The sequence below is a fragment of the Tinamus guttatus genome, unplaced genomic scaffold (assembly GCF_059628265.1).
Source record: "Tinamus guttatus ecotype Peru unplaced genomic scaffold, ASM5962826v1 Tinamus_guttatus_pri_ptg000035l, whole genome shotgun sequence".
In the NCBI taxonomy this organism is placed as follows: Eukaryota; Metazoa; Chordata; class Aves; order Tinamiformes; family Tinamidae; genus Tinamus; species Tinamus guttatus.
The window spans coordinates 5,489,927-5,562,015 of NW_028288569.1; positions in this window are offsets into that span (position 1 = coordinate 5,489,927).

Consider the following 72,089-nt stretch of genomic DNA (forward strand, 5'->3'; position numbering starts at 1 on the left):
ATATAAAGAGGAAACCAAAGGGTGCTATCCTCCAGCTTCCAAAATGTCTTATCATAGTCTGGCTCTCTGATATGCACTAACAGGACAGCACAGCCAGCAGATCTACGAGAATAGAGGAGTTATGACTGCACACAACAACCTTTAGACACCAGAGCCTCCACTTTCTTGTCTCTGTGTTACAGGTGCTTCCTAGACATGAACAGGTCAGGGAGGTGTATGTGCAAGTGCACAGCCACACACAAAGGCACAGAGCACACGGTGCTAACACAGGGCAACACGGACAGGAGAGGACGAAGGGAAATGCACGAGGCTCCCGCTAGGGCCAGGGCCACTCAGCCCTTTGCAGGAGGCCATGAGCAGTTTCCACGACCCATCGGGCCGACGACAAAACACGCGCGACAGCCCAGGCGCAGCAGCAGTAGCAGCCGGGCCCTCTCATGGGGCCGCCCCGCTCTGCCAAGGCCTCGCGGCGCCCGCGGCGACCAGGCCCACGAGGGCAGCTGCGGCCTTCACCCCGTGCTCTGCGAGCCCGTCCGTTATCCTGCTGTTGGCAAACGGGCTGTTAAACGACCAGGCCGTAGGCTGGGGGGATGAGACGCAGTGAGAAAGCGCGTGTATGTGCTCGCACACCAAGCGCGAGGGACACCCACGGCAAGGTCGTGCTAACAGCTTGTCACGCGGAGACGTCAAATCACTGCCGAGGCAACGCAGAGACCCGCAGAGCTTGGGCTGAGACGACAGGGAAGCAGAAAAAGTCCCTTTCACTTCACGCCATGCTGTGGTTATGTGCACACCAGGCACAAAAACCTCAAGCAAAACAATTAGCTCTGAAGGAAAAAATGCCCCCACTTGTGCCCACTTTGCTTTGTATTTGCAATGTACAGGTGGCAAAGCAGGCTTTTCAGAGAGAAAAGGCTGACGTGCTTTGGAAAGCTCTTCCTTTAAACTGGAATTCTCAGTGCACCTCTTAAATGCAGCTGTTCTTTATCCCCTTCCCTCTCACGTGCAAAATAGCCCTACACTTTCAGCCTAAGAACTTACCAGGACATTAGGGAACAGAGCAGCAAAAATAAAATAAATACAGGTACCTAATCCCTACTTCACATTTAAAAGCTGCACAGGCTTTGTGTATATAGTTGGATGTTGACTGATAAGATTGCACTGTCAGACACAGATTTAACGACCCAAAGGTGAGCAGCAGAGCTCTGTGCGTATGCAAGCATCCTGCGCTGAGGATACAGGGCTCCCATCACAGCTTGTGCCCATCATGGCTTGTTACTGCAAACACAGAATTGGGCGTACGTGGCACCTATCGGCACGCAGAGCCAGGGCAGGTGCGGAAGCAGGTCAGGTAGCAACATGCTTGTGAAAGGGAGAAGCACAGGGCAGACACACTACGTTGCTTTGCTTGGAGCCCGCTCAGCTTTAGAATTGATCTTGAGCTGATTGCACCCAGCTGTCTCCGTAACATTTCCACAACACCCTCTCCAATGCTCCTCGGCACACACAGGCCTGCTTTCCACATGTGCAGTCCCATCTCTGCACCACTACCCTGCTCTGGGCTGGAGCTGCCTCCGTGCATTTGCGCCTGTAAACCATTCCGGAGGGGTATGCACTCAATAGTGAGACGCTGTAGCTGGTTTACATGAACCTCTCTTGATCCAGAAACAGGAATATCAAAGGTTTCATAATTCAGGACATCCTCATTCCCCATTGCCTTACGATGATGACTAAGCAACAGACATACATATGCCAGTAATCCATGCGTATCCACGCTAACAGCAGAATGGGAGATGCACATGTTGTTGCCAGAAGAACTGTATTAATTTACTCCACCTAAGGATCAGTACGCAAGGGAACACGCTACAGCAGGGTCAATGCGAGTGATTCCTGTCACAACCGTGTTTTCCCAACTGAGCCAGCAGCACAACTTCTGACCTGGCAAAGCCAGTAAGCAGCTGAGCCACTTACAGCCCCTTGTTTACAAGAGTTTTACTCTGTGAGGCATAGAGGAAGGGAGCCCAACATACATCACACTTAGCTCTACAGCTGCTAATTGTCTTGCACGACTCTCTATTTATATAAATAATTTACTTGGTGCCTCCTGCAAAGACGACACCTGAGCCCTACATAAACTGCTAATGAAGCGCTGTCTTTAATGATCCATGTCCAGGGCACAGGCACCATCTTTCCTTTCCCACCCCCTCCATCTCCCCAGAAGTCCCTGGCCCATCTGCGCGGAAGGACGGATGAGACCATTGACAGTTAATAACAATAGCCAGGCCTATGATGGAGCGACTTACGAATCCAAACATGGCTCCTGCGGGATGCGACAGGATTCCTCAGGGAGAGCGCTCTGCAGATGAGGTCTCGCCACGGAGACCTGCTTTCCCTGGCCCAACAGACAGCCTGTCTCTGCTAACGGCAGCCGCACCGCGTGGCAAAACGGTCGTCCAGCCACCCTATGCGCTCCTGTCTGCGTTTGAAATGTAAAATGATCGCATTTGTGAATGGAACTATCACTCAGATTGTTTCAGCAGACAACAAATCTATTCCAATTTATAAACCACTTGGGATCTTTCCGTGGTGCTTCAGTGCTTAGCCAAGAAAACAACCTCAATTATGCACTTTCTGTAAGGGATGAACCTAAGCCTCAATAAAACTCTCAGCTTTGAAAGTTTTCAGAACATTAGGCTGATATCTAACCTTATAAAAGGTGTGTAAGTTAGACCAGGCTCTCTCTAATCCGTTACGGCTAACAGATGGCTTTGACTGATGCGTTTGTATCTCCTCAGAGTACCAGGAGAGGGATAGTAAGCTTTGAATACAAATGGAGAGATTTTATTCCCCTCAGGAATATGACAGCTGTTTCATACTCATTGCCCAACATGAAATTTTAAAGAAAAACTATGAAAATTGAAATACTGAAAGGTTGTCAAAATGCAGCTTGACTTTCTGAAAGGTGTACATTATTTGCCAGGATACATCCCAAGAAGTTTGCATCACCACACAGTGCAGTATGTGAGGAACGGTGTTTTAGATTTCACTGCACACTGATATCAATTAGCAAGACATTTGTGCCATGCTACTCTTCACTATCACAGATCTCACAGATAGTAAATACTGTGGTGTTCTCTGAGGGCCCAGCTCTTCCGCTGTGTCCATCAACAACCATTCTCGACATATTTTGTCCCATTGAGATCTCTCCATTTAATTTAATAGATAATGGTGATTCGGGTTTGCAAGATGAAGGTAAAACATGACAGCGATGACAACAAGCATGTGGAGACCTTCAGAATATTTAAAAAGCAGTTCAAGTTGAGTATAATGACAAACAAATGTATAATTGCTGCTGCAATAAAAGCGTGCACTACTATCACTAATCCTCTCCACACTACATTTAAACAAGTTCAGTCTCCAGGACAACCAGTGAAGAAGTAGTCACCAGCACAACATAGATGCATGGCACAAGGCTGCAAACGCACCGCTTGCTAAGATACCAAATGCCAACATTTCAGCCTTGAGGAGGTTCTCACATCCCAAACCTACTGGTATTGGTAACTTTTCTGCCCGGCCTATTTAGCAGAAAGCTCTATATTAAGATATTTTAAAGCTCCTGTAAAAACTAATTAACACAGAAATGTAGGAAAGCAGAAAAGCCTCCAGTGCCAGTCTAAGCAGGTACTGTTTTCCTTTTTGTAAAATACTAAGTGTATATATAAAAGAAGAAAAACTATTTAAAAAAAAGGGGGGGAAGGGAGGAGAAAGGAGCACTACTCCATGGTGGGAGACCCATTAAACAGTACCTTCACTTTTATGCATTTATACGTATAAACACCAAACGCCTGTTCCTACAGTATTCCTGTCAATATTCCCTTGCTTCAACTTCCCCAAAGTCTTTAGTAACATCACAAAAAGACAAATATCTTTTGCATTTGCTACTGTTCTTTCTTCACCATATCCTGTGCTTGCCTACAACTTTACAATGCCAAAAAAACTTTAGTGTTTTAGGAATGTCCAAGCAAGTCATACAGGTCCATCTCCAGGGAGACAGTATCTTGGAAAAGGTCTTGTCCTGCATTTCCATAACATTTTATTGCTCTATCACATTTGTGTCATCTACCACATCAGCCAAGTGAAATGATTGTGCTCTCTGTGTGCTAGGTAGGAACAAGTTTCCTCCCAAAAATTCTTTCGTCTTGTCCTACCATGCTGTTCTCATGATGCAAATGCCATCTCCAGGTAGCTCCTCAGTGTACTGACTTTTATAGATGTCATCCTGGATCTGTAATTAGCTTTAATGGTACTAGAGCTAGATTTCAGGATCATAAACAAAGCTTCAAGTAGTATTAAGAAAGACTAAACTCAACACAGATTCCTCCTAGAGATCAGTTTTATCATGATCAGAAAAGAAAGTTTGTTACCACTCGTTATTCTGGTGTACAGGCAATTCCACCCGCCAACAGTCGTGGCTCCAACACTGCATACGGCTCCTTCCTGGCGCTCTGCAGTACATAGGTGAGTCAATATCGTGCGCACTCCTTCATTCAAAACAGCCTCAGAGCAGTTGTGTGACCCCTGATATCACACAACAAAAACAGCCTTCCTCACAGTTTATTCATCCCTATACCTGAAATACATGGGAGGTGCTACCTGAGCTAACAGAGCCTGCCTAGCCCTTTCTTCCCCTTATTTCTCCAACCAGGGATAGAGGACAGATACTCTTCCATGAGGGCTAGACCGCAGACTTGCATCTACACGTGGACATGCCCCCTACAAAAGACACCGGCAAAAAACAGCACTGGTTTAGCAGGCAGAACTGTGCAACAGGGGTGCATTGGACTGCAGATAGTGTGGGGCAATAAACACCACTTCAGAGCCTCCCTACAGCTGGTGTCGACACAGTGTGCGTGACAAGCTGTTAATGCCCAGTTTACAGAAAGAAGAAACAAACTTGGCACTTCCTCGTGGGACAAGAAGTCGTCATCTTTATCTGTGTGTGTGAACTGTTGGTGCTAGCAAAATCTGCAAAGAAAACTCTGCTTTGAAAACAGATCCTCAGCCTAAAAGCAGTAACACAGAATAAGTAGTTCACGGTTCAGGGTTTAGAACTGAGTGTCCCAGAGACACAGCACCCAGAGACTCCTCCAGATATGGAAGAAAATGGGACTGGGAGACAGAGAGGATTGAGCATGGGACAGGTATGCGAGTATTACTGTGCTGAAGCCTCCTCACGGTCCAGAATAAAACTCTAGTATTGACAAATATATCAAATCACTCTGTAAGCAAAAAAGTCAGCTGGCCCTGAGTCCTGGGCAGCTGGGCTAAGACTTGGTATTAAACAATAATATCCCAAGAATATAAAGAGGTTAAATACATGTGGATATCTTTTCAATTCCAGTTTTCCAAAAAGAATTGTTTCTGACTTTGCAGTCATGAGCTGTAACTCCTTCGTCCTAAAAGAGAATCCAGTCCATTACATTTTCTCTATAAGCCAGGCAGACTCCTATATATTGTTTTTCACTTTAACATTTTGATTGATGACGAGGCTCATTTCAATTTATAGCCTCTTCTCCCCCTCCCAACAAAGCTCTAAAACTAGTGTTAAGGCTAAAAAGCATGACAAATCACCCCCACTTCTTATTATTTGGTAAATGACTCCTATGTTATTGCTTTTCTACAGAGTCATCATCTTTCACTGCTTTTGCATCCAGCAAGCACCTGTAGTTCCCTCAACCATCCATCTCCTGCTGTCCAGCTACAGCCTTTATTAGCTTGTCGCCTCTCCAGTATGCAATATGCTAGTCGTTTTTTTCTCACAAGTGCCTAATGACCCAGCATCTGTTTTATTAGGGGCTTTATTAAGAGCAATGTGTCCCTCAGAATAAGGCAGATTTAGAAGATGCTGGCTGAGCATGGCTAAAAGAGCCAAAGCCACAGGCATGCAGCACACCAGGATCTTGAAACACAGGTGGAAAAAGCCTCTGTCACTGCTGACTGCAATGTGGCCCTGCCTTCCTGGAGGCCCTGGAGCTGCATGCTCTAGGACAGCAGGGAAGGGGAGGTTTGTGGCCATGGCCAGCATATCAAGAAACAAGATTTCCTCTTTTCAATCCGCTCTGGCTTCCTTCGTGGCCCCAGAGCCACTGCAGGTTTCAGCCCCTCGCACACTTCCTAAAACAAGTAGAGCAGTACCTTCATGGTTTGAGTAGAGAATACGAGGTGGGTTTTTATATAGCAGCCACACACATTATTGGTAGCCCTCTCTTCTGGCTGCCCATCAGCTAGGTCTGAGTCTACGGACTGCAAGGTCATGGTATCTGCAAAGACGCTGGCTGAAGGAGCAGACTAAAGTGGCTTAGAGGAAAGAGTGTTTTTTTTTTTTTTTTTCTCTAGTTACTCTACGTGTACAGCAGGGACCAGATCTACACAGACAATTTGAGGAAAGTTCAAGGCTCACACTTCTTTCATGAATTTTTATTGTTTCCAGAGGCTCTCACAAATGTATCATGATTAATGCTCATCCCTCACGTGAAATATTACATGAATCAGAATAATCTCATTGTCATCCTCTTTGTTGTGTTTGGGGAACAAATGTACTTTTATCTTAAGCAGAAGACTCCATCATCTGTCCCCTTATTCCCTCCTGAATTCACTTCATTTCATCTGTTTTCCACACCTGAAATTCACTTTCTTCCTTCTAAACCATTTCACCCTCAGGCACAACCTTTTGCAGGAGTGGTATAAAGGACTGCAGGTTAGCAGGAACTTTTCCTCATGATGGTGCTAATGAAGCTGGTCAGAGTGATTAATTTATCCTCCTCTTGATATATTTGCTCACGTCAACTCCAGGAAAGATTCTGTCACTCAGATTAACATTAACACTACAGTATCAACTCTTCAAAGCTTTAACTAGATCAGATACGATACAGACATGTCACAGGGATGTTTTTCATCTCTCTGACTCAAGGAAAGTGAAAAATCAGGTGGGGAAGGTTTACTTTCTTCCCCCGTATTTAGTCTCCCCACTCAGCCTCTCAACACATACTTTCAGACAACCAGGGGTTATGCTGTGACAACTGGGAACACGTCTGTTTCTCAGATCCTCCTTAAATTGGCAATGTGAACATTACCTGTCTCAGCACATCCCTTGATCTCAGCATGAAGTAACATCAGCATGGTTGGAGCATGAGGAGTGCCACAGATGATTTACAGGGCTTCACAGCAATCTCTAGCAGGACAGCTGTTGCTCTCTTTACACTTTCTGCTTTAGAGTGGCAGGAGTTTTATGAGTAAGTAAGTAAAAATATAAAAAAGATATATCCCAGGTTTATCAGGCCAAACATCCGGCTGTCTTACTGCCTATGTCTCAAACATCTGTTTTTAGATCATTAGACTCCCCTTGCACATACAGTTGGGGCTGATGTATAGTGGAAAGGGGAAAGAAAACAGCAGAAATAAAACTCTCATAAACACCTTCTGGGCCTGATTTAGAGAGGGCAGGGTTCACGTGTGGAACCTCCCCTAGAAAAGCTGGATACAAAAGTAGGAATACAAGGCCAAGTAAGATGAAGACCCAGGCCATGTGCTTCAAAACAGATGTTTGTGTGGGTGCAGGACAGGGATTCAGCAAACAAAAACAAACAACCTCACAAATAAACAAACATTTCTCCCTTCTACACATGTACCGTACCTATACCCTGCCAGCCTCTCACCCTTCCTTTTTGCCATAAATCAGGTTGGGGCCTGCGAGCTCTCAATATCTGGCCATGCTTCAAGGAGTGGTGGGGGTGGCCCCATCTTGCATCCTGCTACTTGCTCTCTCCTCGGGGTTTCCCCCCTCAAGGCTGCTCCGCCACAGACACATGCTGTTCGGCAGGGATATCTGCCTCACGTGAGCTCTCCCTAACCCACCACAGGAAAAAAAATAGCGAAATGGCTTAAAATGTTAATTTGGTGGCTTGAGTAAGCTTGACTAATTTTCCCTAATGTGTCATTTAGGGAGTGCTCATAGTAGTTGCTGGGCTAAAAGGAGTAATTCCTCATCTTGTGGGTAACAATGAGAAACCTGAAGCAAAAAACATCTTCAGAGAGCTGGGCTGGTCCTCGAAAAAGATATATTTTTACAGCTATTGTCTTAAAGCAGAGATAAGGTTTAGCACCTTTGAGGTACGTTCAGCAGACCATGCCTCACACATTCTGATGTGAACACTTCAGACCACATCAGTGGCAAGTATGAAACACTGTTTCCAAAGACATCCATTGCAATGTGAAAGCCAACGCACTGCTTGTATCTCCACAAAGACTGAGGCTGACTTAGCCCCACACAGCCCTCCCTAGTCAGCCTTCCACCAACATCCTCCATCCGTCCCCAGGCTTCCTTGGCAGTGTGACACACGCATCGCAAAGCTCCGCACCCGAACCGTGCTCCATAGAGCACCCAAACCGATCCGCTCACTGTCCTTTCGTCCTCACGGACCTGGGATGGGCTTAGGTTCGTCCCTTACAGTGAGATTCCAGGAATGGATGTGCCGTTGCTGTTCAGAAAGCAAACGGAGGTGCCTCTCATTCAGGAAGCTGCTAAAGGTCTTCACAAACCACACGTGAAAGACCGTTTCCTGCAGAACCGCCGCAAGGAATGAGACATGACATCTTTTCCCCAGCAGCAGTAACACTGCAAAATAAGATGACTAGCAGAGGCCCACCTAGGCGTGCTACCTACCACCACAGGTAGTGAAAACATGCATTTGAAACCACTGAAAATTTTAACAAGAAAGAATAACCTTTCCAAAGTTGCATTTTAACCACAGCAACGCATTGTGAAACTGCCTCCCCCTCACCTCCAATGGCACCAGTTGTCTGAATTCAAGCGCGTGCCTCAGCGGGAGTCAGCAGCACACCACCATCACGCGGGTTCCCAGCACAGTGTGCAACATCCCCGTCCATCATACCCACACCTGGACTAGAGCTCACTTACTGGTTGGGGAAAGCTGCTGAGAAGGGCTTCAGTGTGTGGCTGCAGGGAACACAAAAGGTTTTGCAGGGAAATGAAGCTGATTCCATTGTAGGTTCATATAGAACAAGAAACAAGAAACTGCACTGTCATTATGTAGAGCTTGGTCACAACTTTAAATAAGAGTTTAAGTCATGATTTTGTTTTAATCTATCTCATCTTGCATAGGCACTTTTTAGGGGGGAGGAAAAAAAAAACCTTTTTTTTTCCTTCAGATCTGCAGCAGAGGAGGGAATTTCTCTCCGCTCAAAAATCTTGACCATCAAACTGAAGCATACACTACTAAAATGTCTACAGCACTGTGCACTGGAATAAAATTTGGGGGGTTTGAATTTCAATAAAGCTCTCAACTGAAAAGAGAAATGATGTAATTTAACAGTATGCTTGATGATAAAAAAAAATGGATTGCTTTAGGAGAATTGTAGTCTAAGGATCAAGAAGTATTTTTTGCAAGAAGGAAAATATTTTTTCCATGCCTTTGTTCCAAATGCAGTCAGTGCAATATGCACAGCATCAAAATTCACTCTCTGTCCAAGATTCTGGGGAGGGATGAGATTGCTAGGCTTCCTTTTTTAAAGTGAAAATTCGGCTCCAGTCTCTTCCTCAGAGCTACCTGCTTGCAGGACTCTTTCCTCAAGCTTATCTGAGATATTCCAAGTGTCAAGCCACTGCTGTCAGTTCTCAAGATCGGAAGATTATTTAGAGAGGACTGAATGGCAAAAAATGGGAGATGGAACCAGCACGGGTTACAGTTTCAAGAAATTCAGGAGACACGTGGCTTTGGAATTTGCTCCTTACCTGCTTCATGTGAACCTTTAAGTTATCATCTTCCAGGCATAAGCTAAGTCTCCGTTTTGTTCCTCACATCGTTGGAGGCTGCTGTTATATTTGCACTGCAGCAGAGACCCGCAGGTCTGAGGTCCCTTTCAGCCAACCAGCTCGTACCAAGTGTCTGCCCATGGAAGATGTTGTTCTGTTCTCCTTGCTGGAGGCTCCGGTCCTTGTGCTGCTCACCTCAGAGCAGTAACTGCTACGTGGACATCCTTTTAGCATGCCTGGGCATGAAGGCTCCAGGGCTACTCAGCTGTATAGGCCCTCAGATGTATAGATGAATGCTGAGACAGTGAGGAGACACCATTAGTAGGTCTTTCCCGTGCAGAAACATGAAGGAGGCCGAGCCAACGTGCTCACGTGGCTGCTGAAAGCCACCCCACATTAGCTCTGTGCTACACACACATGCACAGGCTTGGAGAGAGCTAATGGAGTTACACTCGAGGTGACAAAAAATGAGCTCTGCCCAAAACTTCCTTTTTAGATAAAAGTGCTTTTCCTGGCTCTACAGGGCTTTCTCTGTCAATCTAGGCTGACTTCCAGAAAAGCTCTAAAAGGACAGATGGTGAGATATGAATAAGCTAGGGATCAGCCTAAAGAAATGTTAGTGTCCACTGCTGCTTTCAGTGGGAAACTATGATTAATCATTATACCTGGTTTTTGCAAGAGTAGGCAAAACTTGGCGATTTTAATCTTTAATTGATTATTTCCCTGAGCTGTCATGCTGAAATGTCAGCATGAAACGTGGAGTATAAATTTTAAAAATGTATATTTTTTAAAAAAAGCAGCTTATTCTTTGCAAACAGTTGTACAAGAAAAAACTCCCATAAGTATCCCATTTTTAGTAAGCACAGCGAGGTACGTGTCTGTGTTTCGTCTCACATGTTTTGGTTCATCTGTTCTCTTCTGCATATGTGTATTGTATTAAAATACTAGAGTACAATGAGGAATTGTTATTGTCCAGTTATGAAACTTCTAGACTATCATAAACGCACAGCTGATGCATGGCTCAAGTAAATTAGGCCTTGACCCAGCAAAGCACTCCAGCACATGCTTTATGTTAAGCCTGTGAATACTGTCACTGAAAGCAATGAGACCACTTGTGCGCTTAAAGTGTTTTGCTGGATTAAAGCCTAAAGAAAAGGGAATTGCACAAAAGGCTTTTTTTTTTTTTTATGACAAGCAGGAAACAAATTCCCGCCAGTACTGTCAGAAACAAAAAATGAGTGACCACCTTCCCCACTGATTACTAGAACACTGACATCCTATTTATCCATGCCACGCAATACTCAAATTCCCCAAAATTGAGGAGATTCAGCCTGAGTCTTGAAGAGTAAAAGAGAAAGGGGAAATTATTTCCCTCGGGATCATGATGAGTACTTTGTGACTCAAAGGAGAAACTTATTTTTGCAATATATCACTACCCTTTTAGGCACTTAGAAAACTGTGGCCATAGAGGAAAAGCCTCATCCGTTATAGGAAGTGTTAGACTAAGAAAAGGCCCTTTAACAAAATAGATAAAGGGCAAACGCTTAGTTCTTTCTAAAGCCAATGATGCATTATATTATCTTGGCAGTGTACACAGGCCTTGCGGGGGGAAAAAAATATATGTCTCAGATCGAAGAGAGCAGGTCGCAAGAGATGAAGCAAACTAGATTTGGTTTTACTATAATCCAGACCAGGGAGACAACTCCGGCCTCCTGAAACGCAATCCTGCATGTCTCGTCCCTGGAGTCATGCAAATCCGCACCGCTCGGAGCTGAGGTCAGGAACATCTACAGATGTCAGCAGCCAGCCGGGCCAGCACACCTGGACAGGCCAAAAACAAGCCGAGGGACAAGACATCACTCGCCACACACCTCGGCTCGGCTCGTGCTCAACCCTCGCGGTTGCTGTGTGCAGACTGCGCACACCAATTGTACCTAAAGAAATTGCAGCAACTTCTACCACAGTACAAGATCAGCTAGATTCACTGAACTGAAGCAGCCTTGTTTCAACAGCTTTTAGTTTTTCTGTGCTGAGTTTCAAAACCTGCCTGTGAAAACATGAAGTGGAAAGCAGCAGAGATACCTTGATCAAGTTGACCATGAAGCCATGGCAAAGGGCCTCACACCCCCTGAACAGCATTATACCAAAAACGCTCCCCTCGTGGACTTCCACCCACAAAGACTGAGGCAAGGTTCATCCAATGGACGTCTTAAAGCTCCTAAAATTTTGTGTAACTCTGTTTGGATGCATTCAGCATTTTCGTTCTCTGCATTGTTCCCCCCAAATAGTTATCTCTCCTTTCAGCCACATGTACAAACCCTATTCTGCCACCAGTGCACCCCAGAGACAGCCTTTGACAGGGCAAACCAGCAACTCCTCTGAAGTCAGCACACTGTTAGTGCAGCTTTCTGGGAGCAGAATTCAGCCTCATCAAGAATAAGCAAAAAGCGGGGTTTGGTTTTGGAAACACGAAGAGCACGTTCTCTTAGCTGAAGTTAGTTTGGGAGTTTTCTCTCCCCCATGTCAATCCCACGGCCTGCCAGGAAGATCACTTTCACAGAGGGGCTCCGTTTCACTCAGCACAGTTCTGCGCCTGTGAATGACTGGCTTTTTCCAGTCAGTCATTTGCAGGTCACTAAGGAAGTGTGGCCGTGAGCGATTTCCAGGGCCCGATACGCAGGTTTTGTACAACCTCTGCCCCCGTGAGGTGCTTTCAGCTGAGCTGAGGACAGTGTGTTCCACAGCCCTCAGCCCACACGAAACCCGCGCCGAGCACAGCCCGCCTCGGGCTCCTGAGGCTCTCCAGGCCTGAGACCCTCTAATCCTCACATACCACTCAGGCTGAAAGCTGAAACTTTGTGTCAAAGATTACTTCCCGTGAGGCTTCTCACTTCCTTCTTCTCACCTCGTTTTCCTTCCTTCATTCTCATCTACCTTCTTTCTTGTCTGCCCTCTCCCCATCTGCGTTGCCTCCTTTTCTTGCCCCCGCTTCCCTCATAGTCAGCCCCTTCAATAAAGAGGGGAATGCTTCTAATTTCCACACGGATCCCCACAAGGGCATTTGTCTGGGACTTGATTCTGAGCATGGACATATCTCTTGTAGTCCATACTGACGCACAAAAAGAGCAATTTCTAAAGCAGCAAAGCAAAACTTGGAAGAAAAGAACAAATACTCTGTTAAGGTTTTGTCCTAGACTCACCATAAGCTCACTTCATCACCAGTGAGCTAGGGCACTAATGAATTGAAAACATCTGAATGCTTTTGATTACAGAAGAAAATAACTTCAAGTCAATTATTCCTGTGAGTAAACACTGTTCAATTTGAATAAAGGTGGATAAACAAGATGGTTTAGGGTTTTGGAAAGGGATGCGAAGGGAGTCTCTTATCTTTAATCTTTTCCATCTGTAGTGTGAAATATTTTTTATTTGGGAACTTTCTCACATCAGTTTGGTGTGAAGAAAGAAATCAGACATAGTTTAGTGCTTAGCTATCCTGTTGAGTCCAAACAAATAGTCCCATTAGGTGACATCAGCCTTACTAACCTTTAAGTAATTCCACCTACACAATGCTCCTTGAACGACACTTCAACACAATGAAATGAAACATTAAAAAAGAAATCAGAAAACGTCTCTACTTGCATTGAGTCATCTATGTTCACGAACACCTCATGAAGTACTCTGCAGCTCCATGCTAAAACGAGACATGTTAGCCTGCACAAGAGTAAAAAATGTACACAAGCACTTATGGGTGCATCCTTGCCTTCCCAAAATCATACTGCATGTCTGCAGTAATAATATGACTACTTGACGTTGCAGCCTGAACATCCCATTAAGTGTCTCTGACTGTCTCATATGGGCAAGTTATGAGGGAAGGCCGGATCCTTCTCAGTTCAGCAAGGTGAGTACAGCTCTAGGTACAGCTCTACACATGCAGTATTCAAAAGGCATATAAATACTCCATGCTCACTCTTCCACTGCTGCCCTCATTGCCCTTTTTTGGGGGGGCAGGGGGGAAATCCTTATTTTTATAGCAAACAAGAAATATATTGCTTTAGGAACTTCCTGAGAGGCAGTCCGAACACAGAAAGCAAATTAATATGGGTTCACCTGCCTATTGCTGGTGATGTGGGTACATCTTGCAGATCCAGGACTAAGTGGTTTCACCCTATGCTACACTCTATTCTTGGCTTACCTCTTCCTAAACTCAGCCTTGACATTTCAAGTCCAAACTACCGCTGGATTGAGAGCCAACAATGTGAAAATACACAGACAACAAAAGTCATCGCTATTAACTCCCTCTGCACGTGCTTTTAACCTCTTAAGGTGGTCAAAATTAAATGACTTAAATGGAGCAACAAATAAGGGCAAATGTTCTTCACCACTCATACCATAGTTTTAATATTAAACAGGGTAAAACTCAGACAAAAGAAATCACAACGGGCTGGAAAAGAGCATATCTACACAAAAAATTACTAGAGCTACATTATTCGCCTTGTAGCTAAACTGCTGCAAGTCCTTCATGCACATACCCCCATCAAAAAGACAGCAGAACCTGCCCCTTCTCCTGTGCAGCGCATAGGGACAGTGAGAGGAACGCCAAGCACGAGAGTATTAACCCCTCCTTGCTCCTTCCAGCATAAAAGGCCCCAACCAGAGCTTGAGGCACAGCATGAACGTCCTTCAGGACATGGAGGGAGAATGCCCAGAGCTTTTATGAACCAACAAAACAGGCACAGGCCCTTCCTGGGGGCTTCTTGGCGACTTTCGCACACGCTTTCATTGCAATAGACTGCAGGAAAGGAAAAGGCCAGGAAAGGTGAAAACAATCTTCCCTCAGTTCCCTGGTGCAAAATACTAATAGTGAAAATGTTGCCCCTCAGATTGCCAGTATTTACAGGATGTTAAAAAAACAGGTCTCTGCCCTATTGATGAATGGCTTTGGCACTATCCTCCAGACAAGGATCAATACCCATTTCCTAGGGCATTTATTTAGAGATTTAGGCCTGCCAATTGAGCCCTGCTTAGAGTTCTCCTCATCCTTCTTAAAAATAAAATAAAAAATCCCCAAACAAGACAAGAAAACAACTACTTCATTCCTGTTTTAGCCTTTACCCTCTGCCTTTTTTCTTTTTTAATCTCACAAGTCTGCTCCTTTCCTATTGTGCTTCAGCGCTGAGCTTCCTATCCCAGCTGGGACTGGAACATCACCCATGCATTTTGGGAAGCTTCCGCACGTTTTGGGAAGACACCCTCCTAGATGAGCTGGGTTAATTATGAACTAATTGAACGGTGCTGCAGAGACACAGCATATCTGCTGCAAAGATCTGCTCTGCATACAGCTTTTGCCCGGAGGGAGAAAATACGTAAAGAAGCTTCCACATAATGTAGCACCTTTTGGCCTTTCAGGAACATTTCTGGCCCAAAACGGCTCTACTGCTCCCATTGAGCCACCATTTTCCATAGGAACAAACGGATGAACTAACAACAGAATTTAATCCTTCATTCTTTCCATTGGTGGATTCTCTCCAGCTTTGCATGACTGCTCCCACCCAGACACACTCCTAGAAGAATGTTCCTACTGCTGAAGATTTTTGTTTTAAATTTTCAGCAGCAATGTTGATAGAACCCACGTCATTCCAGGAATAGAAACAAGGATGGATGAAGCACCTTCTGAAACTCATCAAATATTGCTCAGCTGTTAGTCAGCATGAGTCATTACTACAGTAGGGTTTCCCAAAAACATCATAGGAGAACAAAAAAAGAAAGAATGTGTCTCCTAATCTCATTGCTTTTAAGTAGCATGATGAGTGCAAAGCAAAGAAAACTTGTGAAAAAAAAGGGAGAGGTAAGTAGTACCAGATTTTACATATGTGCAAAACACAATTATGTCTGGGTCCCTGTTTCTCACGCACACAATTCTACTCCACTTGTTAAGCTGTGATGATGTGAATTTAGTATTAAGTTGCTATATAGCTTTTTAAATACCTTGTTAATTACCTGCATCCCTGAACAAGACTGAACAACTTCAGAAAAGCTGAAAAGAATAAGCATGGGTATTCCTAGACCACTACACTATCCCTAAGTGGTAAACTAAAGTAAAAAAAGATGCTGGAACATTTGGTAATTGGCAGTAGGTAATTTGGTAATTTGGTAATTGGTAGTAGGACATACTTTTAGGAGAAGAAAGCACATAACTAACCCTGTACTCGGCCCTGCCTATACTATTTTCAGCAGAGAGTGAAAGCAGCATATTGGCTAGACTGAAAAAGAGGGGCTACCTATGCTGTTCCTTGGGTGAATATTATTCTTTCCTCATTTCCTATGACTTAAATGCAATGACAGTTTGGTTTCCTTGGAAAGATATATTGGCTGTGTGCACCCTAAATAAATAAATAAATGAATAGCACCAGAAAGAAAAGCTTGAAAAGCTGCAAGCTCTGTAATAAGAACTGCTCTGGCATCAGGGAGAAATCTCTGTGGCACAAAGCGAGCCCTGGAATTTGAGACTGGTGCGTTTAGCGACCCACAGATTAAGAGGAATAAAAGCCGCCAGCCTCGCTGGCTGATCCTTGCAACGAGACAGGAAATAAATGCAACTGGAAATCATTACGCCGTGTGATTTTATTTTTAGCTTCCCTTCTTTGTTTGCTGAGTGCATTTGGCTTAAATTTTACAGTTTAGAGACAGAACAAGTATTAATAGGCCCTCTAATACATCCTTCTACAATTTCCTAAACGACCCCTCTGGAGCACTCACCAGCACGCTGCCCTGTCTGCGTTTATGTTTCGTGCAGCTTCCACCATTTGCCTTGAAAACCATCCCACATCTAACACACAGATTATTCCACCTGGAAAAGGCTGGGTTGCAACCTGTCTGCCCTTCTTCTTCGGGCTGCTTTGCAGCCTGCTCCTCTCCCAGGAGAGGGCCTGAGAGCTGCCAGCGCGCGGAGGGCCGGCGCTTGCTGCTTGCCAGGGCCTCTCTCTGCAACACGGCTCTGCAGCTGAAGCGCTTCCTTCCTCTGGCCTTGTCCCACTCCTCAGGCCCACAGTGATTCCCGCAATTCTTCTTCCTCTGGCACTTGAAGCATTTAAACGTTCTAGAGGATGATCCTGTGCTACATTACCTCCTGCTTAGGCCCGCTAGGCACATACGGAAATGCGTAAACATTTCTAAACTTCCCTTGTGAGCAATCCTGCCAGCCCTCTCCTCAGGTTTGTTGTATTGCTCTGGATTCCCTCTGATTTGCCTGTATTTAAGAAGCACGAGCTTCCACAAACAAAATCTGGAACTGAATCCCATTCCTGTGCAGGTTTTTCAGATGCATTTGAAGAAAACGCAAAGCAGGGCAGAGCAGAGCGGCCCATTACCCCAGCAGCGACATTCAAGGTCCCCAGAATACCAATCCCCAACACACACCTGAAACCCAACTCCCCTTTCAGGGAGCAGATGGGGACAGAAAGGAGCTTGTAGTCGCCCTGAGGGAAAAAAAATAGGGGAAAAAACATCTTGCTGTTAAAAATCCTTGCCTCTAGCTCAAGAGATGGTTGATGTGTCCCAGCACATCAGCAGATCTCTGCCGTCGCAGTACCACGAGCAGCCAGGGCTGCAGGAGGAATGCAAATGGCTTCAGGTTTTACAAGCCACATGAGAGCTTTTGAGCTGGTCCCCTAAGTGGCCTGGAAGCTAATTCAGGTAACAGGAGCCCCACTGCCTTCACCCTGCGGGAGGGAGAGCTCTGCCAACAGGCTGCCTTGGTCCTTCAGGTGGTGCCTCCCATGGATCTTAGGCAGAGGATGGGAGGGAAAAAAAAAAAAGTCCTCAAATATCTTGTGGTGAGCCAGCAAAACTGTGGCTCATTTTGTAAAGGTCAGAGCCTAGAAGAAAATAATCGAGTCTTCTCCCACTGACAGATCACATCTCCAGCCTCCTTTTCAAATTCCGCTTGAAGATTCATTTTGTTCAACCACAGTAACATTATGTCACTGAATTACTGACAAAAAAAAAGAGTATCTTACCCTGCATATGATGAAAGGCACATATGCACTCAGAATGCTTCCCCCTGCCTCAAGACTTAAAAATAAGTAAAAAGCTGCCAAAAATGAGTACAAAAGGAAAGGAATCTTACAGTCGTAAGCATTTACATGCTATCCTCAGGAAATGCTCAGCTCAAATAATGTCACTGCAACTCACAGATGCCAATAAGAAAAAAAGAACTGGCACACAAGTTATGCTGCTTTACGGCAATAGCAGCTTTCTTGCCAAAAGGTGGCTCTTAATTTTCTGTTCTATTACACTCACAAATGTGTTCACTTTTTTCCAGCACATAAACGCTAAACCGAAACGGGTATCAAAATTTTCCCCATGAAGAACCCTCACCCAAAATCTCTGATGATATCCAACTGATTAATACTGGTGCAAATCAGGAACAGCAGAGCGCCAAGCAAGGTTTGGCAGCCCAATCCCATGTAAATACAACCTACTATTTCAGTGCAGTGCTGCAACTGAGAATCAGCCCCTCTTGTTTCTCACAGTAAATTGCTTTCTATTATGCCTTATAGCACTGTGCAGTGGAGCTCTGCTAAAGCCCTGGCTAATGCTGGGCTTTATTTTCCCTACCTGTGGAAAATGTTTATCAGCACGAAGCACGGCGAGCATACGGATGCCTTAGTGCTTATTATTCACCAGGCTGGTTAGTGCTTATTATTCACCGGCATGACAAGGCACCCACAGCTCATACAGCTCTGGCTGGAACCGCTTTACCAACAGAGAGCGTGAGCTGCACTGAAAACAATTTGACAGCATTATTACTAACTTAATCTTATGTTCTCTGGCTATGTGAGTATGTAAACCTCACTGCTAGCAATCATCCTGTTTGTTTTTTTTTTTTTTTTTTTTTTTTTTTTTTTTTTTTTGCATTAGGCTTATCTCAGACCTACTTTGTCTTTATCTAGACAAATATTACGGCATCCTTTCCATATTACTACATTGCCATTTGTTGCAACGGCAAAGAGATAAGAAGAGTGAACTTTGTGAAGGGCCCACTAGACCGGGATACTTATTCTGGGGTGCCATTTGTTCAATGAAGAGATCCCCCTTCTCTATCAACTTGAAGATAACAAACACAATAACACGGAGAGCTGACCCACCTCACCCCTTCTTTCAGAGGAATCCCATGCCTCCCTCACACATCTCCACAAGGCATTAACAGCCTCTTAACATGACTCTTCCCAGCCTCTTCCCTTGCCCCTTCCAGGTCGCCCTGCCTGCAGCCTGCTGGGCACCCCTGGGCAGCTACATGGGGGACGGGCCCCGCAGGAGGATCTTGCCCCGCACACAGAGCTCTCCTGTGCCGCAGGCTGCTGTCAGAGCAAGAACTGGAAAAGAAAAAAGGACTTCAGAAACATCCTCAGCTCTTTTTTTTGGCCTGGGATACTAGGGAATATGCGCCTCTATAACATCTCAGCAAGGCGTGCTAGCCTGGTTGGCTGTCGCACTGCGCATTTCTTTACAAATGTCCTGCTAATAGTATATACACCCCTTTTTATTTCATCTGCACTTACTCTGTGCACACAAGATTCCCTCATAAGGTAGAAAAATAAGTGTTGCTCTGTTTAGTGAGTAAGAAACTCCTCCGCAGTAATATTTCTGCTTTCCACTACTCATGGGAGATTTGAGCATGCCTGTGTAGGCTGCCCCACCGTGAAGGAAGTTCCTAAAACGCAGTCGCAGCAGCTCTAGCCTTAAGGAGCACCGAGTTGCAGTTATGATGAGGCTCACACACATGGCATTCGCTGTAACATGGTCTTGTCCTCCAGCAATGAAACTCTGGGTATTTACAGGTGTAATACCAGAACTGTGAGTTTTATTCTGGAACATATTACGAGGGATTGGCCCTAAATGCCAGCTCCTTCTCCGCTCTATCGCACTGTATTGCCCAGCAATTTTCATCTGCGAATTTTCACTCTACCTGAGACTTCCCTTCAACCTTCCCTCACTTCATACTGAGGCTGAACGACATCCAAGATGCTCCATCTGTAATGTTAGCCCCACGTGAGCAGCCTTCTCCTCGGCACAGCCAGCAGCCTCCTCAATTTAGCATTGCCCTGAAGCCGCTTTACCCTTCAGAAAGGGCCAAACATTTTCTTTTTGAGCTCTCTGGCTCACAGGGAACACGACTCCTGCGGCGTGCACAAAGTTCAAGACCAGGGTTACACAGGGTGCAAGAGGAAGCCTCTTGGGCAGTGGAAACGACAGCACGTCCCACGCCAGGGCGCCCCAGCAAAGCTCTCCTGAACCCGCTGCGTGTAGCGAGACGGGGTCACGGTGCAGCCTCCGGTCCAAGGCAACATGGCCCAGGCTCCAGCTTCGGCTGCACACCTCTCCTCTTGGAGAGCTGGAAACTGTACTTGAGCAACAGGGCCACTTTTTTAGCATATTGCTATAGGTTCGATTTCTCTCATGGCTCTGCCACTGAATTATATTTGGGAGGCTGAGGAGGCGAAGAGGAATATTAATGTGAATAAAAGGAGCAATTATCTTTTTATTAAATAAGTGAAAATGGTAAAATCATGCTGGCTGTTTACCATCGAGATTGCTGACAGCATATGGCCTGTACAGAGGTTGTTGTGAGATGCTGTTGTTCCTAAGAGAAATTTCAAGATAAACAGAAATGCAATAGCATATTTTGCCACCAGAAATACCAGTGCAATTCTGTGACAGCCCTTGCTAAGAGCTTCAACACCACCAGCAGACATCATGGATTCAAACCAGTTTTTGGGGAAGCTGGCAGTGGAGACATGAGTGACTATGGACAGATCCAAACCCATACTCATCATCCTTAACTGCAGCAGGGAGTAACTCACTCCTGTTACCAGCAACATCAGCAACAGCAGTTTTGCTAAAATGTTTTTATCACAAACACTGCCTTGCCCAATTAAATCTTTCTGTTCGTTAGCATAAATGGTCTTTGCAGCGTTTCCTGATGATACAGTGGATCTGTTTCTAGCTAGCCAGTTTGCTGCTGGGTAAAGCTCTACTGTTCACTTTTGCTCTGTTCTCACTATGGAGCAGGCCCGGCAGCTTGGCTGATTGGCTGGAGGTTTGTATCTGATTTTGTTATTCATTAAATACCATTAATTAGATTAAAATAATATGTCAACACTGATTTCTCAAGATAAAATTACTGTAAATGTCCCTTTGATGTGGCAAAGAAGTTCTTTCTTTTCCGCATGTTGCCATGACGAACAAGACATTGCCACTGTCATTTACAGGAATTGTACAGAAAAAGGCTGAAAGTGAACTTACAGAGCCAATTAATCAGTCCCAAAGCCCAGCCTAACTTCATTTTTTTCAGATTTTGCCTGACCTTTTCTTTAAAGCGTCCAAAGACAGAGACCCCATAACCTTTGCAGATAATCTACTCCAGTGATTCATTAGCTGTTACAAGTTTTTCTGAACAGCTATCTTCAATTTCTCATTTGCCAGTTAAAGACCATTATTTCCCCGCTCTACCTGGAGTCAATCACACAAGAAAAATATTCCTTCTCACTTCACAGCAACACAGATGAACAGTTACTGTGCTCCCTTTCCCCTTGCCACAGTACTCTTTCCTCCAGACCAAGTTCCTCCGTTCTTTCAAACTCTCCACACAGGTGATCTTCAAAGAGAAAAAACATGTTGGAAAGTATCTGTTTTGGGGCACCCAGCTGTTAAAAAAGCTTTACTCAGTACTAGCAAGATTTTCTTTTTAAACAAATCAGCAAATGCCTGGTGCTATCAGTAAGATTCTGTTTTTCTTCCATGTAGGAATACAATTAAAGTCTCCACTGGCAAGGGCATGCCGAATTAGTTGCTCTGAATCTTTTCTGGGTAAAGACAGCCTCAAGAAACACTCTTATCCACAGGTTTCTTGCATTTATCAGTAACTCAGTTTCCAAAATAAAATCAAAACAAAAGACACAGTTGCTAGACCTACGCAGTCTGATAGACTTGGCATCTTTCTATCTCAGTGACTAATCACAGCTGTGTTACTGCTTGAATTTGATTACCTATCAGATAGCAATAAGTCTACAGTAAAAAAGACAGACATTTTAGAGCTCTCCAGCACAGACAGACCCAGACTAGGTCAACCTCAGTTTGACCTCCAGGTTTGCGTTACCCTCTTCCTGTAGAGCGGTCCACAAGCTGGGCTGTAATTTCAGATGAAGGACAGGGAAGAGCAAAACGGGCATTGCCAAGAAGGAAGAGCAGCGTAACCTGGCATGGCCGCACACACACCATGTGTGTGTCCTCTGCCTTCCACAGGCTGCAGGGATTCACAGGAGGAAAAACATCCTCCCGTCAGACATCTGGAGTGCTTACAAGCCTCAAAGTGAAGGTGTCACAGTTTCCTATCTGTACGTATCACCTTAAGTCTCTTGTAATTTCATTTTAGCTGAAGGTAGGACAGCAGCATCTCTCATCCTGATATATCAAACTCACTTTTTTTTCTGTAGCTGAAATGAAGCAGAAGTTGCTTCTGAAGAGCACCCATGGGGCTGAAAATACACTACTTCAGAATAAATAGTATCCCAAAACACTTAGATGGCATGGAACAGCAATATCAAGGAAACCAGAGTATATGATTAGCTTTGCTATTAAGTCACCTTACCCAGAGGTGCCCTATGAGCAGAGGGGTGACTCTGGTGCCGTCAGGGCAAGCACGCAAACCAGAGCGCTGCTCCATGGGCGCTCCTGCCACGGACTCCACCGGGGCCACATCATCACCCGTATCGAGTGCAGAGATTTTCCCCACTTATGCTTGAGGTAACATCCTCCTCTCCCAAGGCGCTCCCGGGCTCCTCTGACTGGAGAATCCATCCAAGGGCACCAGCTGTCCCAACAACAGTTCTTCAGCTAGCTAGAACTGCCTCCTGCTCTTCCCTAGTCGGTGACTTTTGGAGATAATCCCTTCCTCTGCATGTGCTTCCATGTGCCTCCATCCCAAAGCTTTTCTGCCCTCTACTCTGGTAGGGCAACAGATCTCCAGCCATTAGAGCAGCAGTGTGGGTAATTTTGACCACCTTCACTTGGCAATTACCATAAATATCCTGTCCCTCCTCTCTCTCTCCATTACAGACATACTAGGTGGCTATTGTACATTTTCTCCTTCAGGAAAATGATGTGTCAGAGTATTTTGCTGTACAAAATTACACAAGTGAGTGCCTAGCCTCTATGTTTTAAAATAGTATGGCTTTTAAGAAGCAAGAGTAATTACTAGATGTTTACCATTAACTGATGTCTTACACTTGGACTTCTGAGTTGCTCCCTGTTACAGAAGCATAGAAAAAGGCAGGGGCAAAGTAAGACAAAATATACATTTCATCTGGTTTCTTCCTGCAGGAAGCTCCCAGTTGGCTAATGGAGCCCTCCAGGAGCAAGTGCTTCTAACAAAACAACCTCTCTACTGTGCTAATATGGGTGAAGCAAGAATACTTGCAGCTAAAGAAGCAAATGTTTCTGGCTTATCTTATTAATTTGACAAAGGTTCCACTTTTAACACTGCTATTTCACCATAAAGCACTTTCCAAAAAGTTCTGCTAAACTCAGACATGCCTTAAAGAGACTCTGGTGCCTCCTGGAAAATAGTTTATTTAAGAACAATTATGCTTCTGTATTTTATTCTTCCTGCATTTCCTTTCTTTTTCTTCTTTGCCACTAATAATCCCAAGGTTTAACTTGAATAAAACCATCTGTTCCTGTCACTTGAACACTACCTGAAGTTATAGTGCTTAGTTTATGACAAAGCTCTCTCTAGTCGGTAATCGTGCTTAAAATAGAATGGCTTAAATTTTGGCTCTTTAATATCCAACAAGACACAGACATAGAAGATTGTCAGGGCCCATATAGCAACCTAGAGCCTGCTGTAAGCATAACCCTTGCCAGGGACCACATGGAATTTCTGGCCAGCAGCTTTTGCTTGACCAGCAAGAAGGAACAGCCAGCACACTCCACACTACACCTTCTCCAGGTCTACTGGACCTAGGACAGGAAACAGCATCTCTTCCCTGCAAGAGATCATAGGGCTACATGCAAAGTTAGCTAAAGCTCCAGTATAATTTGCACCCTTGGGGTTCATTATTCCCATGCAAAACCAGCTAGCCTCTGGCTCTGTGGCCTTCCTAGAAGTTCACACAGCAAGGAGCTTATAGCCTCTTTTAATAGGAGCTTAAAAGAGAAAGAAGGGTTTATTTATGTATTTATTAAAAGGTTTCTTTTGCAGCTTGCCTTTATCACGGAGAAAAAGAAATTAGAGGACTGCAATTAATTATTACTGCCCATGAGTACACACAAAACACTTCAGACCACGACTCCTGCTCCTAGGACAACCAAGGTGCCTACAGCTACAAGCAAGGATAATAATTGTGGGCAAGATTAGCATAAGTAAACATCTTCATAAGGACATTCTTAATGACATATTTTGTTAAATTATTTGTACTAATAAGATTTAGAAAAATGCTGATAAATTCCACTTTGTATGCTTTTAAAAGTCCCTTTTAGTTATGAGCTTGAGAGATTGACTTTGAGCAACACAGGGCACAACAGATGATCGTGTTCCTGCCTTCACAGGAAGGCTCTGTCTTGGAATTAACCACCAGACCTTAGATCTTCCCCTTTCATGTATCCTAAATGAAATCAGTTTGTAATGAGCTTTCTTCTTTCACATCACAGCTATCTGAATTTGTAACCAGATGGATGAAAGCTTATTTGAACCTTTCTTTATTGCGTGTCCCCGGGCCAAGCCTCTCTCAAGGTAAGTCTGCACTTCAGTGGCTGCAGGAACATGATGTTGCTGCCTTTACAAGGGCGAGCTCAAGGCCTCACTGCTGTGCCCATGACAGTGAAAGCCACAGGCCTAATATCTGAGCTCAGTGAGCCTGCGCAGTGCTCCACGCTGCTCCACCAATTGCACATAGCAAGGCAGCAGAAAGCTACGCAGAGTATGTCTGCACTACTTCCAATCTCACTGCACAGCGAAGATATAGCCTGGACGAGTGTTAATTGTTCATACGCACGTCATCCTCGGAGGGGAAGGGGACACACACAGGTCACAGTGTAATTACACACTCAGGGAGGTCAGGCAGAACACAAGCGCTCCATCTGCTCAGCTGCAAAGGGAAATCACAGTTAATCATTTAATGTTGTTTTGCAGTCTTTTCCATCTCTAAAAAGACTTTTCTTGATTCAGCAGAGAAGAATGGAACTACAAGACGCGCCCCGTTTATCTCCCCATGTTTCCTTTAAGAGCTTTCAAGTGCTGGCAAGTAGGTGTAAGCTCTGCTCCCCACTGCCTCAGCCAACCTTATGTTGCCCCAGCAGGAAGGAGATGGGAGCTCTAGCCCGCCTTCAGGGGTCCAGCGCGGACACAGAGCTCTTGAGCAAACTCCCCAGCGTCGCGGTGCGCGGAGGACAGGCCCGGGCAGCCAGCACGCGACCCGCGCGGAGGAAGCGCCAAGGGGAAGGGTCCTCCCCTTGCTCGTCCTCGTGCTCTCCGTGCAAGCGCTCGCGCGGTCGTGGCTCTAAACGAAATCGATTCTCAAGGCGGCAGCACTCGGCGCACTTATTCCAAACACTTCAGAATAAAAACCAGCTCAGACAAATGTTAATTGAAACGTTTAGAAACAAGATTAGGGCAGGGGGAACCAGCTGGCTGAAGCCCGAGTTCTTGCAGCTACTAGTAAATAGGCCAATTCAAAAAACCTTGGGAAAAGAAGCTTTAAGCACGGCCAAAAGGACAAGGCAAGCGATGAAGCAAGCTCCCCAAACAGTCCTTATCTGCTTAGATCATCCCTTCCTTCTCCTGAAAGCTGAAACCTATAAGAATATCTGGATTTTTTTGGAAGAGGACTGAGAACAGAAAGCTGCATATACATGAAAGTGCCATTGATTACAAAGGACTGTACAAAGGCTGAGCCACCTATTCAAGGAGCTGTAGACAGCAACCGTATCTGAAGGGACAGACCCTTCCCCAACACCTTCTCCTCTCTGATATTTCTGCATCCTAGTACAAGGGCAGAGTTTTCCTGCCGGAGAGGGGTCCTCAAGCAGTACAAGGACAACAAGGCCAGTGACACTCCTACCTGAGGACAGGAACACAACTCAGAGGCTGCAGAGAATAGCAAGAGCACGGAGTGTTTCACAAGAGAGCAGCTTTTTCCCCAGGGCGCTGTTCCCTCGACCTTAGGATGGCCTAAGATACACCTAGAATGGATTCAATCTCCATGCTGTCCCAGGAGGTGGAGAAAAGGAAGCTTATTTCGGCATCACGTTGGCACCTGCACCAAGTTATAAGGTTTGACCTGGAGCTCATATGGGAAATTCCAGCCAGACATCCAGCTATGCTCTGCTATATTTGACCCTCTGTCAACACTGGGCATTTATTAGTGTAACACACAGTTTCGCTTAAGGTGGACTGGTTAAGTGCAGCCTTGGGGAACCCAAAGCTTTTCAAGGTCCACATCCTCAAAGAATGTTTGCTCTGCTGATGCTATCCTGTCACCTTCTCTAGTGTAGGCCAAAGTCTCAAAGTTCAGTTGATCTTTAAAATAGAAACAATCATAAAATGGGGAGCCTTCTTCTAAAACTGAGACCAGGCCAATTGAAACAAAATGGCAGCATATCATCTACGTGCAAACATTTATAATTGCATTCGCTCTCTACAAGGAAATGGGACCTGTTTTGTTTTTGTTTTTTTTTTTTCTACTATGTCTTTGATGGTGGCATTCAAAGCCATGTTCTACAGATCAATAGCAAGGGATGATTATGGAGATTGCAGGCTCTGTGTGAGGAAGGGGAAATCATCTAGACTTTGATGAGTATTTCTGCCACAATTTAACAAAAGAGCCTCCTGTCGCTCAAAAAACAGATTATAATCTCCCCTTAAATTAATAAAAACCCTTTTACTTCACTACTTGCCATCTAAATTGAGCAAAGCATGGGATACAATCCCTAGAATTAACTGTTTCAGAAACATTACAGCTCCCCTGTGTTTATCGCCTCCCAGTGCAGTCACAGGGTGGTGTTGCAAGTGTTCTCATAAAACATTACTTAAAAACAAAACAAAACAAAAAACACTCCACCAACTTTGTCTTGTTTCCTGGTTTCACCTGACTGGCAGTGCTTGACCATGTTGAGCAGTCACACTTATTGGTAGAGGGACGACCACAAAACAGCGCCTTTTCACTCTGTGCGCACACATGCGAGAGAAACAAACACAAAAGTCTTGGAAAAAAGGCAAACTGCTGTAGAACACACTTGCAGGGGCAGGAAGGCCAGCAAAACAGCCAACTTATTGGTCTATGTACAGAGAGAACAGAAGAGACTCTGGGAAGTAGAATTGCTCAGAAAGAGGATTTGACTCAAATTTCAATGGTGACTTTGTGTAGGTAGTGATAGGGGCGTGCTGAAACCATTCACTTTGCATTTGCTGCTGGAGAAAAAGCCTGAGAAGAAATAGTGTTTAGCAAAACATCGGCACACTGGGAAGTTGTTGCACAGAGGCACACTGGGTGCCCGGAGCCTATCCGGGACATCAAGAAACACCAGCAGCTTTTCAATATCAGGCTCTTTGTACACACACACACACACACACACACACACACACACACACACACACACAAACAAATCACCTGTGAAAATCACCCACTCACTTGATGGAAGATTAGAAAAGTTCCCCATATCCTTTTCTTTCTTTCATCGCCATCTACTTTCTCTAGGTGAGCTGATCTTGTCAAAACTAAAAACTGAGTATTTGCTTTTGAAGGGTTGCAATAAATGTCACCCAAAAGACTCACTTCTCACTTAAGGTCAGCCTTACCGTGCTTTTGCAGCCACTGAAATAGCAGGACCTGCCACTGCCTAAGGCAAAGATGACTATAAGTCACACAAGAAGGCAGAAAGTGAAACAGTAAAACACCAAAGATGAGGAGAAGAAAGCACAAGAAAGTCATAGATAGTTAGAGCTTTAGGTAAAGAAGAATTAAAGATGCAATCCGTCTTCCCTTCTCTCTCCACCCACCCTTATTTATAATCAGGATCCCTGCAGCAGCATCATAGCTAAGTTCAAGCCATGGCTGGACCTCTGGTCTTCAGGAAGACAGCCAGCACCAACTCCGGAAATGCAGCCCTGAGAAAATCTTTTGGGAAGAAAACCATCATTTCTGGTAAAGGCTGACTAGAAAAGAGACTTAACTATGAACAAAGCCACCGTGAATATTCCTTGTAAGCAAGCAGGATTACATACAAGGAAATGCCTGACCTCTAGCATTAACTCTGCTTCCCTCCCCAGATTGCTGTGGGTTTTGATAGTCTGCCTATTTTTTTTCTTTTTTTTTCTTTTTTTTAAAGATTATTTTAGATCATTTTTCTTTTTCTTACATGAATTTTCCTCTCCCCCGCCCCGCCTTTGTACTCTCTTTCCACTGAGACCTACATTTTGACAAGTTCAAAATTGCCAGGTAATAACCTTCGTCAAGCAGCTCTTCCAGAACTTGTGCCACAGCAGTACGTCACCCTGTGCTCCACAGCACAGCCTCAGTCACGTTCACCATTCTCCAAGAACGGTGAAGCAGCAGCGGCAGCAGCTATTTGTGGCTTGGGAACAATTCCACAAACCCATCCGTACTGCTCCGCTGGCCAATGGGGCAAGGGGAAAAGACAAACCCTGGAAAGAAATGAGAGCCAGGAAGAGCACGAGCAACCGTTTCAGAAAGATCTTTCTCATTCGCAGCTTTCAGGGGCAGCTCTTAGGTGAGCACACATCACGAAACACCATCAGTTTACCGGCGCTCAAAGGCTCTTGTGAGCAATCCAGCCCCGCGTGACTAACAAAGAAACGAAGCGGCACTGAAGACGAGCCCCGGCTTTGCACAAGTCACATCACGTTTCCTGTTACCGTTACTCAGCTGGGGCCAGGCCCGCCGTGTCCCACGCGGCGCTCCACAGGTTACAAACGGAAAAACTGAACCGGCTCCCTCCTCACCCCTGCCAGGATCACTACCCGTCCTCGGCATCTCAGAGCCTCTTCTCTCCTCCAAAACCAGGCAACGCAGAGACGCGGCTGGGAATGGCCTGGTGAAACACGGCCTAGCGAAAACTGGAGCCTCAGGCCCCACGGAGGTATCTGCGAGGACGAAACGCCAAGGAAACCCGAGGGCTCTGCTGGGTGCTACTTTTCTCTTCCCCTCCTCACACAAGATCCCAGATGCAGAAAATGTTCTGTCCCAAGCTCAAAACCTCATGAGCGCTCACCGAGTTTTAAAGGTTTTCCTCATATTAACTTTAGCCAAAATTAAGACCATTTTCTACTAACAGCATTTTCCTCCCTCAATGATGTATACCTTGAGCTGAGTTTGAGCATTTTCCAGTGAAAACCACATTTCTAGCAGAGAATCTCAGAACATCTTCACTATTTCAGTTTGTGAGAGCCACTACAGAACTTTGGCAAATCCATTTCATTTTACATGGTTACTAAGCTTCAAAAATCACTGTAATTTTAAAGTCTCTACTTTTCAATAAGATTACCATTTTCCCCATTAATTTGCAGGGCTAACATCAAACCCACGCTATAGAAAAGTTTACTAGACATCTGTCATTAAAATCCATTAAATTTATTGCATAATTATGCAGGAGGAATTAGATATGTTCCTAGATAAGCTCAGAGTAAGCAGCGTGCTTATGGCTGCCACAGCTGGTTATGTCAGGAACTAGGAGCTAAACTTGCACTGTGTAGGACGCTTCAAATTTCTGAAATTTATTTTTTCTTTGGAATCTAAAAGGAAAATTGAAGTTGTTGCCTTGCAGGTGCATTCTGCAGTGTCCAATTGGTGCAAAGCGTGACCAAAGAGTTTCCTTCTCTGTACCAGGCAAACTCTCTAGTGTTCAGTACAGAGCAGTTCCCTCAGGGAAGCACTAGTCAAGGTTCTTGCAAAAGTTGTTTACTTCTGGAAAACTTCAGGGAAATTTCAATCTTGGGACCTCTAACCCTCTGTCATAGCCATCTGAAAGTGCTTTAAGCTTATTAGGTGGGCCAGGAGATGCAAATACATGGCATAGTCACATGAGCATCATCTCCTTAACGCCCTCAATAAAAAGAATATTGCAACAGGCGCCTGTATGTGTGATTTTTAGAGGGAACCTTGCAGTCTTTTGCAGCAACACACAGACAAAAAACTGTTATGAGATAATTAGCAATCTGATGAGCAATTCAAATATGAAAAGTGTTACATAAATCCTAAGCATCATTATAGCTAAGTGCAGGGTGATAATTACAGTTAAAATTGCCTGAACACTTCCATTTGAGGGATTTGTTTCCCCCCTGAATACTCATGACTTTCGCTTCTCAGGCTGAAGTTTCCCAGGCCTGGAGTCCAACCCTGCTCTCCTTGCTCAAGTAAAGCGAGCTTCAGCAAGACGCCTGACGTAGTGGCAGGAGCATTTCCCACCACTGCCTGCCCGGAGCTGGTCTCCTGCAAGAACCAGCTAAAGGAACAAGCTGCTGTTGAGAGGGACTTCCTTCTGGCAGGTGCAGCAGAAAGCTATAAAGTTGGTTTTAAGCACTGATTTCGCTCGCGTGTCGAAGAACAAGTGAGAACAGAGCAAATGTAGCAATTGAACGTTTCCTGCTCTCTACCTTTCCAAAATGACATCTTGCAGCCTTTTCCAGAGGACAACTTATACAGATGACCTTTATATATTGAGGTATTATGACCATAGAGAGAAATGAAATGACCTCAAAAAACAATTCCGGAGCATATGCAATATGTACACCAATGTCTTTATGAGCTGCAAAAACAAGGAACAAGCAAATTAGGCCTATTCCAAACCTGCTAATTCTATCTGCATTCTCTTATCATCAGCAGATAAACAGCTCACTCACCATTGCATACAGTGCTCCAGTCAACATATACATGTTATTTAAAAAGCGCCATGTACCATCTTTCTTCATAGGGGCCACCTGATTCTGACACTGTCTTGTGTGAATGAGGCCACAGTGACGTGAGTGCACTGCAGTGAGGTAAAACTGGAGGAAATGACACCTTTATCAACCCTAGTTGACTTTTTAATACAGTTCACACTTCATGAAGTGATCAAAACTCAGCAGTTTGGTCCAACCACATGTAGCTGCCATGAGCCACCTTGTAAATGTTTCCTCAAGCATTTGAGCCTTTCGCATTGCTGGGCATGCAATTTAGGCTACAGATATACTAGATCTCTGCCACATGCACAAGGTGCCTCGCACCAGTGGTTTGTTACTAATGACAGATTTTAACTGTTGCAAGCCCAGCATCACTTAACTTTTGCCAAGATCGGGTCCAATTGCTTCAGTTGTCTTTTACTTACTTTTGGTGACCGCTGAGGGTTGGAGCACATCTGCAGATGATGCAGGATAAGGTACTAACCTGTGCTAACCGTATGTCGCATCAATTACTGCTGATGTCTGCTGTTGGTATGAATGGTGCTCCCACAGCACAGGGGCTGGGAAAATTAGGAAGACTTAGTGAATGCTGAACTATTGCTTTCATGTGTAACAACAACAACAAGTTTTACCTAGAGATGGTGGGACTTGAAGAGGCAGCCATACAAGCTGCCAAGGATTAGGCTTATACTCTAAATTCACAATTTAGAGTCAGCTCTTGACTTGCTGCCTCTGAATAACTTGGATTCCCAAGCATTCCCGAGAAGGTGGCAGCATTCTTCAAGACCATCCCTCTTCCAGGAACACTGCCTATCATAAATATGCTTAACTGTCAACTCTAACTGATTTTGGCCATCATTAGGCAGCCCATTCAAAGTGTTTTGCTTAAAAAAAGACAGACCTGAGGACAAACTGGAACAGAAGGGAAAACAGCATCACACTCAGGAAGGCTTAAGTGTAATGGGTCTTGTAAGCAGGCCCCACGCCTTCCTTCCAGCAGACACAGAGGCTCATCCCGCGTCTGGGGAAGTCACCTACAGACTCCCTAGAAGATCCTAGAAGATCTCCACCTACAAAGCTCAGGGGACATTCAGGTGCCAAAGAAATAAACACACACATTTGCCTTTGCAAATAAAGTAAACTAAACGCACACCAAGTTGAGGAAGTAAATGGTTTACTATCCTATTTTGAATCCAGCCTTAAAGACCTCAAGGAAACTATGCCTTTTATTAACTGGTTATTGTAAACTAAACAGAGGTAGCTGGTGCAGAAGACCAAAACTGTAAAAAGACAGTCTTTTTACAATAAAAGTATGAAGCATGCATGCTCTACGCTTCAGCTACTGTAATCATAGTAATACATAAAAAGAAATTTAAAAGTTTACTCTGCACTGATCCTGCAAACCTCTGACCAGAAGAAAAATGTAGCAGTTCTCCTCCTCAAAGCAAAATATATGATCTGTTGGTACTCACACAAATGAAAGTATCCCTGTGTGCTCTGCATGCTTGTAAAAAAACAATACAATGAATTGCCTAACCCAGCTATTTACAAAAATACAGTAGAGAAAGTATGTCTATAACAATATGGAGTATGTAATGTCTGTATGTTCCAAGTGTACTTCAGATTCACAATACTGTATTTGTGGAGACCTAGGAGGCATAAGAGGAGCCTAAGAGGAATAGTTACTTCCATGTCTAAATAGCCATTCTTCCTCTCTCTTGGTAAAAGTAAAGTAGAAGATTATTTTTTCTGAAGACGGTAAGCTTTCCTGATGACTTTGCAAGCTCATATTTGTTATTGTTCTATTGCTCATTTTTATCACATAGTTTTATCTTTCTCATATCAGCACTTTTCAAATGTAGCGTGTCAAACGGTTTCAAAGGCAATGTGTCAACATGAAGCTTAGCCTCCAACACCAACTACAGGTAGATTGACGCTGACACTGTTCAGTTCAACTGTCCTAATTAGTTTACAATATTTAATGGAAAGAAGACTGAAAACATTAGGGCTAAACACTAAAGGGACCCTGAGAAAGAACCAAGAGTTGTGTGACCCTTTTGGTTGTCTGACTTTGTGCAGACATAATTGTTTCAGTGGCTTTCTTCTTCCCCCCTCCCCGCCTTTTTTGTTGCTGTTTTTTGTTTGAAATTCTAATTGAGAAAAGCTTCCCTAATACTACTGCTTGAACTCGCAGGAGAGTCTCCAGAGAGCTCTTCAGTTTATGCCTAGCCCCAGAGCAGGCTTATGAAACACCAGGCAATTAAATGCAGCTAGTCAAGGCTCCTTCCTAGATAGGATGGCAAAGCCTTATATTCTATTGCTGGGAAGCAATGCCATTCACAGAGCTCACAGGAAATCCTGCTAAACGCTTTGGAGCAAGTTAGTGTTACTTCTCTCTCTCTTTTTTTTAATGTTTTATTATGAGTTTTGCCAGTGTCGGCTCAATCCTTGGTGCTACTGAAAGTCTGGCTGTTCACCTCCTCTGTAGGAAGGTTTTTATCGCTGCCTTCCACAATTCACTTGCTCTCCAAAAGGTTAAGCTGAAAGATTGAAGGTTCACATCATTTAGCCTCTGTAAGAAGAAAACATATCTGAATATAGCATAGTTAGTCGTGAAGAACTAAAGAAAATAATAGCAGAGAAATTGTAGAAAAACAAGGCAAATCAATTGCCTTCTTGCCCTTGGTATCTTTAACTTCTTTTTTTTTTCTAAAATAATACAGCTCTTCCTGAGCAATGACTTCTGAAAACAATCCAACCACCTAGGAAGTGTAGCCACGTACAAGTCAGTGTCAGCAAAGCTCTTTGTATTGCCCCTACAGCCACCACTCTAGCCAAGAAGCCCACTGAGATGTTCTCCAACTTACGCCAAACACTTGGAAGTCAAGGTTGCAGGCATGACCAGTAGCCTGCCGAGGTTCACACCAGCAATGGATCAAGCCTGACATGTCCTTAGAAGAACAAAAATAAAGTTCACAGTCAGATCTGGGTATATAAATACACACATATAGAGCATTCAGAGCAAATCTTGCAGGTAGCACCTCAAACTTAGGCTTTTACTAACCTGCAGAGCAAGTTAAGAGGCAAATGAGGATACAGGATCACTTACAGTAGAAGCCACCAGAGCAGCTCTCAATGCATACATTTTGTGCTGACTATTGAGATAGGAATGATCTAATTACTATTTTGATACATTTTATTGAAGAGTGGATGTTGCTGGATGCTAAGAACCCTTGACATATGCTGAACATCTCTTTCTAGATGAGCCCCACTAAAATCAATGGGGCATAAGCACATGGTTAAGTTCATTCCTGACCAAGACAAAACAAAAACAAAACAAAAAAAAAATACAACAAATATCGCAGCATTTTTGTATTATTTTTCCTTTTAAAGATGCAGATTTATAATCGTCTGCTATCTAAAGGAACATCTCAGTTGACAACTACTAAATGAGAGATACAAGAAAATGGTAAAGAAGGGATGGTTGATGACAGTGGAAATAGCCCCTCTAAATTCAGGGCAACTGATGATGTATTTATTTTCTTTTTTAATCAATTGCTTCCTCCCTCCACCCCCTCCTTTCTTTTTTTAGACATTTCTGCTTGTGCTGGCTTAATAACAGCTTACGAAAAACTAATGAGATATATGCAACATTTCTGTAAGTAATACAGCTATCACTCTAGCTAAAATAGTGGCAGTATCTTAAGCCTGAGCATAAACCAAAAATAATGTTCGCCTATGCCAAGCTTCTACATAGATGTGCCTCTAAACATGGACATTTTGTGAGGTTTTAATTCAAATCACGCATGCCCACACTGAAGAACTAGAGAGTGAGCTTTCTGGCATATGGGCTACAGATCCAACCTCAGTCCAGCAGTACATGCCTTTCTCAAAGATATGGCTCCCTACAGCAATATAAATGTTTATATTAATGAGGCAGGAATTGGGCCATGACACTTACTGGGGATAGCTAAGGATTTACCCCAAAAGACAGCTTACCCACCCATCCTGAAGGAAAAAGCAGGCAAGCAAGAAGGCCTCGATGCTGAGGAAGGACCATACGGGAACGGCCCTGATGGCTGTTTTCTTTTGCACTTTGCAATTAATTATCCCTTTTGCTGAACTCCTGCAGGTGGTGGTGTTGGTATAATACATTACATGCAGGCCCTCGTGAGACACTGCCCTTCTCTCCAGAAGGCTTCGTTCTTTAAGGCATGTTGGCTTGCTGCCAGGTTATATTTCCTCTAAGGATGGTACTCCTTATCCCTTGGATCTATAAATAAATCACTAAATTTAATATCCATGTTTGCTCAAGAAAGAGTAACACCTCTGGTGTCAGAACATGTGAGGAGGTGAATTCAAGCACAGTCTGTAACTGAAGCAGCCCCCAAGGTCCTTGTTATTCTTGAATTCTAGCTTTTCTTTTTTCTTTCCTTGAAAGATGATCAAGTAGTATTGCTTGTCTTTGCACCTCCTGTTAGGTCCGGTTTTCGAATCGACAGAGAAAGAGGCAAACACCATCGATATTTTGTGCTTTTAATAATAGGAGAAAGATAATAAGTATTACCAGCTAGCTGGGGTCCGGGCTTTCCCATGCAAGGGTCACACCACGGACCCCGACTACTTCGGTCGTCCCTCTTTTATACCGTTTTCACCCCAAAAATGTTCCCCCCTCCCGTTTCTCTGTTCTACTTTCATGTTAATGTTATCTATATTTTATTGCTAACTAGGACATCTGGACAGGCAACCCCTCCATGCGGAACCTCCTGACTTGCCATTTTTTAGGAGTCGTCCTTGTAGATAGGCAACCCCTCCATGCAGAGCCATCTGCCATGCCATTTATCAAGAGTCCTTGCATTTTGAGACTAAGTATTGACTAGCTTATTAGTACATTCTACATTAACTATTTAATCCCCATTAGTACACTCTACATTAACTATTTAATCCCTACATTCCCCCCTTTTTCTTTTGCTAATATCAGAGAATCCTTTCTCGATCCTTCTGAGTTTGTCGCATGAACATTATATGTATAGAATTAACTCGGTTTGTAGCTTTTTCCATTAACCCCATTACACATTTCCACATTATACAGATACACAGTAACAGTAATAACAGAATCACAAATATGCGCAATCCTTCTTTTATCAGTCCTGATATCCATCCAGGTAGTTCCCCAAACAACGACTTTAGCCATCCGCCCATCAGTCCTTCTTCCCGTGTTATCTTCTGAGTGTGTTCCTTGAGCCAGCGCAATTGTTGTTGAATGCATGTCGCAGGCTGTTCTGATCGAGCAGGAGTTGTTCCAATACCTCGGTTGTCACATTTGCTTGCTTCTCACTCCAACAGGCTAACTTTGAAGGTTCTCTTAACGCGTTTCCTGCTGCAGCTCCTGGTACAAAGATAGCTAAGGCAACCCGCGCAGTTACAGATATTAATTGTACATTATCATTACATTCCAGTGTTAAACCAAGGGAACGCTTTTGCCTTCTTTGTTTCTGCTTCATAGTTAACAACAGGGCTATCATTGCCAGTTGCCCTAAATAACACGGTCCCCCATAGGCATTCTTAGGTATTCCCTGCCACGCTCTATTCCCACAAATTAAAAACACTCCATCTGGCAAGGCCTTAACGGTATCATTATTCCATAGTAAATCTGTACTCTTATGTACCTGTCCTGATGGATCCCCCCAATATGCTCCTAAGGGTAATCCCGCACGCAGGGAATCGTTGTTGTAACCCGTCGACTGTCCCATTTGTCCCACAGAATGTCCCGTTTGCATATATGGGACCGCTACCACCTGGGCAGTTTCTCCCTTAGTGGGGAAGGCCTCCACCCACCCCAAGAATGTGTCTACTAATACCAATAAATATCTATACCCATATTTACCTGGTTTTATTTCCGTAAAACCTACTTCCCAATGCCTTCCAGCTTCACCACCCTTTTCCCTTATACCTTCATGTACCTTTCTGACCCTTGATGGTTTCATTTCCTGACACGCTTGACACCCTTCTATTATCTCTCTTAATATTTTCTTCTGATCTTGGAATCTCAACCCGAACTTTTCTATTAACAGTCCCATTTTTCTTTCCCCCAAGTGTGTGGTACTATGTAACTGCTGCGCCATCCTCTGTCCCATCCACTTGGGAATTAACATTCTTCCTCCTGTATCGTAATCTCCTTCTCCAGCACTTTGTTCTTCAGTTCCACTCTTTGAGCTGAAGTGCCGTCTGGTAAACGCCGGCTCCAAACTATTTCTCCGTTCTGATTTACCACGGCAGCTCCCGCCCTTCTTTTTCCTTGGTCGACCAAGCTACTTCCATCTGTAAACCACACTTTTCTTCCTTGCATTGGCTCATCCTTCAAATCTTCCCGCACTGTTGTAGTTTCAGCTAACACCTCCTGACAATTATGCATAGGTTTTTCATACTCTGGGTTAGGCAGGAGAGTGGCTGGATTCAAAGTCATTGGGGATGTATACATAGTTCTTCCTGGGTTTAAAAGCAAGGCTTGATAATGAGTCAGCCTAGCATTTGTTATCCATCTTTCAGGTGGCTGTTTGAGTAATGCCTCTGCGTAATGAGGAGCCGTTACATACAGCTTTTGCCCAAACGTGAGTTTGTCTGCGTCCTTAACCATTAACGCCACAGCTGCAATAATTCTAAGTCATGAGGGCCACCCTGCGGCAACTGGACGCCACTCTCCTTTTCCAAGGGCCTTGATTCTGCATTAACACTCCCTTGGCAACTCCCGCATTTTCGCTCACATATCTGGGTCCGGGAGTGCAAGTGCAGGGGCCTCTAGCAGGGTTAATCTCAGTTCCTCAAAAGATTTTCTCATAGTTTCTGTCCACTGCCAGTCCGCTTCTCTCGACTCGCCTCATACAGAGGTTTTGCTTTTTCTGCAAACCCAGGTATCCACAAACGGCAGTATCCCACCGTCCCCAAAAATCCTCGAACCTCTCTTGGAGATTTGGGTTCCTGAATCCGAACGACAGTCCCTTTCATGGCATCAGTTAGCCATCTCCTACCATCTCGTATCTTATATCCCAGATATGTTACTTCCGGATTACATAGCTGAGCTTTCTTAGCACTTACTCGGTCTTGCAACAACTTCCTCGTACCTTCCTCGCACTTCCTTTTTCGTTCTTGTCGCTAGCAGCAGATTATCCACCTCTCCTGAATTCACTCAAATCTTCCTGCAGTATTTCATTAAATAAAGTCGGTGAATTTTTGAACCCTTGTTGTAATCGGGTCCAAGTTAACTGACCCTTGTACCCGCTCTCGGGATCTTCCCATTCAAAAGCAAACATTTCCTGGCTCTGTTCCGTCAGGGGGATGGTAAAAGATGCATCCTTTAAGTCTAAAGCCGTATACCATCCCATATCTGGTGGCATTGTACTTAACAGAGTATATGGATTCGGGACTGTAGGATGCACATCCTCCACTCTTTTGTTAACTTTTCTCAAATCTTGAACTGCCTGAAATCTCCTCCGGGCTTCTTTACTGGCAATAGAGGAGTATACCACAGAGATTTGCATTTACGCAGAATGCCAGCTTTCAGTAGCCTTTTAATATGCTTTGCTATTCCTTGTCGAGCTTCAGGGGTCATTGGGTACTGTTTAGCCCTAATCGGGTGAGCTCCTGGTTTCAATTCCACGACCAGAGGAATTTTACTTTTAACTCTTCCTACTCCCGAATTCTCTGCCCATACTTCTGGGATTTCCCTCATCCATTTTTGAGTTTCTGGTCCAATTTCTTCCTTCCTCTCTTTATACAGTCTGTATTCGTCCTCTAATCTAGCGGTCAGGACCTGTATCGGTCGTCCTTCCCGGTCATTGATTTTTATTCCATCATCCTCAAAATATAACCTTACCTCTAATTTAGTTAAGAGATCCCGGCCCATTAAGGGTACCGGACTCTCCGGTATATACAAGAAAGAGTGCATGATCTGTCTATTAGCTACATCTACTTTCCTTTCTGATGTCCACCGATACCCCTTACTCCCATTTACCCCTTGTACTCGAGTTTTCCTTGTCGATAGTTTCCCCGCTGCTTTATTTATTACTGAGTATTCAGCCCCTGTATCTACTAGAAATTTTACACTTTTCCCTTCCATTTCTAATTCTATCTAAGACTCGGGGAAGGGTTCCGAGTCCCGGCCCCTTCAGTCGCTATCTTCGTTTGCTACCAGTAAGCTAGGTGACCCCTTTTCTCCTTTTTCCGAACACTCATTTTTCCAATGTCCTTTCTTTTTGCAAATTGCACATTGATCCCTTCCTAACCGTGCCCCAACTCCTCTGGGGGGTGGTGGTCCCCTTCTTCACCTCCCTGATTTTTCTCCTGCTTCAAAAAATATCCTAGCCATCTCCCTTTGATTTCTCCGATTTTCTTTTGCCTGATATTCCCGATCTTCCCTTCTCACTCTTTCCTGTTTTTCTTCTGGAGTCTCCCTGTTGTTATACACCTTTTCTGCTACCTTTAAAAGATCCTGTAAAGCTTGCTCCCCCAACCTATCAATCTTTTGCAATTTCTTTCTTATATCTGGGGCAGCTTGATTTACAAATGCCAAGATGACAGCTGCCCGATTCTCATCCTTCATAGGATCTAAAGGAGTGAATTGTCTAAACGCCTCTAATATCCTTTCTAAGAAAGCGGCAGGGCTTTCTTCGGCTTCCTGCCTGACAGCAATTACTTTAGTTAAGTCACGCGCCGCCGCCCGCAACCCTGCCATTAACGTTTGCCGGTATATTTGGAGACGCTCCCTACCTTCGGGTTGTTCAAAATCCCACGGCGGTCTTACCAGTGGGAATCCTTCATCGATAAGGTTCTGCTGCCCGGTGGGTCTCCCGTCTTCTCCCAGCACCAACTTTCACGCCTCGGTCAGGATCCTCTCACGCTCTTTGGTCGTAAACAATACTTTTAAAAGCTGCTGACAGTCATCCCAGGTAGGGTTGTGCGTAAACAAGATGGATTCTAATAAATCAATCAACGCCCCTGGCTTCTCGGAAAAAGAGGGGTTTTGACTTTTCCAATTACACAAGTCACTAGAAGAGAATGGCCAGTATTGATACGTACGCTGTCCCTGAGGCCCTGTTGTTCCAATTGCTCTAACTGGGAAAGCTTGAGAGGTGCTTGACACATCTCCCTCGCCTCCCCTTTGGTGCGATCGAGTCCCAAATGCTGGGCGCCTGTCTTCCCCTCCCTCCCTCCTTTGATCACTACTACTCACCTCCCTTCGTGCCTCAGGCGGAGGTGCGTAAGGGGGGGATTGTGCCCACTTTCTTCATCCAATATTTCTGGATATAAAGTCAAATCTGATAATGCCGCCTTTTTCCCTTCCTTTTTCATTAAGTAAATTGATCTGGGTGTCCTTCCGACCCAGGTCTCATTATAATCTCTTTTACTTTCCTTACTAATTCTAAATCTGAACTTCCCTCTTGGCCAGCCTACGTCAAAACTTGGCCATTCACTTTTACAAAATATCTCCCATCAGTTTTTATACACTTCTACAGATAAATCATGTGCCCGATGCTTAACATATCCAAAATGATTTAACATAAATGACAAAGGGGTGGATTTCCCTTGTCCCATTGTATCAAGCTCGTCGCTTAAAACCAAAATTAATACAACTGGCAGTAAACCAGTAAGGGCGATTATTAACAGAATTCGCCCTTCCCAAACCGGTCTCCTTTCGTTAAGGAGAAACGGTATACCCAACCAACCTAACCAACCACCCTTCCTTTTCCTGGGAGTCCGAGGGACGTCTCCCTTCGGGCTCCAGCCGACAATCCTTTGGTGCGTCCACCTGGATTACCGTCGGCTCACCACCACACCCTGAGGCCTCCCTTAACTTATTATCTTTCTCCATTTTTTCTTCTTTCTCGTATTCGAATCCCGGACGAGCCCCCAAATGTTAGGTCCGGTTTTCGAATCGACAGAGAAAGAGGCAAACACCATCGATATTTTGTGCTTTTAATAATAGGAGAAAGATAATAAGTATTACCAGCTAGCTGGGGTCCGGGCTTTCCCATGCAAGGGTCACACCACGGACCCCGACTACTTCGGTCGTCCCTCTTTTATACCGTTTTCACCCCAAAAATGTTCCCCCCTCCCGTTTCTCTGTTCTACTTTCATGTTAATGTTATCTATATTTTATTGCTAACTAGGACATCTGGACAGGCAACCCCTCCATGCGGAACCTCCTGACTTGCCATTTTTTAGGAGTCGTCCTTGTAGATAGGCAACCCCTCCATGCAGAGCCATCTGCCATGCCATTTATCAAGAGTCCTTGCATTTTGAGACTAAGTATTGACTAGCTTATTAGTACATTCTACATTAACTATTTAATCCCCATTAGTACACTCTACATTAACTATTTAATCCCTACACTCCAAGACGATTTTAACACAAAAAGAGTGTGTGCATGTACGCCAACATTGTCTGGTAAATTTGCTTTTTTGTTTTGTCAAAAAGTGAGAAAACGAAAAGATTTAAGAAAACTACTTTTGTTGAAAAACATAAAACACAAAGTCAAGGCTTTGACCATTGGCAGATACATTAGCTTTTGTGAAGGGGGGGGGGGGGGGAAGAAAAAATTCTTCTCACCTAATTGTTTGATCTAGTAATTGTCAAACTGACAGTTTTATTCTTGTTCAACACCTCCAATAATGCGATGTAGAGTCAAACACAGAAATGATGTCTTTCTGTTTAGAAATACAAAATCTCCATGTATACTTAAATACAACATGAAAGTGCTTGGAAATAACAGCAAATATAACAAGTACAAATAAAGATGCAAGCACAAAGTCATGGAAGGAGTGAGGCATGCTTTTCCAAACAGTAGCCAACTTTTGATGACATGCAATAAAGATGAAGAGCATTAAGAACTCCTTATCTTCAAGCACAGTCCTCAACAAGAAGACCTCTCTGATAATCAGTCTGGAAAAACCCCCTTGAAACGTCAGCAACCACAGTGAAATCCACTCATCCTGTTTTCCCCTGGACAATAAAAGATCAAAAAGACAACAAAATTTGTCTTGAGTTATGTAAAGCTGCTGCAAACCAATGCTATGGCAGGCCCTCATTTACTGTAACTACAAAAGGACCCAGTGCCATCTGGCTAAACTCTGGGGACACTACTGCATGCACTGCTCCGTTGTTATTGAGGCCGTACAGAAGTTGTAAAATCAGATGGACAGCTCAAAAAGGAAAGCAAAAAGGATAAAGGACACCATTTAGAGCTGAGGACCATCTTTTCTTCCTCTTATGCATGCTCGAGACACCTAAAATGTGAATAAATAAAAACACAGCTGAAAGTGTTTGAAAACGGACACGCTAAGAAAGTATACGTCGACGCGTCTTGCCGGGAGGCAGTGTAACTGCGAGGACACATTTAAATTCAGATCAGCACGGCTCTGTTGGTTTCTCTTGTCACGTTTGATGACCCTCCGAAGCCGCAGCACTGAAACGAATGCCATTTCATGCCCACTGTAGCTCTGACTGACATCTGCAACCCCAGCAAGGGCAGCAGGCCGCTGCACCCTTCTCTCTCTTGAGCCGAATGACACCCATGGCCTCTGCTGCTTGCCCTTCCTTATCAGCGTGAAGTAGCAGCTGCTGCCAGATCTGGGCAAAGACATGCTCCAGTTAAAGCCGCATTTTAATTTAGGAGGAAAATCCATTTTAGTTGCCTTTTTCCCCCCCTTCTTTTGGGCAATTTCAGCTAAACTGTTAAATGCCAGACCCTGGTAACCATGAGGCAGTCCCACTGAGCGGCAGAATGAATAGAGAGAGTTGCACAAGTACCTGTTGCAAAGCCCACACAGTCATCTTGGAGCTGCTCTTTCCCCCTACGAACCAAGTTAGCTGTCTGAAAGCACACACTATATGTGCCAGAATAGTCTAAGAAAAAGCACTGCTGTCAGAGGTATTTCCATGAAATCTGGAGACTCACAGGACAAAAATGAAGACAAATCTGAATAACTAAAGGAGGAAGTACATGATCATCTGAAAACATATTAAGCAAGTGCCAGATTTCCAAACTCCTCCTGCTTCACGGAGAAAGGGAGCAAAACCTATTCCTAGTAGGTCACCTACTAAGCACAAAGACTACAAAACTCATGGGTTTAGAATTAGGTATGTTTAAAAAAAAAAAATCAGCCACATACACACAACTTCTGAGTCCATATCAGAAAGCAAACCAGTCTCCCTCTGCTTAAATGTGCCACATTGCTTACTTCAAATATAACGTTATGGTATACAAATCTTATAGTCTTTTATTAGTAAATTAGCCCTCATTGATGGTAGCTCAAAATAATCTCCTTGCGGCAGAGGGCTTAGAGCTTTAGCAGTGAGTACAACATAATTGAGTCTGTTTTTCAGAGAACCAAAACGGGCATCACAAATGGTACCTGCCAGCTGCTGCCACACGAGTTGCGTAGTCTTAACTACCCTCGTGCACGACCAGCAGAGCTCCCCTGCCAGAAGTGGCAAAGAACAGCAGGGAAATGCAAGTGCACTTTGTCTGGTGCTGCAGTTACCCTGAGGGTTATTAGCAGACCAAGATTCATGAGCCTAAAGTTCAAATCTACAAAACGGAGTCTCTTCAGGTGAGCTGCTAGTAACGATATCCCACCGAGTCTCTGCTGGAAAAGCAGGATTTAGATTCCCATTCCTTCAGACATGTTGTAACGAATTCCTTTCACTCTAGATTGAAGTACTGCCTAGGAAAGGTTATAAAACATACGGCTGTCATTATCAGTAGTGAACTGCTGGCTTTCCAAGACTTGCAGGGGAGCTTTAGCCTAGTCACTAAAAGATTCAGCAATTCCTCTTTCATAATGTCAGTCACGTAAAGAAACAGATTTAATGGTAGTTCACAGATTATCCCAGCAAATCACTTGTGAAATCTAAGCTAAAGATCATGCTATCATCAAAGCTGTTAAGTATTTACCTTTTTCCCTCTGTCTCATTAAGTTCACTCTATTTTAGAAAGCATAAAACTGTGCGAAACTCTAAAAATATCAGAACAAGTATGTACAGATACGGGAAAATAATATCTACAGATATATTCATGCATTCGCACTTGTAATTTGTTCTGGCCTCCTTTATTCCCCTCAGGCTATTTTTCCAGGAACATGAAGATGAGTGGTTACTACTCATGGAAACACTTAGCTTCTGTTATTTGCAAAAAGCTCACAGTCCATGCGAGCAAAGAAGTTGTGCCTAAGGAAGGCCATATGTGCCTTTCAAAAAATATTAAAGGTACATCAAAATAAGGAAGAGGCTCGCTCTAGGATTTGTTACTTGACTAAATTACTGAGTGGCTGACCACAAGACTTATCGAACAAACAATCCATCCTTATTGATTCACAAGTACAACAAATAAACTGCTTCTCTCACGTCCAAGGGATACCTATTAGCAGGATCACTTACTAAGAATTAAATAGGAAAAAAAAAAAGTGCAAGTAGAGCTGCCTAGGTGGAAGATGTTTCCAGGTGGCAATTTTCATAACCAGTTGCTTAGCTGCTAAAACAAACTGTGCACAATTTATACATATTCATTCGGCCACAAACAAGTTGCATGACAAATCTAATTAAGTCCAGCAAAGCACAAATGGGATAACTGAATGAATTAAGGACTCTAGTAAACAAATCTTTTAATCTCCAGGCCATTGCAGGTTTGAATCGGATCCATGTGTGTAGTCATGAAGTTGTTACCCTCCAACGACTGGCCATGATCTGGCCTATGTGAAACGATTTGGCAGACTTTGTCCTGTCCTAGGCTCAGCAACCTCTCCGCCTCCTCTACACACACTGTACACCCTGCTCAAACTGGAGTTTCTGCTAGCACTCCTAACAAAGCCAGACCAAAGGCTCCAAAGAAAGACTGCACATTACACATACTAGCCTCTAAGGTGTCAGACCTCAGGACTGCAGGAAAAAGCAACATCTACAGTGAATGTGCATTTTCCCCATGTATATAAATCTGTTTCTTACTACACACCCTCTTTTCCCAGTCTGACCATCTTTTCCTGTCAGTAAATACTAGAAATCTTTGCATACTTATGTCTGGCCAGCATCTGATTAAGAAACCTGAATAACAATCTCCCAATTTCATAAGTGTCATGGCTAAAAATTTATTACACTTACAGAAAGATATCACAGTCTTCAATACATGAAACTGGAAAAAAAGCATGTCTTCTCTTAGACCAAGAAAAGGTGTGTTTTATTCTTTGCGCTACAAAATTGATAGGGACCTTTTTTTCTACAAGCAAGGAAAATGTTAACTAGCTTCAGCTTTCATAAGCCTTGTGAACATACTTGTAGCACTTGGATCAATTTTTAAAATGACTATAAATTACTATGTTTTAGCACTGATATTTTTGTAAAGGCAGCAAACACAAATTTCAACTTGTTTGCTGCAATAAGTATTCGAAATTATTTAATTTAAATGGCACCTAAAGTCTGAAAGCTGCAGGTTCAATGTTAAACACGCCTATCGAGTCTGCATTTGCCTTTACATGCTATGAGCCAGGAAAGCTTACACGACAGCATGACCCAGTTTTAACAATCTCTAAGCGCTTACAAGTGCGGCACCCTTGGGTCCATGGGCTCTATCACTCCGTCCCTCTCTCACTTGCAACATCAAGTTTCCCAGTTTTCTGTAACTGGGAAAGGGGGACAATGATAAACTGCACTTAATGCTCCAATGAGTCACATCTGTTTGCATCGTGGGCCTTCGTGACATGCCAGGAGGACAAACAGTAACCCGAGCCTTCCAGAACTGGCTAAGTCAAATCCACGGAGCTGAACGCTATGTTATTGTTCCTCGCTTTATCTTTGCCAGCATCCTCTGCTCTGCACAGGAAGAAAATCCCAAACAATTCAGCGGGATAGATGAAGGATATAAAACTGTGTGAGCAGTTGCCAAAGAGCAGCCAAGCAAAATCTCAATAATTTGGAAAGCAGTTCACTCCCAAAGGAGTGAATTTGGACTCAATTCCACCCAACTTTGATCGACAGTTCAATACCGAGAGTCACCGGGCTGACTGGCTATGGTTCCTGAAGCACTTCAGGTTTTTAGGGAAAATTCTTAGAGTCCATTTTGAGTTTACCTTGCTGCTACAGATGCATAAGCCACCATAAAGTTTAGAGTTGCCAGAAAGTTAATGCCTCAGGGTCTGTCTCTCCTTTAAGTCCTACTGTTAAACCTGGGTGCAGGCGCCTGTGCCAAATTGTTTCTTCCCTGCTAGTTTTTGTTCTGCAGAGGGAATGCAGACACAAGCTTCAAACTAACAAGAAGATTTCAAACAGGATTTTGCTTGCAACAACAACATTTGACCAACTCGTGGAAATAAAGTAGCTTGGTAGTTTGGTCGGTACAGGTGCCTCTTGAGGCGGGACTCTAAACTCAATTTTTAAAGTATCATACAATTGATGGTGGTTGAAGCTGAGGTACCAGAAGAACTCAGATTGCTTAAAGACAGTCTTATTTGTGGTCTTGCATGCTGGTAGTTTGTAAATTAATTTAGCTAAATCAGTAGCGATTTCATGTTTTAGTGGTTGACCTTATTTACAGAGAGAATTAACACTTTTAAGGCAACTGTTGAATGCATCTGTTTCTAGGCCTCCTTGCCACCCACTGATGTCTCACTGCCTAGGTGTGAAGGGCTGAGAGCTGCAGTTGCAGGAAGGAACCACTAATATCAGCAACAGCTGTTGAAAGAATTAAAATATTACACATCGATTACATGCAACGGTCTCTTGTTCCTATCACTACATTTCTGCCCATAGATGGCTATACGCAGGAGAGAAAAGCACAGTGTTTAGCACCAAGGTACAGTTATAATAAAGCATTTGTTCCATCACCGAGCACCACTGGAAACATTCAGTCCAATCATATAATTCAAGTGGTTTGAAATGATCTGCCAGGGATTATGAGGCTAGAGAGAATCCAGGTGCTAAGCCTTTCCAGTTTTGAATTTTGATTCCCCCCTTCTGTCTCTTTTAACATACAGACACTTAACAGCATGAATGTGCACCTGGTGAAAAGTGTGAAGGGTGAAGCTTTACCACCCAGTGAACCCGAATGCATGCAGAAAGGGGAGATGAGAGGTAACAGGGGAACAGTTTGCATGTGCAGCTGGAGCATTTTAGTGTGGAGATCGTGTCAGAAAGAAGGCCGAAAGAAGAGCCTGTCACAAGAACTCCCATTTCCACAAGTGAGGAAATACGCTCTTATAAGATGTGCGAGATCTTGGAGAAAAAAAAAAAATATATATATATATATATATATATATCCAGCACGTGAAATAGACGGAACAACACTGACATACTCTGTTTTTACTACTGGACTAAAAAGCAGTTTAGATGGCCTTATGATGACGCAGAGAGCACAACTGGAAGACGCAAAGGCCGATGCCAGTAGAGCGGTGCTGGAAGAGCTGCGGCACTTCCTGAGTCTTTTTGTCTAAAGCAAACAAAAGAGACTTTCCAGGAAGTTCTGAGTAATCATTCGGCCTTGTGCGTCGCTGAAAAGCTACCGAGGGAAGAAACTATCCTGAGACAGAGACACAAAGATTTAAATAAACAAGAAACCCCACCAGCCCTCTTGAGGAAATTGAGAAAGAATAGACTCAGCCATGCCCCAGGAACTGCAGCAAAGAGCGGCTAGTCCAGGGAGAGCATCAGAAGGAAGCGACACTTCGGGAGAGCGGACAGAGCGCGCCCACCGCGTGCCCACAGCACGTGTGCCCCGCAGGGTGACACCGCAGAGGCTGCAGCTTCCCCCCATCTCCGCAGCCGGGCTGTACAGGCCTCGGTGAGGGCCCCTTGCTGCTTTCTCACAGCAGATCTGCTGGTGTCTTTGGAGCGAGGGGGCACCGAAAAGGCCAGCTTTTGGCCAAGCTGAGCGGAGGTGACAGCGCTGCAGGCTTCCTGCTCGAGCGCTCCTGCTCCTTGTGCTTTGGGTTCTCTCACAGGGAGGCCTTTGGGGAACGGGGAAAGAAAGGTGAGGAGCAGACCCAGAGAAAAGGAGCGTTTTCAGGGCTAGGAATGGGCACAGTGGGAATCTTAACACCAAGTATCTCTGTAATTAAATTGCCAGCGTGATGTGGCTTTTTGGATTTATTACATACATACGTGCGTATATAAATACTCACGCAATATGCCACGGCTGTCCTCTCAGCACTTAATATCAACTACCTTTATGTCTGTGAAAGTACCCTTATATGCCAGGAAGGAAATCCCAGGAAATTCAAAGGAGGCCACAGAGCCCACCAGCACAGGCCCCTGCTATTGCTCCACCTCCCCATAAGCCATAAGGGCCTCCCTGCCTTCCCCCTTGGCGCATGTGGACCCTGCAAATGTTGGCTACGAATAGCGCAGCCCCTCGCTCACGGCGAAGCCGCCTCTCCCGCTTCCCCTCAGCTGTCCATACTGTCATGCAGCCCTCCTGGTAGTTAACCCCAGCGGATGCCAAACGCAGGCCGCCGCTCCACGGGAGGCCCTGTGGGAGTTTTGTAATGCTCCAAGCTAATTTTTGCCTCATATGCAAAGCTATGAATAAATAAAAATAAATCTGAAAGCACAATGTTTCTCTGAGATAACCTCCTTTAACCTTTCCATCCTGGTCACGTCAGCACACAAATGTTTCAGTGGTTTCTCACATCCCTACCAATTCTCTGAAGGATAAGAGAATGAATTAAAAAGTGCATTACAAAGAAGAATTTAAAATAGTAGTGTTCTAGCCTTCTTAGAAAGTAAGCATTTGTGCATGCACAGATGCCTAAAAATAAAATTTATTTTAATGTGGTAAACCACACCACTCAGATATTTTTTTAAATTCTATACAATTTACTTATTTTTTAAGCTAAGGCGACTCTGAAGCACACACTATCCCCCTTTCATGGGGGCCAGCAAACAAGGCTCTCAGGTGGAGTGTGGGGCTTGCTTATTTTTAGCCCTTTAAAGCTACAATTACAAACAGATGTACAGATTACTCTCCCCCGCCCCCGTCCTCTTCCTGCAGAAGAAAAAACAAACAACTAAGCAAGGTTGATGATTCCTTTTAGAACAAACACCAAAACACTCAAGACAATGCAAGTTTTATTCCAGCACCCTAATCAGGACCAAGCTTGCAAGCTGCAAAACAGCCAGTGCTGCAGTGCGCAGAAGGAGGAAAGGACAGCGGGGTGTCAGCATCAATCTTGCCTGTGAAAACACAAACCTAATTCTGTGCCCTTTGATCTGACGCAGTGATAAACGGTAAAATGACTCAAGACACTGTTTTTTTCCACTACAACTTCAAAAAAAACCAATCAAATAGAACATAGTTATAACCTGCATGAATACTAACATCTTAGCGGACGCAAGCATTTGTTAAATACCACGCTGGGCTTTCTGCCCGTTCCCTTTTCACGGTTTCATTTGCGTTCACACACAGACACCCTCTTTCCACGAGTCCCAGTCCGGTGCTGCCATGGGGAAAGGAGACTTTGAATTGTAAGAGAAGACATGATTTTGATCCTACGCCTGCTGCTGTAGGACAAAAAAAGAAGTCAAAGCCAGAACGCTGCTCCAACGCAAAACCACAGTCTGGCTGGACATCTTCTCTTGACTCACGCTCAGGTTTTCTGGCTTGTGTCATTGATTTGATAAACTAGCAGCTGACCAGCTACTTATATTCATGCTTAGAATTTCAAGCAGAGAAGAAAATATTTTAAAATTAAAAGAATCAAAACATATGCCACAAGTATATTTAATGTTTAATGCAAATACATTTCTCTATGACACCTTCTTAGCAGATAACAGCAAATGGAAGAAATTTCATTGAAACTAATGTGGTTACACCACTGAAAAGCACTGCCTAGATAGTTACATTCCTCCTCCCCAACTCCAGAGTTAAGATGTCAACACCTATAATGACACCACCAGAACAGATGACAATATACCAACACCAAAGAGCTGCCATGAAACATCCAGGGCAAAGGAGTCCACCACATCAGCTCAGTGTTAGAGGGACTGCAAGCTACACTTACACTGAAGTCAGAGCCTTTGTATCATCTACAGGCTAACGGTCAATTCCTAACTTCAAATGCATTTCCACTGACAATGAGGATTAGCCAGGGTACTGTCCTGCTCTGAGCACTGATAACACACACTCCTCTCTTCAAAAAAGCAGTTATGGGGTGGTTCTTGAGCACTGAGAACCAGGCAGTCTTTGGAAAAAACGATTCCAAGCCTTTGACAGTGTAACCACCACCTTTATTTTTTTGTTTTGTTTGTCTGCTTTAATCTGGAATATCCGACCTTTGAGTATCACAAAGCTTTCTATTTACTATGCCTTTCAGCACTTGTGTAAACTACAAGGCATGACTGTGTCCACCATAGAGGAAGTAAACTCTACCCAGAGAACATACAGACAACATTCTCAAAAACAACCATGTTGAAAAACTTGGAATTTGGGTGTTTTCTAACAGACTTCTCCCAAAGTGAGGTAATGGGTGCTTTAGTTCCTTTGCTGTAACAGCATTTTTCAAAGTTTTCAGCACTTCTAAGAAAAAGAGAGACCAAGAATTTTCAGTTATTGAGATTTCAAAATTAATTATCATCTGATAGATATGCAGAATTTATCTAAGCTATATCCTATAATCCAGCAGCCAGTCTGTAGCCAACAGTCCCACTTGCTGATCACATTTGACACTGGGTCCACAATTTTGTCATTTTGATTTAGTGTATGTTCATATAGATAACACGTACAGTGTTGTTCCCCCCCCCCAAATATTTTCTGTTCTTCTCAAATATATTTTTAAGAAAGCGTGTGTACAGGTAAGGGGAAGTGCATGCCTGCAACATAACCGATTTCCATTGTCTGACTTTGTTTTTTCACTTCTTTTGCATTAGCCATCCATTTTTATCAGATTTCTGTATAAGGTAATGAACATGGTAGAAATGCATGTGTAGCGAGACAATTCTATATAGTTCAAGGCGACATCCATCATTAAGTAAAAATTCTGCTATGGACTGCACAAGACAAGGTTTAATATTAATTCTAAATGATGAACTTGCAGGTCTTGCATTTAATGGCCACTTTTACGCAAGCATGAGTGACAAACGCAGCCTGCAGCAATAACGAACATGCCCACAGTACATTAGGAAGAAATGACTGAAGTTTATTTCTCTGCAGCTTATCCAGATCCTTTTTTTTTAAAACTATGCACACTAACTTAAGGCCAAATGTATTAGGACAGTGAGAATTTTGCACAATGACTACCACACAGATTATTTCTAAACATAAACGAGTTCAACTCTGATGAAAATTAACCCTGACAACTGTGCTGTGTGCTCTGAAAAGTGGGCCTGGGACAAAGCTGTATTAGGAAAAATAGGACACCTGGTAATGCAAATGCAGGCAATGACCTTACCCTAACAAAATTTGAGTACATACTGGAAGAGCAGAAGCATGCAAAATAATACCTAAGGGAGGTCTCCATCATACACTGGCCATTTACACAGAGTCAGCTCCAGCAATATGTTTTCAGATTGATATTTACTCTGAAAAATCAGAGCAGAACACAGCTGCACAGACAGCATTTCAACAGCAAACAGTCAGCAAAGGACCTCCCTGCCTACTCTAATTATTTGAAAAACGGAAAACACTGTTTCTGTCTGTGCTCCTTCACTCTCCTTTTCCACTCGAGCTGCAGTTCTTGGTGAGAAAGAGCTCTGTGCCTTTGGAGCTAAGGAGGACATTCAGCCCTGCTCCATTTAGGTACAACTTGGAGCCAACAGTAAGGGGAATTTAGCTAATGGGAAATCCCAGGTGCAGACTTCCTTTTATCACCTACAGCTGCACTTGAGGGACAGGTTTAGTAGACAGGTGTCTCAACTCTGAGTAGAAGCAACAGGCCAAGAACACCTTTACGTGGGAGAAGCCAGCAGACAGGAGCCTGCCTTGCACTGATGCCAGGTGAAACCTGTTCCTGCGGGTGACAGCCCTGTTCCTACCTCAGCAGTCCTGGGAATGGCTCCATGTGGGTAGGATTTGGCTGCTCTGTGCTGTTTCCCTGCAAGGCTGCAGTCCTGCAGGAATATTGGTGGTAGAGGCAGGAGCATCCCCGGGGCCATCCTAAACCACACGGATGAAGTCAAATTCAGTTCAACAGCTGACAGAAATCACAGCCAGCAGCAGTAAAGCTGCAATGGTAGTAAAAAAATAAATTAGCTGGATGACATGGTATGATCACATCCTCAAATTTCCTGTTTCCTCTGCTATAATCAGGGAGCAAAATTGAAATTTCACCCTACACTTCAAATTGCTGTAAATTTAGAATATTGCTTTGCCACTGATCTGCACATTACCTTAATATTTACACTAAGTTAGGGGCAAGCCTCATTGGAAGATCAGAATTCGCTAGTTACTGGTACTCTAGTGGTGTTTTGTATCTTCTCTGCGTTTATGTCAACAGAAACACAAGACTGCAGAAATCTGAGATCCTCCTAGGCACGGTTATTTAGGTTAGGAGCATTTTTGGGCAGAAACAGATTTTCCACAAAGTGCAACACACCGCACCAAAAGGTTCAGATCCAGAGGACTCCTATACGTGAACAGCAACAAACTCTACTTAATGCAGAATTAGACAAAAGCGGCAAAGAACAAAAGGAAGGGAACTACAGGCAGTATATAATCTTCAAAACACACCACAAGCCATAGCCTGACATCATTAAAGTGCAGCTGTATAATTCAATATATCCTGCCTTGCTAAGCCAAGCACCTTAAAAGCAAAGCTAAGATTTCCAAACCCCTTCAGCTACTCAATGTAACTGGGCTTCGCTAGTCCTCAGCCTCATGTTATAAATTCCTCTTCTGTCCATTTTATGCCAGTTTCCGGAATCAACCACCTGCTTCCAAAATGGGCAGCAGAATTAGAGAAGTTAAAAAAAAACAGAAGAGATACTGGAGTTTGGAGGCTGTATCTGTACTGTATCGCTGATCAAGCTTTCCTCCCTCTGCAGAGCTGTCCACCCCCATGGCGTGCTTCACATGATTAAAAGCATGAGGACAACACTGTCAGCTTAACCAAAACACACTGCGTGGGGGAAGCGGGGAGCCAAAAGAGATTTAGTGAACCTTGGTCCAGTCATTCTGAACCTCACACTATGCTGAAGGAGAAGCTGAGATACAGCTTACATTCATTTTCCATCCTCAGTGGTGCAAATAAGCTCATTGTAATGCATTATGCATACAGCTGCAAAAAAAGTAATTTGTTTAAGTTATGCAGTTAAAAATAAATGTTCAATCAGTTCTGAAAGTTGGGGATTTAGCTGTTCTATCAATCTTGAATGAGGTTTCATTCTTTGCATCAGAATGGGCGTACCATTTCACCAAACCCACGTTAAGACCCTCTTTCTCTGAACTAGATGTGTGTTATCAAGGGTTTGCCAGACCATCTCAAAAAGTCAGAGATATTTAGAGTTATCATCTGTATTTATATGATGGATCATAACCAGAAAACAATAGTTTTAAAGAGATGAACATAGAAATCTTCATTTCACATTACCGGAAGAAGAGATGCAAGGATGTTAAGCTGCTCATTAAAGGTCACCCAGCAGATTAGCTGCAGTCCCTCCTACTCATTTTTTTGATCACACTGAGCAGAGCTAAACAACAGCCTCGATTATGGTGCCTGATCTGTCTGATCCGCAAACTTGATTTTGCTACAGCACACACATTAGTTAAGGCATTCGGAATCCGTGGCCTTGGTAAGGAACAATCTCCCGATGGGGGAAGAAGAACGCGGAAAGGAAGTGGAGAGACGCAGGGTCTAGTTCCACCTTCTCAGCCCATCCTTCGTTGACTCAGTTAACACTGCAGTTCCCACCAGAGTCCCAGAAACCACCGCATGATCTTCAGTGGATCAAGCCACCATCTACCACAAGACTCCATCCACCACAAACAAGGTGGAAAAGAGAAACATCCTTTCTAACAAGACTGTTTTCATGCTGCGAGCCCTACAGAGAAACCTGAGCAATGGTTAACCTTCTTCCCCAGCTGAATTTTATTCACTGTGAAATTCAATGACAATAACGTGATAAATCTCCAACCAGGTAGAATAGCAGAGCACGAACATACTGAAACAGTTCATTTCTACCACTGTGACCTAGATACAGCATTATCACCCTTCATCATTTCCACACTAATGCTTAGATTGGGATCTTTCTGAGGCAACCACCACCTTTTTGGTAGGTGGTTAGTCCTGAGCCCGTATCAGGCCATACGCAGAAGCGGATGCCTCCAAAATTTGCTTCTCCGCATGGAATCTCTTATCTGGTCAGGCATGATTGGAAATGTCAAACCACCTATCAGTTGGCAGGAGGATCAAAGTGAAATTAGGAGGGAGCGCAATCCAGTAATTTACATCAAGGAATTTACATAGCTTTGGCTGACTAGCGTAATGATTTTCTTTTCTGACTTAAAAATCATAACAAGGGCCAGACGCGCTGCCAAGGATGCAATTATTTTCACCAGCTGAGGATCTGACTCAGGAGAAGAAATTTAATAAAGCCGATTTGAGGCCAATATATCACAGGCCCCATTACCCTACAGAAACACAGCCACACAGTGACCTTGCCATCATCTGCACTCTGAGCACTATTATCAGGAAAGTCTGCCAGAAGAACCGAATAGGAAAAAAACTGCTGGGTTTTGCCAATACTAAAATTCTTCTCTGGTTACTTTCTTTACCTCCTTGTGAGGGAAAAAAATTGGAAAAAATAATGTTGCCGTTCAAATTTTCTGTTTGGGTGCTCTTGTAGGATGTGATCAAATAGCAAGTTTCTAGGACTTTATGGCTGTAGAGCCAGTATCTCTTGCACAGATCTGGTGTCAGAGCAATGCTGAGAAAATGCAGATGCTAACATAAAACACTTATTACTTGAAGTCTGCTATATATCCTTCCTGTCATAACTGCCCAACTGAATGAGTTTTGCTACAGATGAGGGAGCCAAAACCCTTGAAATACAACTCAGAAGAGGCTACTTCAGGATATTTTCTAATGGCCTCTAATGCAATTAGAATCGTGCACAAGCCACTTCCTTATCACGTTCTCCTTTCCAAGGAAAGCCGCCAGGAAGTCCTTGCGTTCATTAGGTATCTCCTAACAGACCACAGTAGTTGTTTGGTAACCCCTCAGGACGTTACAGGAAGATATTATAAATATTTAAATGTCTGGTTTTGCTCTTTCATAATCCAGCAAAAAATGAAAGAAGAAAAAGGAGAGCTGGCCATGCATGTCCTGTCACCAAGGAATAGACCCACTTTTTTTTCCCTTTTTTCTCTTGTTCAGTTAAAAGGTGAAAAAAGAGGAATCAAAAATAAGGGATTTTTTTTTTTGAATAAATTCACTGACTATGGGGGATATGCAACTAGAGTAGCCTTGCTTTACATCCATCCTTATTTATTCACACAAATTCACTTCTGATGCAAGTTTAAATGCAAGTTTTCTGTTGCTCAAAACTCATCCAAACTCTTCTCACTGAAGTATTATCTTTGATTAACACAGCCTTATTACTCAGCCGGTAAGATTTTCCTGATCCAGTAGGATTTTGGTAAAGAGTTATTGCTTTCTTCCCTGTTAATCTGCTTTTGCAAATTCAAAAATTCCCATATACTTTCTCTTCCTGTCCTTTAAAGCACACAGGACATTAAGGGATGTTTTGTTGTTTTGACAGGGTTCCCCCCCCCCCCCTTTTTTTTTTTTTTTTTTTTTTTTTTGCTTTAAGTCTAAGGCTGAAAAACACAAGGAAAAGGCTCCTCAGGGCTGCACCTGTCAGCAACAGTTAGCACATCTCATAAGCAAAATGTGAATCATTGGATCAGGATTCAGTCTCTAGCCTTATCCTCAGTGCACTAGTGATGCATCCAAAGCTCTATTACTCAGTGCTCCAGTTTACATGCTCAATCTTGTACTTTCTTTGTTGGCCATACCTTTGTTTTAAAGATGCCACCTGTGCCTATTGGCTGAGGCCTCTGCAGATTTGCACATTTGGAAAATTTTCTTTTTTTGGTCAGTAGAAGTACATTTTAGCATTTTACATTTCAGGAGATAGTTTGGAAGGGAAACAAATTTTAAGAGAATCCTCAATTCTTCTGTCTCTGTAATTCATCACTCAGAACAGGAAGCCTGAGAGACATTGCCTTGTGAGGGGACAGCCTCTTTCTTATCAATAATCATAACATCACAGTGTTTCTGTGCAAGTTGGTGTGTGGAAATTGCACAGGCATGACATAAATCACCTCATATTTCCTAGCAATAACTTGACCCTCCGGGAACATGCTCAGTAAATTAAAAATAAATTATGTGATGGCCTGATGTGACTTCAGCAGACCCCATGTAAGGCCTAGCCTCAGGGAGGAATGTGCCTTTTAGCTTTTCTGTAACAACTGTCTCTTTACAGAGAGTTAATTATCTACAGATACAGCCTACTTGGATATAAAACAAGACCTGCTGATTTCAAAACAGCTTTGAAAACAAACTTTGAAATGCACTTCCAAGGTGCCACTTATACCTGTGCTCACTACGTAATCGCATGTGGCATCCCTGCTTACAGCAGGCAAGAGGGGATGCGAAGGGTGGCACCGTAAAACCTCTCAGGAGCTTGGGGACCATCACTCTGCATAAGTGATGGGAATTATACCCAAACACTCCCTATCACACTTGCAGGCTGCACATCCCTTTTGCCTTGATCTGCAACAGTATAGTTTGGCTTTCCCAGGCTCTCTGTTCTGCTAGACAGAGATCCAGTCTTCCAAGGCAACATGCACAAGGCACAGCTTTGTGCTAAAGATGCGGATGATGCACTTAATCAACTGGTCATTAAAGATGAACTTCCGATAAGCCTGCTACTCAGTTATCCTGTTAGAATGGAGATGATGAATCTGGACAGATGACCTGTAATATTGCTGCCAGTTTTCCCTCTCTACAGCAGTTGAAATGATCACTTCAGCCAGTTTAGATCCGGATCACAATTTAGATCCTGAACATTACAAAAGCTGTATCTTTATATGCGCATATCCAGCAACCCTTGAGACCACAGACCTTTGTGGAATAAAGCTCAGGACAAAGGGTGACCTTTTGAACTTTCAAATACAGGCATTCAGTTCACTTCCATATCTGGTTTCTCATATCAGCTCAGAGCTTCCTAAGTAGAGGTGAGCTGTAATACACACACAGACCGAGTTGTGGAACTGAGACATGCAAAAAGCTTGCCCAGAGCACCGTTCCTCTTCTCATGCTCGCAGCTGGGCAGAAAGAATCCACGAGTCTACATTGTACACCTACTCTACTTTAGTATGCAAATATAAGCATACAGCTGTATTTTGGTTTCACAGAAAACCCAGAAAACAAAGACTCCAATTCATTTGCTTATATTCTTACTTATTTATTTATTTTCCTAAGATGGGTGACAGCCCCAGGAGAATACGTTTGCAACTTGTAACAATTTGTGGTTGGTATGGTAGCTTCTAGAGGTGAAAAAGCTGCGGAAAAGTAAGTAAGGTTTGGCTTCTGAAGAACGAAGGCAGATGTCCGAGTTCTTGCTAATCCCCCACTCTTCCCTGCAAATTGACCAAATCTTTTCAAACATGCCTCTCCTCTCTGTCACCAAGCTTTTGCTGCAGTATCCGAGTTTCAAGAGATCAGACCAAAAGCACCTCTTTACTACCTGAAAGCGTCTAACTGATGGACCTAAGAAAGGATTCTCTCATTACCCACGTCAGGTAAATTTTTATCTTCATAGGCACTGCAAAGCAAGCATCCTTATCCTAAAACAGCTCAACAGTGCCCTAAAAGGGCTCCATGAATTCTATTGCCTAGCTCTTCCCATTGTCTCCATGCTGGTGTTGACAGTGTAGATGTCAATTAGTAACATATATGGCTTTCCTATCTCTTCTTTATATATCTTTCACATCGACCCTATTTTCTTTTAAACAGAGAACAGTCCGAATGAAGTTCCTCATTGGTCATACTCTTGAAGCATTGTATCCTTTCAGCTGACCTCCTTTTAGCCCTACCTCCACTTCATTTGAAGTTTCTTTTCAGAAACTGGAGACCAAAAATATATGCACAGAAAATGATATAGTCTCTTCAATGCAGTGAAAAGTAGCAAAATATCCTCTTTGCCCTGGAAAAAAATCACTTTCTGCACCCCATAATTCCACTGTTCTCCTTTTGCTGTGCTTTTGAATTGAGAATTCATTCAGTTTAAACAGTAATTGCCCTTCCTTTTTTCTCCTCCTTCAGGTCTATTCTCCAGAGAAACCTCTGATCTGTGTGTTTTTCTGCCCTTCACCAAAACATCTAGCTTATTTCCAATCGCTGTAAATTCATGTCCTGTTTACACCTGCTACTGAAGCCCATCTGAGGTACTGAGGCCTCTCTGATGTTCCACAAAGCTCTCCGCACGCCTCCCACAAAACCCGACTGGCCCAACGGTATCAAATACTGTGATTTTACTTTACATCCTATATTTGCATTCTCCAGGCACCACTGAAATTCAGCACCTCTAGTAAGCAGTAAATATTTAATCACTTAGAGAAACACTCAATCGTGGAGAGGAAATGAGACTTTAAAATTAGATGTGTAAGAAGTCTATACACTCACCACAGTATAAGCACAAACTAGGCAAGTCATTGAGTTTGACCTGAACTTCATGACTTATGTAAAAATTGCTGTGATGGTTCAGGACCTGAGATTTAAATTCACTATTGAATAACTGAGAAAAATGGCAAAGAACAATCCCCTTGCTTCTCCCCAGCATTGTAGGTCTCAGAAGTTCCATGGTCCCTCCAAAAGTATATGCTTTTATATATATATATATATATATTTTTTTTTTTTTCTCTGTGTTAACTAGCGGAGTTTGGAGTCTTTGCTGTGAGCAAAAAAGCCATTTTCCATGACTTGGCCAAAGTAAGAGAAAAAATCAAGAAGAAAATTGACTTCCTGCACCAGTGGCCTCAAACTGATTCTTACCTTCCTGATCAACAGTTTTTGTAACTATTTGAAGGGGGGGGAAAGGAAGAACATTTGCCATTAAGCCAGTATTCAGGGAAGAAATGATTACCAGAATTGCAGATTGCAAGTGGAACTTGTTTAGTAGTCTATTTTCAGGTTAATAATTTTAGCTCCCTAGTTAATAAATTACCCCTCTGAAAGTCTCCCTTGTTGAATAAGAGAGACACGGGGCATCAATCATATCTATCAGGATGATACCCATCCCAGGCCTGCGTTCAGTGAAGGGCCCAGAAAAACAGTAACATTCAATTCACTCCAGTCTTCTCCTGAAGGCAATACCACTGATACAACATTTTAGCAGATGGTCTTAACAGTGAACATCCTCAGGGGAACATGACTGTCAATGTTGTTATTCCTTCCTCACAAGTCATAACCCCTTCTCAGTTTCTTCTCTGCCTTGCTGCATGTCTCAGAATCAACCTGTCTATGACCTACCCCCATCCTTCCCCAAATCCCCTGTGAGTCTTCTCTACATAACTACAAGAAGCCTTGGTACCTGAATCAGGATTCGTTGCTTAAAGTGCTGTGCAAGCAAGTCTTTCTCCAGAATTTCACAAGAGAGTCACTCTGTGAGAGGGAGAGGAGAAAAAAAAAAAAAAGTTTTCATAGGAGGAAAATTAAGACAGCCAGAAGACTTTAGGCTGTAACCAACCAACTCATTGCTTTATCTCCCAACAAAATAGCACCAAGGATTTCAAGATTTAAATGGCCCTTTGAAATGTTCTCTTCCTCAAACATCCAGTGTTTTCAGAGAAAAAATAAAAATAAAATAGCAAGGGAAGAGCAAAATGCATGGAGAAGTGGAAAGTTCCCAACCACACCAAAAACTCCATGAAATCTGGGCATGTGGAGAAAACATCAGGAGGCAGTTAGTGCTGTTAACACAGTTGGGTGAACTCAGAGGGCAGGACTTAGATCACCGGGACACACATGTCCTTACAGGGTCAGAGGCCTCGGGGAAACTCCCTGAGTGAGTGTGGGACTGCCCCTCCTCAAAATGCAGGTAGGAAAGCTTGAAAGCGAGCTGAACATCTGCCGCTGGCCCTGCGCCCTCCCTCAGCCGCCACACCAGCCGGAGCTCTCCACATGCGAGAGGCCGCTTCCCTGCCCAGGCCCTTCTATCCAAGCGCATGGAATAAAGCACATGGCATCTGCGAGAGGAAGAAAAGACAGAAGGAAGTGGGGGAGGAAGGGAGGAGAAAAGGGCCTCTAAGACAGCAGCAACCACAATTATTCTTCCTGTGGTCACACACTGACAAAGTAACTGACGGGTCTGCAACCTACCATAGCTCTACCAGCCCCACACTCTAGTGCCTGCCTCTGCTTTGCCTCCGACTACTAACTGCTGGTCTGCTAGACCAGTGCCTCCACCACATCAATCAAGAGCACCGAGATATTAATTTAGGTAAAGATGAGCCCATTTTTCCTGCACTTGTAGCTCCATACTAACATCTGTTGGGTCTTGTCGTCATTACAAAACATGAGCTCTGCAGGAAAGAGATTAACTTAGCAGCGTCTATCGCAGCAGAGCCCTTATCCCTGGCCAATATCACCACTGAACATCAGAGAAGTAGATTATATATCCTTTTCCACACAGATTTATTATCTTTTGCCTGGGGCAAAAGAGTTGCTGATCTCCCTGTTCAACCAAAACAGGAGACCTCAGTAATTTTCAGTTTAACAACCTGCAGCAAAGAGAAAGGTCTTGCAGCAACCTTGATCTTGCTGAACTCACAAAGAGTTTAAGAGAACTGTTGTCTCATACAAAACAGTGTGAAATCAGCTGTACATTAGGATGCTAAAGATACTCCTCCTCCAAGTGCCACCTGCCCTCAAAAGGAAAAATTAAATGGCTTGTTTTCTATCAGCTGATAGAGTTTTGCAGTCTTCTGAGCACAGGCCTTTTCTCCAGGTAATAAAGCAATATACAACAGCAGCCTTTCTATACAAGCAACACAAAACTGGCAGCTCTCTCTGCTCTCAGAGATTTGTCTCAAGAAACATCCAGGAAATGGAAATTAAAATCAGCCTAACTGTTCATTACACCAGAAGCTAAACACAACCCGTCACCCATCTGCCTGCGAGTTCTCTGTTCCTTTTCACCAGAACCCTCTGAATAAGTCCGAACCCCTTCAAGGGATACACAGAACATACAGATGCTTTTTGACACAACCCTCAACCAAAGTCCTCTTGCAATGAGCAGAAAGGGGAATTCCCTTCGGTCAAGTTGCTGTAGAGCAGTTTCGGTATTGCCAAACCCCAAACTCAAAACCAAATCACGCCACAAGAGTGCAAGTCATGACCCTGGCACTCTTATTTGCCTCTCAGCTTCCAAAACCCAGGGAAGAGGAGATTCCTTTGTTTCTGCTTTCTTGTGGGCTGGAATATCAGTTTTTAAAAGAAGATGAAAAGGATTCCTGCATTATAACAACAGCTTGGAAACTTGGGGTTTCATGCAAACCACTGTAAAAATCCTAAAGCCTGAAAATATTGCTACTTCACACATCTTGCTGACGTTTAGCAACACCTGTGCTAGCCTTTAGCAGAGGCATCAGTAACTTCCACAAGGACTCATGTTCACAAAGGGAGCAAAAGCCTTGTTCTATTCAGTCCAAGGGAAACATTTGTTTTTAAGTTTGTTTCACCCCTGACTTTAGAATAGAAAAGGAGGAGAAAATAAATGGGAAAATTTTAGATGTCAAAGCTTTGCTGCCATGAGAATTGAAGTCAGTTCATCCTGATACTTTGTTCCCTCTTATCCCTTCTCTACTAAGAGCATTGAGTTTTTAAAACAAATTGAAATACCTCCTTTGAATAAGAAAAAGGGAAAAAACAGTAGAAAAAAAAAAACACACACATGTGCTTGAAATGAGCAAAGACCATGCATCAAACTTGACGCTAATCTATCCAGCACATGGGAACTTGTAAACTGTACATTCAGCAAAATGCATAATTGCATAGGAAATAGTGTTTTACACGTCCATAACTGGACACTTCTTTCTAGGGTATGTTACCAAAATGAGAAGGAAAACAAAAACAAATAGAGGAGGAATGCATCAGAGATATGTATGTTGTCTAACCTGAAGAAAAGGGGGAAGAGAAAACAAAAAGCACGGCTTACTATGTTTACTGATGCCATGACATAAAGGTATTACAGGGAATCTTACTATAGCTGTAAGGGGGGCATGACATGATGAGGAAGATGGGTAAAATAGTCTGAGAAAAAAAGGACAAATAAGCAAGTAGCACTAAATACGGTTTTAAAGGCCCATAACTTGGGCAAGGAATGGAATATTGGCTCTTTTCATCTACACTACCACTAAACAGCTTGAAGAGTCAAGGCCTGTTTGGAATTAAAGATAGCAAGAGATGTCAGGGACAACAGAAAGTTCTTCCGTGAATACATCAGGAGCAAGAGAAAGATGAAGGAAAATGTGGGCCTGCTACCAAAGAGTGGGTGCCTTGGTGATGGAGGATGCAGGGAAGGCAGAGTTACTAAATGACTTCTTTGCTTCTGTGTTTACTAGCTAAGGCTAGTCCCCATGAACTACGGAGCCCGAAAACAAGAGAGAACTGCAAAAGAGAAAAATTTTCCAGTGGTGAAGGAGGATTAGGTTAGGGATTATTTAGGCAAACTGGACACCCACAAATCTATGGGCCCAGATGAGATGCACCCAAGAGTGCTGAGGGAACCAGCAGGGGATTACTGCTCAGCTGCTCTCCATCATCTTTGAGGGGTCATGGAGAGCAGGGGAGGTGCTGAAGAACAGAAAGAAACCAACGTCACTCCAGTCTTGAAAAAGAGCAAGAGGGAGGAGCTGGGAAATGACAGGCTGGTCAGCATCACCTACATCCTTGGAAAGGTGATGAAGCAGATCATCCTAGAGTACATCTCTAGGCACACAAAGGAAAAGAAAGTGATCGGGAGTACTCAGCGTGGATTCACCAAGGGGAAGTCATGCTTGACCAACTTGATAGCTCTCTATGATGGGATGACTGGCTGGCTGGGAGAACAATGCATGTTGTCTACCTCGACTTCAGCAAGGCTTTCAACATTGTCTCCCATAAGATCCTCAGGGGGAAGCTCAGGAAGTGTGGATTGCACAAGTGGACAGTGAGGTGGATTGAGAGCTGGCTGGATGGCAGAGCTCAGAGGGTGGTGATAAATGGCACGAGTCTAGTTGGAGGCCTGTGGCCAGTGGTGTCCTGCAGGGATCAGTAGTGAGCCAGGTGCTCTTCAACTTGTTCATTGGCAACGTGGATGAGGGTACAGAGGGCACCCTCAGCAAGTTTGCAGATGATACCAAACTGGGAGAAGTGGCCAACACTCCTGAGGGCTGTGCTGCAATTCAGAGAGACCTAGACAGGATGGAGAGTTGAGCAGAGAGGAAACTCAATGAGGTTCCACAAGGACAAGTGCAGGGTCTTCCACCTGGGCAGGAATAACCCCAGGCACCAGTACAGATTAGGGGTTGACATGCTGGAAAGCAGCTCCATGGACAGTGATCTGGGAGTCCTGGTTGACAACAAGTTAACCATGAGGCAGCAATGTGCCCTCGTGGTCAAGGCAGCCAATGGGATCCTGACCTGCAGGTTGAAGGAGGGATCCTGCTCCTCAGCTCTGGGGAGGCCGCACCTGAAGTATTGGGTGCAGTTCTGGGCTCCTCAGTAAAAGAGGGACATGGAGCTTCTAGAGAGGGTCTAGCACAGAGCAACAAGGATGATAAGGGGACTGAAGCATCTATTGTATGAGGAAAGAGTAAGCGAGCTGGGCCTGTCTAGCCTGGAGAAGAGAAAATTGAGAGGAGATCTGATCAATATGTTCAAGTACCTGAGGGGTCCATGTAGGTAGGATGGGGCCAAACTCTTCTTAGTGGTGGCCAGTGACAGGACAAGGGGTAATGGGTTTAAGCTGGAGATTAAACTTCCTGTGTTTCATGTGAGGAAGAACTTCTTTCCTGTGAGGGTGACAGAGCCCTGGAACAGGCTGCCCAGAGTGGTTGTGGAGTCTCCTTCTCTGGAGATCTTCCAAACTCGTCTGCATGCCACCCTGTGCCACATGCTCTAGGTGTGCTTACTTGAGCATGGGGGTTGGACTAGATGATCTCTAGAGGCCCCTTCCAACCTCAACTATTATGTGATTCTGTGAAGCTTCCCTAAAGTTGAAAGAAGTTGCTGAAGCTGAGGAGTTCCTTGTCCCTAAAACTGTTCAGAGCAGAGGGACCCCGTGAGGGAAAAATGGAGAGCCAAGATGACCCCCAGCGCAAAGTACTTGGCCTGGAAAAGCACCAATGGGACATAACCCCTGCGAATGTTATTTAGGCCCCCCTGTCAATGCCTGCTGAGACTGTGCCAAAAGAAGCTAGCTCCTAGATGAAAGAGTAATTCCGCACACAGAGAAACTTGACCATTGCTTTATGTCAAACTATGCTATTGATTCCATCATTAACTGCAAATTAAAGTAATGCCTCCTGAGCAGCTCTTTCAGATTCTCAGATGGCAGATAAAAGCAGAGAGGTCAGTTTCCGTTAGCCTTGATGTAGCATGTGTGTGACATTCCCCTCACACACATGGTATGCGGCGATAAAAGCGTGCAATGATGGAAAATGACTCCATGAAACAGCTCAGGAAGGGGGTGTGCCAGGAATCTCAACATGATGACAAGGCTCTGAGGAAGCCATACTCACCTGATCCAAATGCTTTTCTTGAATCAAAAGTGGTCAAGAGCTTTCAAGGGTCCCGGCTCAAGTTTAAAGAAAAGTTGCAAGATAGATGAATGGCAGAAAGTTTCAGCCTCTGGTTGATGGAGAGTAGAACTTTCCAAATTCACTCTGGCCCTTTCCTCCACCTCCCAACTTTTCTTCTGTGAAAGAACCAGAGAGGGATTTCACATAGGGAAGGTAGCAATAGGTAGATATTTTTTCTTTTCTTTTTAAATCTATTGAGTAACAATTTTGCTTTTTCATTTATATCCTCTCAGCATATCAATGGCACAAATGCTGGCCTTGGAGAGCTTTGTATGATGGCATCTCTAAGTACTTTCACACAATCAAGAGGCCTTTCCGTCCCAGCCTCATGTCCCCAGGAGCAGCCTGCTGGCTGTTTTCACACACATACTAATTCAATTCAGCAAGTTTGCTGAAAGCCTGCTGTGTGGCAGAGCTGTATGCTCTTTTCTGGAGCAATCTCTTCAAAGTAATATTAGCTAGGCTCAGAACCACTCACACAACCAACACAGGATGGAACAGACAGCACAAAACTATGACATGGGTTTTGATTTCCGAATCTATAAGACCAATAACAAAAATTGCTACTGTTAAGTGATTAACTTTTTTGATATGATCATAAAATACTAAATAGATAAATACTTAAAGCCTGATCACAGATGTTTAAATAATTTGAATTGCTTAAAACAGGCTTAAATAACTGTTCAGGTTCTCTAATACCATTACTAATGCAGTGAGAAGAAAAAGAGGAAACCCTCTTCACCTTAGAGGAACTCCAGTGATTATCTACACCTCTTCTTTGCTCTCAGTTTCAACTCTCAGTTCCCCATGTCACTTCTTCAAGAAGCCTTCAAGTCCTACTACACATAGAGGTATAATACAGGTGCAATACCTATAAAGACTGCACAGCCACCCAAATCCTAAAACAAGTTACATCCATTTCCTGGCTCTCTTCCCATGGTTTTGTCCATCTTTACATTCTTCAGGGCAAGGATTCCCGCTCACCTGGATCTTTTATAGAAAAATAACCACTAGGGAAGCTGCTATGTATTCTGTGGATAAAACCACAGAGCAGTTGAATATTTTCTCTGGAGACAGTGTGGAGCTGTAAAAAGCAAGCACCAGATTGGAAATCAAGACACCTAGGTTCAATTTTCAACTCTGCATCGATTTGGCCAGATCCTGAGACAAGTGTTTCCATATCTATGCATTCTTGCTTCTCCCAGTTTCTAAGGCTTCTCTATGGATTCTTACTCACTTTTGCAAAGTGCTGTCAGAACTGCAGAGGCACCAAATAGTATTATTCTATAATCCTTAGGAGAAAAATCAGTCCTTTCTGCCATAAGAGTCCAAGTCAAAAGTTCCTTGCACCAAATGATAAAAAGACCTTATCCTTTCCAAGGAAGTTTACTTCTGAAGACTTCATAACAATATGAACTGAACATTCAGTGTGTGTCTTAGCACACAGCCTCAGGTTTGTGTAAAGTACCTGTTTATATGTGCATACACATACAATATTAGCACAGGAAACAGTCAGCTAGGAGGGTACCTTTGCCAGGAGACTTCCCCCACTAGTTACTTCAGCTATTTCCCCAGCCAAGTTACAGCACTGTATTTTTCTGCTCAACCTGGGGAACAAGGAAAAAAAAAAAAAAAAGTGTGCGCAGTGTATAAAAAAAAAATTCAGTTCATAGTCTGAGCAACTGAAAGGGGAAAAAAGGCTAAAACACCTCAATAGTTTGTCTTCGGCAATCCCCTCCATTGGGGTTCTCACTGGGTATGATCACAGAGAAAATTCCTGCTCCATTCAAGATACTAAAATATGGGCATATGGGATCTGCAATTACTTTCCTGAATTGGCTATAGGAAAATATACTTTCCCTCTGGAAAAGTTTGTTGTGGGTTTTTTTTTTTTTTTTTTTGTCTCCTCCATTTTATTTAAACAGGAAAAGCTTAAAAAAACAGCATGATTAATCACTTGGATTGTTTACAAACCCTTTGAGTTGTTCGTGGGGAGTATTCTCAATAAAGACCAAATAACTCTCATGGTCTGGTCCACTTTATTGCAGTCGTGTGAATTATTTAGCAGTTACTTCTCAATCATTGCCTTACTGCTACAATACCAAGAATATCACGAGAGACGGGAAGGCCCACAGCAGCCTCAGGATGCTTCCTGCTCAAGGAGGGCACAAGGCATGTTGCACAGCCAAGCTCCTTCAGACCTGCAGCACAGAGGGAGCAGCTGGCAAAGATGGATCTTCATACATTATTGACAACCAGGACACGACTACGGTCCCACTTCCAAGCACCTCATAACTGAGGCATGCCCAAGTCCATAAAAGCCCATAAGGATGTACTGTTGTTCAGAAAGTTGAATTAGGTCTAGAAGATAACATATGTTTTGGAAGACTAGAAAAGAAAACAGAACGCTGGAAGAAAAACAGCTGTCATTTTTAATCATTGTATTATTCCTAGCAATCCTAGTGCTAGAGGCTTTTAATTTGCAAGCAAGGCTGGCCCTAGAATTGACAGAATAGGTTGCAGCCCAGACCACGATATGATTGCAGACCAAGAAGCGGCCATGCAGAGTAAAGCTTCCTAAAGGGTCATTTTCTAATATCTACCAGCAACTACAATGACAATAAAAGTCATGAAACAAAGGAATATGCAGACATGTCATGGACCTCTATTATCCTGCACTGTATGCAACCACTTCACTAAGACTTCACTTCACTAAGGGTGCTTAGACAAATGAAAAACCAGCATGTCAGAGCAACTGAGAAAGGAACAGGATGTGCTACTATTTTCTGTCTTTGACTATTGACACAAAGAGTCCCTCTGATCTCATAATATGAGGTACTTCCCTCTGTTTCTGGACATAATGAAAATAAGGGGGAGAAATCTGAGCAATAGTAACAGATAAAAAACTGACAAAGGCAGGATGAAATCTAGCAGATTTTTCTGACCCTTAGTAACGACTAAGTGATCCTTCTCATCAAAAACCATTAAAATGGCTATATTTTACTACCAAGAGTGATTCATGGCAGTAAAGTATTTCATCAGTGCTTGGTGTCCACATCATTACTTAGAAGAGCAAGAGCAAAAAGTGACATTCAATTTCATAGAAAAAATACCGCATTCACAATATCAACTTAAAAAGCAAATATCCGTTCTTTTAATATTTGCAAACATCAAAAAAAATGCACTTTGGTATATAGTTATCTAGGACCACATTTCATGAATCCAAGTCATCTTCTTTCCTGAACAGGATACATGAATATCTATGATGAAAATAAGCTAGGCCTTACAGAACCTTGTCCTTCTACCTTTCAAAATGACCACAGTGATTTCATTGGAATTCGATCTCTGTATTGACACACAACAAGATATTTGTCTTTATTTTACATTGTCAAGGCTAGTTCCCGGCAATCTGGAATGAAACCAAAATTCAAAGTGCTTCTTGAAACAGAACCTCTGCTCTCCACACACTCTTACAGCGAGCATGATAAAACATCTTTTCCTCACCATAGCTTAAACTCTCCTACGGCTGCTATCTTTCTATTATGGACTGCCTGTAGCTCTTTTCCTCTCCGAACGCTGAAGGTTTAACCACGTGTTTAAATGACTTACTGAAAAAGAAAAAGGCCAAGTAATTACAATTCCATTCTTCCCTCCTATTTTGCCAGGCTGTATTATTAACATATAATTAGGAGACTAATTTTCAGTTAGGTGTTTAAAAAAAAAAAAAACAAACCTACTAAAGAGTTTTAAATTATTAGCGAGCCAATTTTTAAAAGCCAAACTGAAATAAATGTACCCTCTTCTTCATATATTTAATGATTATAATGGTTTAACACATTACTCTTCAATAAGTAAGGAAAGGTTTGCAGAGAAAGGCAGTATTTTGTGTAATTATAGATACTGTATGTCCCTCACAGCCACGATGGTCTACAGTTATGAAAATTACTTAAGTGTCAGGCTTGAAGCGCATAGGGAAGGACCTTTTTAAAAGGTCATAAGTTATCAATATGCCTGGACAGATGCTTTTCACTGTAGCTGGTGCTTAAAATGCTTTTATAAAGGTTCTTGTTACCAAGCTCTGATTTGTTAGGACATATATGAACTACAAATGTGATTACAGACACAGGTCTACTGTAAAGGACATTAACATCATTGTTAGAGACTGATCCCTGCTTGATATCCTATAACTTGTTTGGCAGCTACCACCTCTTTAGATTTGAGTGGCAGCAGGAGACTTCCTCATAGGAAGAGGCCCTACAAAGTCAACTGATGCCTGCTCAGCAGGACTGGGCCCACTGAGAGCAGTGATTCACGAAGTACAAAATAGCCCAGCTCTCGAGCTCAACACCAGTCCTTTCCAGGCTTGGAAAATCCATATGTGTTTAAAGCATACGACACTTCTCTGCAAACCTGTACAAGTCTTCCTGCAGAGACCCAGCGGCAGTTACCAGAACCGCACTTTTTTTAAGAGGCCACAACATGCCAATGGGCTGCAGATACCATTGTCCTGGTTATCCCAGGGGCAACCAGTTGTTTAGTTACATGCAGAACAGCCTCCAATCCCAACCCCACTTGGGAAATCCTTTTTTTTTTTTTTTAAATCCGTTTTATGTTGCCAGGCCGAGATTGGTACATAGCTGAATTGGCACATGGAGCTTGTTCTGTATCTTGACAGTACATTTTAAAGTATTTAGAGGATTAAATGGATAAAGCGACTGGTTTGCCAGCATCTCCTCAGAGAGCTATATTTAAACAATATACACCAACAACTAGAGCCTTTTTACTATACCAAAACTTCAGCTTTCAACTAAAAAGTGAAATGTTAGCAGCAAGAAGAGGAAAACGTGGAAATGTGGTTTTGGCTAAACTGTTACAACAGCATCAGTGCATATGGGGTATAGGCAGGTTTACACTGCTGATTAAAGACCAACCTGAGGGGCATTAACCCTCAAAATGGATGTGTGAATGAAATGCTGCGTGGACACATTATAACTGGGTGGACAAAAACAGTCTTGGTAGACATATCTGTTCACATGGCACCAAGACCAACTTAATAGCGTGAAATTCCACAACGCTGCTTGAGTCTCAAGCTGGTAGCTCTAAAGGGCACGACACCGGGTGGATTTACTGGATCAGACATCTTTCCCCTCGGGGAATAGGCTATGCTTCATTTCTAACCATCTGCATGACTGGCAATTCCACGTAGCGTGTCTTGGCCCCTTGAATGACTTCTATACAACAATTATTTCCACATCTACTTCTCTGAGGGGACCCCGACACTACATCCCAGAGAGTGCCTCCAAGCAGAGCAGAAAGAAAATGGAAGAGCTCACCTATCCCTATCCATAATAGCTACTGGAACTTACTAAGGAATAGCTATTAACACGATGGAAAAAGATCACTGCCAAAAGAGGAAGATCCCTTTGCACGGCAACTTCAAGTTCACCTTGGCTACAGAAGCAGAACCATGACCATTTTTATCATGAGCTACCTAAGGTAGCATAAAACTACTCAGGCTTCCTGCAGTTCGGGATATGGCATTTATACTTGCAGATATTAGGGAATTATCTGCAATTTTCTCATTCGCAAATAGTAGCATGTTTCTGCAAGTGTTGCCTTCACTCACAGTGCCATCCCCTTACAGTGTCAAAAAGCCTTCCTAACAATGCTTCAGCTGTTGGGATCTTAGAAGAAACAAACCCAAGTAATTATTTCACTCATGTAAACATATTTAAAAACTAATTCTTATGTTTTGCCACAAAATTTATGATGAAACCGCACGTTACTACAACTACCAAATCAATATTAAAAAAAGTCATTGCAAAAATTTGATTAGCCAGCATCTACTATTCATTAAGGGAACTAATTTTTAAACCATCTTTGGAATATATGCCACAAGGTTCCTCAGGGGCCTGTCTTAAGTACAAGACTATTTGATGTTTTCATTAATAACCTAGAAGATGAAACATACAGCAAGATTATTAATTTCATATTTACATCACACTGGGAGTGATTGCCAATATGTTGGATGACAGAAATAGAGCTCAAAATGATTTTGAAAAAAAAATAGTTAGGTCTGAAATAAAATGAGAATGTAATTCAATTGGGAGAGCACAAGTTAGCATGCTGAGGCAGAGAAAATCAGCTAGATAAATGCAGTGGGAAAAACTGAATAAATAAGGGATTTCAATTCTGAATAAAAGAACCCCAAACTCCTCTCATAATCCCATAAATTGGCAGAAAGAAACTAAACCGTAATAGTGAGCAGCACAGGGCAGATTGATAGTCACCCCCACCTGCTCAGTTATACTTTAAGGCCTTAGTTGTCAACATGATCAGACAAGTAAAATCCCTGAAGTTAGAGCCCTTGGTTGTGAAACATCCAGAGAGATTAAAATATGGCCTTGTTTGGCCTCTTCAGGAATGCAGCACATAGCCCACCTCTTTCAAAAACCTTTTCCTACTGATCAAAGCTCATAGGATGAATCATCTTTAATCCCCACAGACATGCAATGAGGAAAGAGAAAACGCAAGCTATTTATTAGGAAATAATGCCCAATATAGACAATGCTTAACTGACCATATTAGGGATTCAAATCTACTAAAACAGCTAGGCATGTCATTAAAAGATGAGGTGCTGCTTAAGGAGAGGGTGTTTTGTAAGTTTGTGCATTTTTTTTCCTTCCATCTGTGCTAGAATAAATTGAAGAATACTAGCATTTTTGCTTTCTCACTTTCTGGATTCAAGTATCGTAAGAGCAGCAACTTGGCTTGTATACCCATTTTATCTACATAGTGACACAGCTCAAGTAAAGAACTAGGATTCCTAGTAAATAGGAAGTAAGGATAGAGTCATGATCCGTTCATTTCACTGTGTGGGTGTTTTGAGATCAGCACCAGATGTCATCTCTGCTGGCTGCTCTCACGCCTCAACACGTAACATACTAAAGGCTAACTTAGCTTTAACCCCCTCCCTCTCATCCTGCTTGCCCCCAGAAAAGCAACCCATAGAATAAGCTTGTACTAAATCTTGCTGTTAGGAAAACAAGCAGGTGAAACATTAAGCATTAATCACTAGGCATTTAAACTCCTTCTCTCCTCTTATTTGCAGCTATCATGGAGTTACAAGGAGACTCTAAATAACCTTGCCAAAGCTTATACACAAGGTACAATCTTGCTCATAATGGAGAGAAGCTGGGATGTCCCCCCCATTTCAGGTTGTCACCCATCCTCCTCGTCCCCCCATTAGTGTAATGGGGTGCTGCATTCTTTATTTTCAATTCATACTATTGTAAAACAGCCTCAACAACCCTGTGCTGTTCTTGCATTTCCTCATAAGAAAGTGCCAAAGTCACTAATTTTTCAGAATTCTGAATTAAAAAAAACTCCTTCCGAATAATTATTGTAACCAATGCCAACTGATTCCTAAGCACATTAGTACAGGAGCTCGTTGGGATTCATATGTGAAAATAATGCAATATTTA